The sequence below is a fragment of the Pelobates fuscus genome, chromosome 7 (assembly GCF_036172605.1).
Source record: "Pelobates fuscus isolate aPelFus1 chromosome 7, aPelFus1.pri, whole genome shotgun sequence".
In the NCBI taxonomy this organism is placed as follows: Eukaryota; Metazoa; Chordata; class Amphibia; order Anura; family Pelobatidae; genus Pelobates; species Pelobates fuscus.
Window position 1 is genome coordinate 26240452 of NC_086323.1, and position 72089 is coordinate 26312540.

At 44.1% G+C, this 72089-nt stretch overlaps 2 protein-coding genes across 2 annotated transcripts; both read right to left on the reverse strand.

The window, feature by feature from the left end:
• Nucleotides 1-18922: 18922 nt before the first annotated feature.
• LOC134569114 (serine/threonine-protein kinase N2-like) lies at nucleotides 18923-23803 on the reverse strand. Its single transcript, XM_063428016.1, has 6 exons — nucleotides 23757-23803; nucleotides 23210-23286; nucleotides 22241-22383; nucleotides 20965-21072; nucleotides 20247-20327; nucleotides 18923-19366 (listed from the first exon to the last, which is right to left on the reverse strand). Exons 1-6 carry the CDS (start codon nucleotides 23801-23803, stop codon nucleotides 19163-19165), a joined length of 660 nt encoding a protein of 219 aa, XP_063284086.1. The 3' UTR covers nucleotides 18923-19162.
• Nucleotides 23804-26963: 3160 nt separating this feature from the next.
• LOC134568589 (uncharacterized) lies at nucleotides 26964-37007 on the reverse strand. The gene is made up of 8 exons (XM_063427237.1): nucleotides 36962-37007; nucleotides 30567-30908; nucleotides 30051-30196; nucleotides 29692-29794; nucleotides 28854-28944; nucleotides 27924-28071; nucleotides 27193-27402; nucleotides 26964-27050 (listed from the first exon to the last, which is right to left on the reverse strand). Exons 1-8 carry the CDS (start codon nucleotides 37005-37007, stop codon nucleotides 26964-26966), a joined length of 1173 nt encoding a protein of 390 aa, XP_063283307.1.
• Nucleotides 37008-72089: the final 35082 nt, after the last annotated feature.

The window sequence follows — 72089 nt, forward strand, 5'->3', positions numbered from 1 at the left end:
TTCTGTGTGAGGTTCACATTGGATACTGTGCCTATTTGCCCAGTGCCACCACTCATATCTGTTTTAACAATAGGTTAAGCTTTACATTTAAAATAAAAAAATTTTTTCACTGTAATAGAAGAGCAGTTGCCTGCCTGCCAGCTTCTGTGTGAGGTTCACATTGGATACTGTGCCTATTTGCCCAGTGCCACCACTCATATCTGTTTTAACAATAGGTTAAGCTTTACATTTAAAATAAATATTTTTTTTTCACTGTAATAGAAGAGCAGTTAGTTGTCTGCAAGCGTCTGTGTTTCAGGCCTACTTCAGCGTGTGCTCTGCAGACCTGTGCCAGCGTGCTTTGACAGTTGCCAATCATATCTGGTGTCTCTATAGCGTGCTTTTACAACCAAAATTTTGTTTCCACTGTAATAGAAGAGCAGTTGCCTGCCTGCCAGCTTCTGTGTGAGGTTCACATTGGATACTGTGCCTATTTGCCCAGTGCCACCACTCATATCTGTTTTAACAATAGGTTAAGCTTTACATTTAAAATAAATATTTTTTTTTCACTGTAATAGAAGAGCAGTTTCCTGCCTGCCAGCTTCTGTGTGAGGTTCACATTGGATACTGTGCCTATTTGCCCAGTGCCACCACTCATATCTGTTTTAACAATAGGTTAAGCTTTACATTTAAAATAAATATTTTTTTTTCACTGTAATAGAAGAGCAGTTGCCTGCCTGCCAGCTTCTGTGTGAGGTTCACATTGGATACTGTGCCTATTTGCCCAGTGCCACCACTCATATCTGTTTTAACAATAGGTTAAGCTTTACATTTAAAATAAATATTTTTTTTTCACTGTAATAGAAGAGCAGTTAGTTGTCTGCAAGCGTCTGTGTTTCAGGCCTACTTCAGCGTGTGCTCTGCAGACCTGTGCCAGCGTGCTTTGACAGTTGCCAATCATATCTGGTGTCTCTATAGCGTGCTTTTACAACCAAAATTTAGTTTCCACTGTAATAGAAGAGCAGTTGCCTGCCTGCCAGCTTCTGTGTGAGGTTCACATTGGATACTGTGCCTATTTGCCCAGTGCCACCACTCTGTTTTAACAATTGGTTAAGCTTTCGATTTAAAATAAATAATTTTTTTTCACTGTAATAGAAGAGCAGTTAGTTGTCTGCAAGGGTCTGTGTTTCAGGCCTACTTCAGCGTGTGCTCTGCAGACCTGTGCCAGCGTGCTTTGACAGTTGCCAATCATATCTGGTGTCTCTTTAGCGTGCTTTTACAACCAAAATTTTGTTTCCACTGTAATAGAAGAGCAGTTGCCTGCCTGCCAGCTTCTGTGTGAGGTTCACATTGGATACTGTGCCTATTTGCCCAGTGCCACCACTCATATCTGTTTTAACAATAGGTTAAGCTTTACATTTAAAATAAATATTTTTTTTTCACTGTAATAGAAGAGCAGTTGCCTGCCTGCCAGCTTCTGTGTGAGGTTCACATTGGATACTGTGCCTATTTGCCCAGTGCCACCACTCATATCTGTTTTAACAATAGGTTAAGCTTTACATTTAAAATAAATATTTTTTTTTCACTGTAATAGAAGAGCAGTTAGTTGTCTGCAAGCGTCTGTGTTTCAGGCCTACTTCAGCGTGTGCTCTGCAGACCTGTGCCAGCGTGCTTTGACAGTTGCCAATCATATCTGGTGTCTCTATAGCGTGCTTTTACAACCAAAATTTTGTTTCCACTGTAATAGAAGAGCAGTTGCCTGCCTGCCAGCTTCTGTGTGAGGTTCACATTGGATACTGTGCCTATTTGCCCAGTGCCACCACTCTGTTTTAACAATTGGTTAAGCTTTCGATTTAAAATAAATAATTTTTTTTCACTGTAATAGAAGAGCAGTTAGTTATCTGCAAGGGTCTGTGTTTCAGGCCTACTTCAGCGTGTGCTCTGCAGACCTGTGCCAGCGTGCTTTGACAGTTGCCAATCATATCTGGTGTCTCTTTAGCGTGCTTTTACAACCAAAATTTTGTTTCCACTGTAATAGAAGAGCAGTTGCCTGCCTGCCAGCTTCTGTGTGAGGTTCACATTGGATACTGTGCCTATTTGCCCAGTGCCACCACTCATATCTGTTTTAACAATTGGTTAAGCTTTCGATTTAAAAGAAATAATTTTTTTTCACTGTAATAGAAGAGCAGTTAGTTGTCTGCAAGCGTCTGTGTTTCAGGCCTACTTCAGCGTGTGCTCTGCAGACCTGTGCCAGCGTGCTTTGACAGTTGCCAATCATATCTGGTGTCTCTTTAGCGTGCTTTTACAACCAAAATTTTGTTTCCACTGTAATAGAAGAGCAGTTGCCTGCCTGCCAGCTTCTGTGTGAGGTTCACATTGGATACTGTGCCTATTTGCCCAGTGCCACCACTCATATCTGTTTTAACAATTGGTTAAGCTTTAGATTTAAAAGAAATAATTTTTTTTCACTGTAATAGAAGATCAGTTAGTTGTCTGCAAGCATCTTGGTGTCAGGCCTACTTCAGCGTGTGCTCTGCAGACCTGTGCCAGCGTGCTTTGACAGTTGCCACTCATATCTTGTGTCTCTATAGCGTGCTTTTACAACCAAAATTTGTTTTTCACTGTTATAGATTGAATAGCAGTTACTTGTCTTCAAGCGGGTGTCTCAGGCCTACAGTGTGTGCTCTGCAGCACTGTTCCAGTGCACATTGCCAATCATATCTGGTGTCTCTATAGCGTGCTTTTAAAAAAAAAATTAGTTTTTCACTGTTATAGATTGAATAGCAGTTACTTGTCTTCAAGTGGGTGTCTCAGGCCTACAGTGTGTGCTCTGCAGAACTGTTCCAGTGCACATTGCCGCACATATCTGGTCTCACAGTAGCTTGCACGCATAGTACCACAAATCCCCAAAAAAATGACAGGCAGAGGCAGGCCACCCCGCAGGGGCCGTCGTGGTCGTGGTGCTGTGATTCCCTTTTGCCCTAGAATAATGCCCAGTTTTCAGAAGCCACGTACCCTGAACTTGAAAAGTTCTGAGGACTTAGTTGACTGGCTAACACAGGACACCCAATCTTGTACAGCCTCCGCTCGGAACCTTGACGCACCATCCTCCTCCAGCTTAGCTTCAGGCACCTCTCAAGATAGCACTCACCCGCCTGCCGCCACCACCAAAACTAGCACCACAGCTGCTTTACTTGGTATGTCAGAGGAGTTATTCACACACCCGTTTGAAGAAATGAGTGATGCGCAACCATTATTGCTAGAGGATGTAGATAACAGGGATATGTCTCAGGCAGGCAGCATTAAACACATGGAGGTACGGTGTGATGATGATGATGTTGTACCCGCTGCTGCTTCCTTTTCTGAGTTGTCAGATACAAGCGAAGCGGTTGATGATGACGATGCGTCCATGGATGTCACGTGGGTGCCCGCTAGAAGAGAAGAAGAACAGGGCGAAAGTTCAGATGGGGAGACAGAGAGGAGGAGGAGGAGACCAGTTGGAAGCAGGGGCGGGTCATCGCAAGGAGCTAGTGGCACAGTCAGACAGCATGCATCGGCACCCGGGGTCAGCCCGACAGCACGCCTATCAACACATGCTGTGTCCACCACCAGAATGCCGTCATTGCAGAGCTCAGCAGTGTGGCATTTTTTTTGTGTGTCTGCCTCTGACAACAGCGATGCCATTTGCAACCTGTGCCAAAGGAAACTGAGTCGTGGGAGGTCCAACACCCACCTAGGTACAACTGCTTTGCGTAGGCACATGATCTCACATCACAAACGCCTATGGGATCAACACATGAGTACAAGCAGCACGCCTACTCTAAGCCGCCATCCTCCTCCTGGTCCAGCATCTTCAGCCACGTCAACCACTGCTGTCCTTCTTGCCCCCTCTCAACCATCCGCCACTCCGTCTCCCGCCTTGAGCAGTTCCCGCTCATCTGCCCACAGTCATGTGTTTCTGTCAAGGACATGTTTGAGCGTAAGAAGCCAATGTCACCAAGTCACCCCCTTGCCCAGCGTCTGACAGCTGGCTTGTCCGAACTATTAGCCCGCCAGCTTTTACCATACAATCTGGTTGAGTCTGAGGCGTTCAAAAAATTTGTAGCTATTGGGACACCGCAGTGGAAGGTACCCGGACGGAATTTCTTTTCACAAAAGGCAATCCCCAACTTGTACTCGATTGTGCAAAAGGAAGTCATGGCATGTCTGGCACACAGTGTTGGGGCAAGGGTCCATCTGACCACTGATACCTGGTCTGCAAAGCATGGTCAGGGCAGGTATATCACCTACACTGCGCATTGGGTAAACCTGCTGACGGCTGACAAGCAAGGAATGCGTGGCATTGCAGAGGAGTTGGTGACACCGCCACGAATTGCAGGCAGTCCTGCTGCCACCTCCTCTACTCCTCCTACTCCATCCTCTTCCATAACCTCCTTGGCTGAGTCCTCTTGTGCCGCTGCTTCTTGCTCCACATCAACGGCACCCCCCCAGCTCCCCAGGTACTATTCCACATCCCGGATACGGCAGTGTCACGCCGTCTTGGGTTTGACTTGCTTGAAAGCAGAGAGTCACACCGGACAAGCACTCCTGTCCGCCCTGAACGCACAGGTGGAAAAGTGGCTGACTCCGCAGCAACTGGATATCGGCAAAGTGGTGTGTGACAACGGAAAAAATTTGATAGCGGCATTGAAGTTGGGCAAGTTGACACATGTGCCGTGCATGGCACATGTGTGTAATCTGATCATACAACGCTTTGTGCATAAGTACACAGGCTTACAGGACGTCCTGAAGCAGGCCAGGAAGGTGTGTGGCCATTTCAGGCGTTCCTACACGGCCATGGCTCACTTTGCCGATATCCAGCAGCGAAACAACATGCCAGTGAGGCGCTTGATTTGCGACAGCCCTACACGTTGGAATTCAACACTCCTAATGTTCGACCGCCTGCTCCAACAAGAAAAAGCTGTTGATGATAATGAATATTTGTATGACCGGGGTGCTAGGACAGCCTCTGGGGAGCTGGGAATTTTTTTGCCACGTTACTGGACGCTCATGCGCAATGCCTGTAGGCTCATGCGTCCTTTTGAGGAGGTGACAAACCTAGTCAGTCGCAGTTGTGTGTGTGCGTGTGTATGGCTGTCTGCCTGTGTGTGTGTGACAGGGTGAAGATTTTTTGCACATGGGTGTGACAGGGTGAAGATTTCTTGCACAGGGCGCCCAAAGGCCTAAGGCTGGCCCTGCGCATGGGTCAGTGGCTCTGCACCAGACTTCCCTCCAATTGATCAAAGTTAAAGGATTTCAAGTGGACTGATTACAATTACAGGGCCTCTAAAGAGTCCTGTATTGTTATTTGTCGTCACTACCTTCCCGCGTCGGGAAGATTTCTTGCACAGGGCGCCCAAAGGCCTAAGGCTGGCCCTGCGCATGGGTCAGTGGCTCTGCACCAGACTTCCCTCCAATTGATCAAAGTTAAAGGATTTCAAGTGGACTGATTACAATTACAGGGCCTCTAAAGAGTCCTGTATTGTTATTTGTCATCACTACCTTCCCGCGTCGGGAAGATTTCTTGCACAGGGCGCCCAAAGGCCTAAGGCTGGCCCTGCGCATGGGTCAGTGGCTCTGCACCAGACTTCCCTCCAATTGATCAAAGTTAAAGGATTTCAAGTGGACTGATTACAATTACAGGGCCTCTAAAGAGTCCTGTATTGTTATTTGTCGTCACTACCTTCCCGCGTCGGGAGTGGGTCATTTGCGCCCCTGCTGCCTTCCTTGCATGTGGTAGCTGTTTGTCAGGGATTTGTCAATCCATATCTGCCAAGTGACCCTATGACAGGGTGAAGATTTCTTGCACATGGGTGTGACAGGGTGAAGATTTCTTGCACAGGGCGCCCAAAGGCCTAAGGCTGGCCCTGCGCATGGGTCAGTGGCTCTGCACCATACTTCCCTCCAATTGATCAAAGTTAAAGGATTTCAAGTGGACTGATTACAATTACAGGGCCACTAAAGAGTCCTGTATTGTTATTTGTCGTCACTACCTTCCCGCGTCAGGAGTGGGTCATTTGCGCCCCTGCTGCCTTCCTTGCATGTGGTAGCTGTTTGTCAGGGATTTGTCAATCCATATCTGCCAAGTGACCCTATGTAGGGGGAACAGTCTCTATTCTGCTCTGTGTCAGTGTGTATCAGGGATCATTAGGATAGGTGTCAATCCATATCTGCCAAGTGACCCTATGTAGGGGGAACAGTCTCTATTCTGCTCTGTGTCAGTGTGTATCAGGGATCATTAGGATAGGTGTCAATCCATATCTGCCAAGTGACCCTATGTAGGAGGAACAGTCCCTATTCTTCTCTGTGTCACTGTGTATCAGGGATCATTAGGATAGGTGTCAATCCATATCTGCCAAGTGACCCTATGTAGGATGAACAGTCCCTATTCTGCTCTGTGTCACTGTGTATCAGGGATCATTAGGATAGGTGTCAATCCATACCTGCCAAGTGACCCTATGTAGGGGGAACAGTCTCTATTCTGCTCTGTGTCAGTGTGTATCAGGGATCATTAGGATAGGTGTCAATCCATATCTGCCAAGTGACCCTATGTAGGAGGAACAGTACCTATTCTGCTCTGTGTCACTGTGTATCAGGGATCATTAGGATAGGTGTCAATCCATATCTGCCAAGTGACCCTATGTAGGGGGAACAGTCCCTATTCTGCTCTGTGTCAGTGTGTATCAGGGGTTTTGAGGACAGGTGTCAATCCATATCTGCCAAGTGACCCTATGTAGGGGGAACAGTCTCTATTCTGCTCTGTGTCAGTGTGTATCAGGGGTTTTGAGGACAGGTGTCAATCCATATCTGCCAAGTGACCCTATGTAGGGGGAACAGTCCCTATTCTGCTCTGTGTCAGTGTGTATCAGGGGTTTTGAGGACAGGTGTCAATCCATATCTGCCAAGTGACCCTATGTAGGGGGAACAGTCTCTATTCTGCTCTGTGTCAGTGTGTATCAGGGCTGGGCTTTGAGGACAGGTGTCAATGTTAGGTGATTTCTGCCCTTTATGGATTAAAAGCAGACTCTGCATCAACTGTGCAATTTTCCATGGGAGTTTTGCCATGGATCCCCCTCTGGCATGCCACAGTCCAGGTGTTAGTCCCCTTGAAACAACGTTTCCATCACTATTGTGGCCAGAAAGAGTCCCTGTTGTTTTTAAAATTCGCCTGCCCATTGAAGTCAATAGCGGTTTGCGCGGTTCGCCGGTTCGCGAACATTTGCGGAAGTTCGCGTTCGCCGTTCGCGAACCGAAAATTCCGGGTTCGCGACAACACTAGTGTGCACACTTCCTTTCAGTCCCGCCGGAAACCGGAACCTGAAATTGAAGTTCCAGTACCGCGGTGCGCGCTGTGAAGCCGGCTTCAAGACAGGTAAGTAATTATGGGACAAGAGGGAAAGTGCACTAGGGGACACTATGGGAGGGGGGGGGGGGCACTATGGGAGGGGGGGGGAGAATACTATGGGAGGGGGGGAAGAATACTATGGGAGGGGGGGAGAATACTATGGGAGGGGGGGAAGAATACTATGGAAAGGGGGGAACCCTATGGAAAGGGGGGAACACTATGGAAAGGGGGGGGAACACTATGGGAGGGGGGGAAGAATACTATGGAAAGGGGGGGAACACTATGGGATGAGGGGGGAACACTATGGGAGGGGGGGGGAAGAATACTATGGAAAGGGGGGGAACACTATGGGAGGGGGAAGAATACTATGGAAAGGGTGGAACACTATGGGAGGGGGGGAAGAATACTATGGAAAGGGGGGAACACTATGGGATGAGGGGGGAACACTATGGGGGGAGAATACTATGGAAAGGGGGGGGGACACTATGGGATGAGGGGGGGGAATACTATGGGAGGGGGGGAATTTCCTGGAATTGCCTTCTGAAAATGAGGTGCGTGTTATACGCCGGTGCGTGTTATACGCCGATAAATACGGTACATGTTCCCTGTCGCGGGGAACTGGTGCGACATTTGTGCACCGTGGGGATTGGAAACATTCGTCTCCTGTGGTATGGCCTATGGGCTGAATACTCCCTTAGTGGTAGTAGCTTAAACAGAACTATTATTTATCTTTTTTTTTTTATTTATGAATGAAATTGAGGATACGGCTAAACCCATCCACATGTTCATAATTGGATTTATTAACGTTTCTAACATTTCTAACGTTACTACATGAGGGCCCATTTAGGTGTCATCTGAAGATGGGTCGCAAGATTGCTGTTGGTTAGTATTTGACCTCTATGGTCTTTTGCGGCACTATCAGGGGCTGAGTGAGCATCAGGACGATATTGCTATGATATATCCCTGCATGCGATGAGTACATGTGATTAGGTATTGAACGCGATCTTTGCATCCCTCTCACCTATTATGCTCCGGATCCAGACCGCGAGGGTACCCCGCGCATCCCCCCCGCCCTCCCCCCAACAGGGGGAACGGCGAGGGGAAGGCCCCCGGGCCCCCCGCCCCCTCCACGGTCCCGTGCAGCACCGCCAGAGGCTGAGTTTCCACTGGGACCCTCCTCCATTTTCAATTTTGTTTGATTGGTCTCTCATTACATGCGTACATCCTAACATTTTCTCCCCCCCTCCTCCCCCATCCCCCTAGTTTGGGGATTGGGTATACATTCAGTAGGTGCCATTATTGTTCTTGGGTACTGGAATTCTTAATATTCCGAGATCGCCATGTTGGGTCCCCTTGTGTTGTGAATACCTATAATTGGGCACTGTTTGAGATCTCTGCATCCCTCTCATCTACTGTACTCCGATTCTAGACGCAAGGGCACCCCGCGCATCCCCCCGCCCCCTTGCCCACCGACAGGGGGAACGGCGGAGGGAAAGCACCCGGGCCCCCCACTTTCCTCCATAATCTCATGCGGTACTATCATGGGCCAACCTGGCAACTGGGGAGATACTTAGCAGGTACCATTACTTATCTTGGATACTGGTATTCTTAATATTTCAATATGGCCAAGTTAGGTCCCCGTATGCAATGAGTACTTGTGACTGTCACTGAATAAGGTCTCTGCGTCCCTCTCACCCATTTTGCTCCGATTCCCGGCGGCGCGGGCACCCCGCGCATCCACCCCGCCCCCCCACCAATAGGGGGGGCGCGGAGGGAAGGCACCCGGGCCCCCCGCCCCCATCCCGCCAGCTAAGCAACTGTGGCCCACTGAGGCCTCTCATTACCCGGTCTGTAGGCCCCAGGAATCCACCCGCAGTGCACCGGGCCCACACTCCTCCACATACTGCCCCATCTAGAGCCACCCGCTAAATCAGAGAATATACATCAATTGAGTAACCCAGCAGGCTGTCCCGCCATATCCACATGTATGAATTAATCATTATCAGACCCCAATGTCCATTGTCTCTATACACTGTAATAATTAGCCTCCCCATGCAAGTGGCACAAGTACCCACTGTGTCCAAGCCCTGTGTGCATGAGTGAGGTCAGGGAGAGAGAGAGCCTGGAGTCCATCATCCCACCATACCCCTTCAATGGCTGTGTGCCTGATTGTGATCTGTTATAGCTTGCAATACTTGCGGTTTTCCTCATGTAGCTGCCAATTCTTTCTAATGATTGCTCGGAGCTGCCTGCCATTCCAGTCGCATCCTATGCTTTGATGAAACTTGTGCAGGTTCTATTTGAGGGTGGATACCCCACTTTTTCAGCTTTACGGCTCCATCTTCTGGAGTTAATATTGGTGTCATCGCTCCATCTTTCACCACCAACAGTTTCGTTGGATACCCCCATCTATATCGTATGCCTTTATTGCGAAGCGCCGCTGTAATTGGCGAGAATTATTTTCTTTTCCGGAGAGTTGCCGCCGATATGTCAGGGAAAATCTGTACCTTGGCGTAATCTTCTGGCGGTTGAGGCTTATTCCTACTGGCGTGCAGAACATGTTCTTTGACATGAAAGTAGTGGGCACGTAGCAGGATGTCTCTGGGTGTGGAGTCTGGAAGATGGCGCGGGCGAGGCACTCGGTGCACCCTATCCAGTAGCAGCATATCAGTCGGGATTTCTGGAGCGTACGCGTGCAGCATACCTCTCACATACCCCTGCAGATCATCTGGAAGCACTGATTCCGGCACGCCTCGCAGCCTTAGATTGTTTCGCCGCGATCTATCCTCCATGTCCGCTAGCTTGGCCTCGGTGAGTAGTCGTTTTTCTTCCAAGTTTTCAACGTGAGAAGCTAAGTCGTTATGTGCCATCGCGACTTCATCCATTTTGGATTCCATGTGTGAGGTTCTGTTGCCGATGTCTTGAACATCCTTGCGTAGAGCCTCCACAGTAGTCTGCCAGGATCCAATAAGCTTTTGGGAGAGGTTTTCTAGAGCTTTAGCTAAATAGCTTTTTGTTAAGGCCTCTCCGTATTCCGGCCCATTTTGTTGTGTGCTATCGTCTTCAGAGCCGTCGTCGCCATCTTGTGTGGCATTTGGTAGGTCCAAATTCACCTGCTGCATTTTTTGATGAAAAAAAAATCATTTTCTCCGCTTTGGTTGCGTTCTTCTTTCCTTTATTGTGTGACATTTTCATATATGGGTGCTGGATGCTGTTCTGTATAGTTAGATTAAAGTGGATTATCAGCCCATGTGCCGGAGCTAAGGATTATGCATCCATCTTGTCCGGCGGTTAGCCACGCCCCCAGAAAATATGTAATTTTTAAGAGAAAGAAGAAGGGATAAGACGTAATTTTGTTCTTAAACAGTTTTCAGTTATTCAACAACGTTGTTGCTTGGCCACCTAAATATCGTTGACAGCACATATGCAGATATTTCTGATATCAAATATTTAACTAGTTGTACCATAGTTTAACGTGTAGATCTGTAGTGTATGCTCTTCTGGAGAGGAAGATTTTTTAATAATGTACAAAATTTGTCTCAAAGAACAAAATGGCTTTACTCGCCACCTTTGAAGAACTACCAACTGTCAGGTCCCCTGCCCCCGCGCCGCTTGCGGCGACCTTGCTTACCTCATCACAGCGAGCGGCATCATCTGCTCCCTGTCTCCAGACTGGCAGTGTGTCTGACGCTGCCCGCTCCAGAGCAACTTACTTATATGTGTGCTGCCCCTGGTCATGTGACCCGGCACACAGTGATGACCTCAGAGACCACAAGAAACTCCTCCCACGTGTTGTGGTTAACACTAATTGGAGATTAGCCAATCAGACACACCCTGTGTGTAAATAAGCTAACCCCTCCCTTGCCTCAGTGCCCTGTTGTGGTCTTTGATTTATCATTGAGCGTTGCACTTGCTATTTGGATTTCCTGGTTACTGATATTTGGCTTTGTCTCTCGTTATTCCGTCTCTCTGTTTCCCTTGATCTCGGTTCATGTTTTGACTATCCCTTTTTGCATAACCCGACCATTCTAAGGATCGGTATTGCAATTCTCTCTACTCTGTCCTGTCTGCGTGTTAGGGTTCCCTAGTGAACGTTACACCAACATCATTCTTCATTGCTATCAGATGTGATCTTATGGTTTACAATGTGTCCAACACACCAAGCAAAGCTATGGAAAATACTTTAGTTACCATAACTTTTTAAGTAACATAATAATACCATAGTCCCACTATGTTCATGTATTTAATTTGGTAGAAACTGATTAATTCTAGATAATGTTTTCCTAACACACGATTGTAAGGTTATGCCCAGATTGCCGATGTCCCCCATCTGATCAAATTTAAATCAGTAGGATTTAATTTCAATACTTTGAATAAGCATCCAGTTCAGCTCTACTTGGTTCACTAAACTTCAGCCAACGTAGGGGTTTGGATTTTCCACAAAATTAATGGAGCATGAAGATAATGTCACAAGCTTGTGCGCCAACGCTCATCACGGTCATAAGGTCTCTTTCTCTTTGTCAACTTTATTTCCACATAAATATATTCCAGTGGAGTTCAAAAGCTTGGGCCAAGGTCTTTTACTGGAATGTTTTTCAGTAAGTAGTGGTGTCTACTAGCAGGATGAGGACAAAACAAGATAAGACAAAGATTGTTTGTTACCTTTCAACTTAAAACATGAATATCCCTAACACTGTAGAATGATGGGACATAACAGCCACTTGGTCAAACTGGTCAATTTTCTACCTGCCTGTGCTTCAGATTTTGTAAAAAAAAATAAAAAAATGAACTACCTAAAATAGTGAGTGTTAGGTCAATTATGGTTAGACTTGTGACTTTTAAGTTCTTCTGAAAATAAATGGTCTGAATTGCAAAATTTTGGTCGGGACCTCCAATGTTTTGCTGTGGGCTGCTTTGGTTAGGCCTAAATTCGGTTATGAAACTGAAATTTCTAAGAAAGAGACAGGATTAATTGCGTGACAGTTGGCCAGTTCTTGCTAGCCAAATGCCAAATTAAAGAGTTAAAAAATAATAATAAGCCCTCACATTATCACATTAGTAAAGAACAATTCTATACCTCCTCCATGCCCCGAAAGGCAAGGTGAGTCCTACACTGACAATCCCTCTGGGGGGGGGGGGGGGGGGGGGGTTGAACCTTACCTCATTCACATTCAATGTCTATTTTTATAACAAAAATTGTACTGTATAGAACTCCAAAGTGTACCTCACTTACACCAATACGATATACAAAAAAACAAGCAAATCTGTACAACGTCAAAGAAGTAGGAGTATAGATCAAAAAGGGGGTAGCACACACATATACAGAGATCTTGGAGGAGTCTAGAGAATAAAAAAAAATCACACAATAGTGAAGTATGCAGAGAAAAAGTGACTCAATCCCGGAGGTAGAGAACTTACAAGAGCCACTGATGGTCTGCGCTTATCTCCCCTTTCTTGCGGGGTGTCTGAGGAAGGTGCTTGTCTCTCTTTGAAAGAATCTTGCAAAATAAATAAGGATGCTCTCGATGTGCCAGGCCTTTAAAAAGGGAAAAAACCATATAGAGCAGTATTGTTAAAAGAAATTACAATTTATTGCACTGATTGCACTTACATTCAAACTGCACTCAGCCAGCATGTCTCCACTAGCAAGTGAAACTGTTTGAAAAAGTCCATAAAAAATGACAAGTGGAATAGTAGTCAGATGGCAGAAGAAAGGAATATGCATAAAATGAAAAACAATTAACAACTGGAAAACAAACATCCAGGTCCTAAATCCAACGCGTTTCATCTTAAGTAGACTTCTTCAGGGATATCAGATGAAACAGAGAATATCTTCCTTATATATTCATAAATGTAGGTGGTCTTCGATTTTGCCGCGAAAATTCTCACTTCCGGGTTTCGTCAATACTTGTTTCCCATTGGGTAGCTGTGGTGACGTCCGCATTCATGACGCGGACATTCAATACTTCCGCGTTCCACCCTGGAACACATATGTTGACGTCTACGCTAGCAATGTAGATTTGTAGAACTTCCGCGTTTCACCCTGGAACGCATATCGGCACTGGCTGAAAGCAACCAAAAAAAAACCAAGCGTTCCAAACTGGAACGTCTCCAACATCCAAAGACATAAAGAAGAAAGGACTGTCCAGTTCGCATATACTCTTTACACATATAAAGGAAACAATATAAAAATACATAAATACTACACGACTAAAATAATATGAGCATATTCATAGGACCAAAATAAAGGTACCACTAAATGTATATGTATATATCATATGGATTAAAAAAAACATATAAAGTATCTATAAAATAGGGATTAAAAAACAGTACACAAAAATATAAATATAAAATAATATATAAATATAAACCTAAATAAAAATGAGAAAATGCAAAAAGGAAAAAAAGGGATAATAATAAAAATGAATCATATAAAAATAAAAGTTAAAATAAAAATAAAAATAAATAAAAGTAATACCAAACAACATCTTAATCCTATGGACCTGCCCATGTACAGATGAACAAAACCTTATACTTATGCCCATTATTCCCAAAAATTCTGTAAAAGAAACAACAATTAGTACAATTTATTCAGTATATAACAATACAAACCTGTATAAAGATGCACAGATATAGTATGAAGTGGTATACATCACAAAAAGAAAAAAAGTAAATTAAAATCAAAATAAATTATAAGCAACCATATGGTCCCCCCAAAAAATGTCCAACACAAGTATTTTGCTTAAATAATGTAAGGTCCAATATTCTCAAAAGGGGACTTAATCCATTAAATAATGAGTTCTAATATTAAAGGAGCCCTGTTAAATCAATATCTTGATTAAGACCTACCCCGAGGGTCTTTAAAGTATAGATCCAATATGCTTCCTTCTTAGCTAAATCATTTATTTTATTTCCTCTCCTCCAATTATTTGTAATTTGGTCTATACCTATAGCAATAAAAGTAGACCAGTTAAACATAGTGCAAGAGTTACAATGCTTAGGTACACCGTGTTCTACTTTATTGGTCCTAATATTATTAAAATGTTCACTTAGTCTAATGTGGAGTTTTCTGATAGTTCGCCCTACATATTGAGCCCCACATCCACATTGTAGTAAATAAATCACATATGTGGATGTGCAATGTATAAACTTTTTTATAGTATATGTCTTATTGGTATAAGATCCTGTAAAGGACTCAGTCCTTCTTTTTTGATGAACACATGTAGAACACGTGCCACATTTATGAAAACCCGGAGTCTTTTGAGATTGTAGAAAACATTTTCTTGGACTTTTTGTCTGTCTAGGTAAGAGACTAGGTGCTAATTGATTTTTTAAATTATCAGCTTTTCTGTATATAACTACAGGTTTTTCAGTTATCACTTTTCCTAAAATTTCGTCTTTTTTTAGGATAGCCCAATATTTATTAAGGATTTTTTCTATCTTTTTGACCTGGGAATTATATTTCGTTATAAAAGCAAATTCAGTATGTGTACTTTTTGCATTATCCTTTTGTCTAGTGTTTTTATTCATTAGAAATTCTGCACAATCTTTGCTTTTTATCTGTGTGATATCTCTTTCTATCTGGTCTGTATTATTACCCTTTTCTAAATATCTATTTTTTATTATTCTGGACTGTTCTTCAAATACCTGAATGTTTGAGCAGTTTCTTCTCATTCGGGTTATTTGTCCCTTAGGGACATTATTAAGCCATGTCTGGTGATGTAAACTGGTCTTTTTTATTGCTGTGTTACAATCCGTTTTCTTGAAAAAAGTCTTAGTATTAAGAATGTCATTCTACACATACAAGGTTAAATCAAAAAAATCTATGGATTCTGTGTGGATATTGGAGGTAAATTTTAAATTATATTGGTTTGAATTTATGGTTTCAATGAAATTTTCAAGGCCCTTAACGTCCCCTTCCCAAATGATGAGTACATCATCTATATAGCGTCGCCAGAGGACGAGGTCCCCCCCAGGGTACGGCCCCAAGTGAATACATGAAGCCTCCCAATGGGACACGTACAGATTTGCAAAACTGGGGGCAAACCTCATCCCCATGGCGACGCCACACAACTGTAAATAAAAAATGGAATCAAACCAAAAAAAATTCTTGGTTAGAACGAAATGAATACAGGTTACTAAAAAATCAATCTGAACAGAACTGAAAGCATGTTGTTGGATTAACACGTCTCTGATAACCTCCAAACCCTTCTCATGGGAAATATTGGAGTACAGGGAGGTGACATCCACGGTAGCTAGTATGTAAGAAGATTTCCAAGTAAAAGACTGTGGGGTCTGAAGGATGTGTTTCGTGTCTTTAATAAAGGATGGACACGAAGGTACAAAAGGTTTTAAAAAGGAATCTACATATTCGGAGAGGTTACAAGACAATGAATTTATCCCACTAATAATTGGGCGACCAGGGGGGGTTAACAGACACTTGTGAATTTTGGGAAGAAAATAAAAAATCGCGATTTTACATGAAGGATTGAAAATGTATTGAAACTCCTGTGTGGAGATAATTTCTCTATCAAGTCCTGTTTGGAGCAAAAGTCGAAGATCCTCCAGAAAGGACTTTGTCGGATCCTGTTCAAGTACCCTATATGTGGTGTCATCTCTCAAAATTCGGTATGCCTCCTTCATGTAATATTCTCTACTCATAATGACCGTACCCCCTCCTTTATCGTCCTCCTTTATAACCAATTTCGAATTATTTTTAAGTTTATTTAAGGCCTGTCTTTCTTTATTAGTTAGATTATATTTGATTTTATTTTGTTTACATTGAACTTTATCAAGGTCTGTTTGAACCAAATCGTTAAACACTTCTAAATATTTTCCTTTTTCATAAGAGGGGTAGAAATTTGACTTCATTCTTAAGGATGAGTGAACAATGGGAACCTCTTGTGGAAGAGATTCTAAAATATTTTTATTTGTAATATTAGTTTTGCTCCAGAATACTAGCATTTTTTTCCTGGTTTAAATTACGTTTTTCAAAAAAACATTTAACAGTCAATTTCTTAAGGAATTTTTGGTGGTCAATAAAAAGGTCGAAAGGTTTTATGCCTGCAGTGGGGGCGAATTTTAAACCCTTATCCAATAAGGATAATTCATGTGATGTTAAATCTACACCTGATATATTAAAAATGCCAGATGGATCCTTTACTGTTGTTTGTGTGTGGGTGTTGGGGATGATAGAGATAATAGATCGTCTGGCTCTTCTAGTTCTGTGTATGGTCTCTTCTTTTTTGGGGAACTCAGAACCTGGAACCTGTTTGTTATATTTAATGTATTTTCTTTCTTTTGGTTTCGCCCCCTCCCTAAAAAAGCCGGGGACTGATGTGTATGTATGGTATGTGGTCCGTGAGAGGTTTCTGGATCATTACCTTGAAAGGACTTGGTTTGATGTTCTGTATAGTTGCTCCGTCTAAAATCTAAAACCCTGTGTCCATGTGGCTCAGGGATAGACTTAGATGAAGGTTTATTGGGGAAACTATTAATGTCCTTTTTAAATTTATTTTTTGACCAATTTCTAATTTTTCCTTCTTTATAATCTATTTGGTCCCTCCTAAATTTGGTCGCTTTTATATTAGATATTTTGTCATCTACTACTTTTCTTTTTTTTTTAAGATCTTGTAATTAATTTCTAAATTTTTAGTATCTCTATGCAAAATTATCTCTTTTTTCATAATGTGGATCTCCTCTTCTATATTTTTTAGTGATCTTTTTTGAAAGTCAACAAGACTTTGAATATATCTTCTTGAACATTCATCACTGGCTTTAAACCACTCTTCCATTAATGTTTTATCTTCTGTACCATAGGCTGGTATTTTTAGAACTCTAAGACCCCTAGGGATGATGTCAGACGCTAGGTATTGTTCTAAAGAAGTTATCTCCCACCATTTTTTGGTTTCTTTCTCTAATAAATATTCACATTTTTCGAATTTTTTAGAAAGAGTATTATCTATTGGAATAGTTTGTTGGTGGAACAATGCGTTAATTCTTTTATTGCGTTCCTGTCGCATTTCATGATAGACATTATTAGATGCCATATGGGTATACAATACAGTAACAAGTGAGGAAAAATAAACAAAATATAACAAAACTTGTACTGTATAGAACCCCAGAGAGACCAGAAAATAATGCTAACACCCCAAAGTGTACCTCACTTACACCAATACGATATACAAAAAAACAAACAAATCTATACAACGTCAAAGAAGTAGGAGTATAGATCAAAAAGGGGGTAGCACACACATATACAGAGAATACAACCTGTATCCAACAGGGAAAGATCTTGGAGGAGTCTATTTTTGTTTGTTTGTTTCCTTGTTTTGTATTTCCCCTAATTGAAAATTCCCCTTAAAGTGGTGGGTTGTTTCTCCCCTCTGAAAGTGCCTGCGATGTGCCAAAAGCTGCGAACGTTTGCTGTCGCAGCTAGTAAATCACCATGGCACTGTACTAGAGCCCACTTTTGTGATTATGGTGCCAGGAGTGCCCTTGCACCCCAAACAATAAGTAGCTGTTAAGCTGTTTCACGAGGTACTGAAAGGCACGCAGTATTAGTACACTAGGAGAAGGGACCATACCCTTCAGGAGCCCTCCTGGTAAGCATGTATAAGGGGACCCCAGGCCGTGTCGGTGTCAGGGGGCCCCATTAAGCTGGATATCTTTTTATTTAGAGAGACTTAGATTGATAATTTTCAATGGTCCTCTCCAAAGATGGCGCACTCTTTAGGACGAGGGTGACTGAAAGACAGACTCCAGCTTTTATAGATCTACAAATGCCATGATGGATATTTCAGGCTAAAAATTGCAATTCCCTTGTCCAGTCTTACTTGTTATAGTGAATAATCCCTATTAGATCTATGCTCTGCACTTTCTTCACAGGTGCTTCCATAATTATTAGACTAGACGCCCATTTATCTGTCAGGCAGTCGTTTTATTTATGTTTCCCTGAATGTAGAATTATCAAGAGCGACATGGGTGTCCCATACTTAGGTCGACAAAGCCATCTTTGTTCTGTTTCAGCTATTGATGCATTGACATTTGCAAGCTTTTATTCGCCGTATGTAGAATATGTCTCTTTCATGACCTTACTTTTAGTCAGATTAAGTTGTTGCAGTTATAGAGCAGGGATTCGAAAAGTCGCAGGCCGCCATGGTGAATAAAGATTTTGTCCTGGCTCCTGGAATTCATCAGCCCGTTCCCACAGAGTAACATTTTAATTGGGGCCTTCAACGTTCTGCAGTGGGCTGGCTTGGTTAGGCCTAAATTTTGGTTATGGAACTAAATTCTGGTGAAACCAGACACCAAGGACACCAAGGATTAATCGTGTGGCAGGTGGCCAGTGCTTGCTTGACAACTGCTAAACTAAATAGTGAAAATAATAATAATAATAATAATAATCTGGATGGAATACGTCGGGATCCCAAGCCTGGCACCATTCCTCCTGCTTCCACTACACAAAGATACACGTGTTAATTTACATATTTTTTATGTAATATTTTATTTGTACATAAATAATAATAATAATAATAATAATACATGTTTAATCACAATTCAACAATTTGGAGGGTTACTTGCAAAAAATAATCAAAGTGATTTTTTTAATTTAAGGCCAAAGTAGTCAAACTGAAAGTATAGCTGACTTAGAGGATGTTTCTTTTTTGTCTATTTTCACCTTAAATTTGAAATTTAGTTGCAATTCTTACTTTAGTGTTCAATAAATATTTTCGTTGGATAAAAAATATTAATGTTAATTCTCCTTCCAGTAATTCTTATTGTGGATCACAACCAAGACTAACTCCAATCTGCCCTCCAACAAAAATCCTCAAATGTCTGCTTCTCTAATAACGGTGGAACTCTTCGTCTTACTGGTGGAGTTATAATAGGCGCTTCCGAGGTGAATATTGCATCAAAGTTGCTGACGTCTTCGGCTCCGTTGATGGTTGGCACAAATGGAGGTGTCACATTTTGTAATAATAATGCGTTCCAATCTATATGCTGGAAAGGAATGTGTAAGATAATGAGCATCACGTAAAAGCCAGTAAAATAACTATATACAATACAAAATAACAGCTAATATGCCCAAAAGGCTACATTTTGTACAGATCCCAATTGGATTCTCAAAACCGATCTTCAGACTAACTTAAAGGAATAGTCCAAGCATCATAACCACTATATCTTGGTGTAGTAGTTATGGTGACAGGAACTCTGTGGCACCCTACTAGTGTAAGTAGTCAAACTGTTTGTGAATGATGTGACAACTTACCTGGAGTCCGCTGGTTTCCTCCTCCTTTCCAGCCCCTAACCTCCCTGCAGTGAGCTAGCCTTGCAGTGCATGGAGGCACTCATTGGCTGAGAGTGCTCAGGTAACACTCTCAGCCCAGAGCCCAGCGGACCCCAGGTAAGCTGCCAAAGCTTTTACAAATGGCTGCAGTGGTTATGGTTTTTGAAGTGTTTTGTTTTAAATCACCAGGATGGAGGGAGTTGGTTTTTTTTAAAGACTAGTGAGACTAACATTAAATATGGGAAATACATCTGTGTTCAAAGATACATTTTATTACTTAGAATGTTTATTTAGCTTCCTTCCTAAATGACAATTCTACTTTAAAGTTGCTCTGCCATAATTTACAAACTCCATCAATGGGAACAACCTTACTTGGGATCTGGGAATTGACAAAACTTAACAAGAGAAACTTTGTTGCCAATCTTGGACTTGACCATAAGACACAGTATTGCCTTGTTTAAATTTCAGTAAAATTTCAAAGCCGCTAATATGAATATCATACAAAGATTTTTTCTTGCCGAAAGTCTCACAATTTTTTTTGTGACAAAACCACTTTAAGTGAGAATACAAAACAAAGAAAACATGGGGACGTACTTGAAAAAAAGGATGGTCTTTCACGTCCTCTGCATCTCTCTCGCTGGATCCCAGACGCTTCACATGGTTTTTACTCAGTAACTGTAAAAGGAATTTTTTTAAATAGTTTTTTTTTTTTACTACAGAGGGGGAGTGAATTCAAAAGTCAGTCTGCAAATCTGAGGTTAAAATATCAGATATAAAATGTATCTAACTCTAGTTTCCAGACTTGGCTCCTTCAGCCATGATGTCTCTCCTCTTTGCAAAATCAAAAACCCTGGCATTATGCCCACCGGAGACCGGGCTCTGCATCTGCCACGCGGCAACTACCTGCATGCTTACATACAAGCCACTAGCGGGTAATAATGCAGGATTATGGGTATCATAGAATGAGAGAGCAGATATGCCGTGTTTTGTTCTAAAACTCTGTAATAATGAATGTTTCTTTACCTGCATTAACACACACAGCTAGATACATCCAATTCAAGGTGTATATAGTATTGAGAAATTTGCATGGCCAATAAAAGAGCTATTGGGAAAACATAAAATAAAAAAAAACTGATACATTCCATGTGCCACAGATCACCCGGAACTCCATTCTATTCTACACATGCTACAGAAGTTTATAGAATTCCCCCATCCCAACTCAGGTTTCTAGGGTTGAATCACCACTCATCAATGGCGAATAGACATTCTGAGCTCGGGTCGTATGCTATATTAAATTTGCATGGTGACTTACCCTACTTAGTATTGAAGTGGCTTTACTAGACAATGACGCTGGTATTTTCAGTTTACGTTTGGCAATATTAGCATATAACGTCTCAATATCACGGCCTTCAAAGGGTAACTAGAGAAAAAATAAATTTTAAAAACCACAGGTTAAGTTTTAAAAAGTTGTAAAATTCAGAAGTAGACAGTTGAGCAATGAATGAATACTTTAGGGTTTTTATAATGCTAGTAGTACAGATGACACAATGTGTTGTGTGAGTGTATGAAAGTATAATATGTGCAGGAGAACTATAAACTGTCATTATATACATCACCGGGTGTACTGCAGGGGAGTGAAATGCGTCTGGCGAAGCTCTGTGATTGGCTGGAATTTTCAAAAACACTGAACAATTTTCACGTCAGCATGGAATCGCTATTTTTGAGCTGTCAGACAAAGGACTGGAAGATCTATATTCTAATTAATTTTCTCCTGGTGTTTTTATTTATTTACTTTTTTAATTGTAATCTAGTATTATTTTGTACAGTTATATTGGGTTATGATGGCTTTTATTATTTTTGTAAGGAGAGAAAAAAATTGGAATACGAAAGACTTCAATAAGTAACTATGTGGGATGTTTATTAGGGTCAGAAATACTGAGCATCTTCTCACCGTATTTCGGTATTTGCAAAGAAGCCGTATACAGAGGGTTACACACTATGTACGGACACAACGCCAGCCACTGAGCTACTGGACATGGGCCGGAGCAGAAGGCGGGGATAAGTCATTGGTAAGAGATTTTTTTCACTCTCTGGGAAATAAATCACAGAGTGGGGGGTGTTTGGCAGCCAAATGTTTTTCGTGGGAATCAATAGTCAGGGGTAATTTACATGGTATTGACACGAATTGGGAATGTAGCTATGTGGGGATCTATTATGGGAAGGAGAATGTGAGATGTGATTTGGATGAGGATGGACTCATATAGTTAAATGCCAGGCAAACGTGTGATAAATGAGTGGAAAAATAACTGTCAGGGAGTGTGGGGTCTGTGTCTGAAAGGGAGGAGTTAATTCATTGGCAGAGGAATTATGGGGGGTCTCTTTTGGGGTGAGATGGGATGGGATGGGATGGGGTGGGGTGGGAGAGTGAAATTATTGGAGGGGAGGCCCAAAAAAAGTAATAGAAAAAAAATAGAGCATCGTTTTCTATAAAGAATGGTGTTATGTTAAAAGCAAATACTTGGCAGAATCTCTTTATATTTTCTAATCAGAAATCTGTCTGTAAATTCTTAATGAAAGATTCTTCTTACGTATCTAGTTAGCATTACGTAAATAACCACTCCGAAGCTCCACCAGTCCACAGATCTTGTATATGCCATGCGCTTGGCCATTTCAGGAGCCATATAATTAGGAGTTCCACAAAGGCCGATGAGTCTATCTCCGTATCCGACTCCTTAGAAATAGAGAAAATAGAATTGTATATTAGCTGAGGATAGATGTTCAGTTTTAGCAATTTACATTTCAAGATGACTTCCAGTTCGGTGTTTTGCTGCCACAACTGCTCATAGAATTTCCCTCCGAATCTGGATTTATACCATTAAAAAGTGAAAATTGACATTATTGCAGTGGCCGCATTCGGGCTGGGTTTAGGTACTCTATACACTTACACTACACTTCAGTCACAAAGACTTTAAAGGAACAGTCTGAGCACCGTAACAACTCTTCATCTAAATGAAGTTGTTATGGTGCCAGCAGGCGCCAGGCACACTCTTACTTCCAAGGGGTTAAACGAACTTTCTGAGAACAGCTGAACACCTTGAGGTACAAATGCACCCAGGGGCCTCATGGCACCATAACCATTTAATTCAGATTAAGATGTTGTGGTGCCTAAACTGTCTTTTTATTCTTAATTAAACATGCTAATGGGTTAACTCATGGCTGATGACTGGTAATATGTTTCTGTATCGAATCTCATCTTTCTATAAAAATAATATTGAATAGCATTTGCTGAGCTTGTTGAAATCTTTAAAAAAAAAATCTATTTTTCTGAGGGACCAAAGCAGTAGCCCAGTCTATTTTTCCTGACTCACAACATAATTTAAATTGGAAAAATCGGGGAACGTTCCTTTGGGTTTATTTTGGAATAAAGTACACATTTTATAGACATCCTATTATATGTTAAATGGCTGTTTAAATTAAAGATAACTCTGATTTTGAACTCAGTAAGTGTGACCTTTTTTTTTTTTAAATCTGAAATTAGTTTAGAACATTTTAGTTACCTTCTACAGACAGACCGTAGTCAGTAATCTTTGCAAATCCCTTCTCGTCCAGAACAATATTTTCAACCTTCAGATCCCTAGATTAAAATGTAGAAAAGAAAGTTTTATTAATTTTACATAACACTAGAAGCATTCAGGATAGCTTTCAATGCTCAGGCTTTTCAATTGGTTAAAATGAATAACTTCATCTAGATAAACTAACTGGGTTAAACAGACCGGGTGACATAAATAATACAAATATCACCGGCACCCCATGTGTAGTTTGTTTCTATAAGCTTACCTGTGGATGATATTTTGTTTGTGTAAATACTGAAGTCCAAGGACGACACATGCAGAATAGAACCTGGGGGGGGGGAGGGAGGGAAATAAATAAATCCATTGATTTCTACAAGATGTATGTGCTATTTAATGGTTTTATCCCATATTTTCTAAGTCCCTCTGTATTCTGACATATTCCATTAATTCCCAGGTTCCCTCCTTGTCTTTCACTGCTGGTGGGTTGTTATTTATGAGCTGATACAATGGTGATTGGTCGTTTATCACTTACAGCCGGTTCCATTCACCAAGGCCGATACTTCCCGAATCGTTAGCCATAGTTGGTGCAGACAGCGGTGGATGTGGCCAGAAGTAACTGCACTGATCCAGCACTGGACACATAACAGCAAGCAGATATACAGCAGCTCATGGAATATACATCAGTTTATACAATTTGAAGTCATTGTCAGTACAGAACGTGTTTGTTAAGGACTAATCATGTTTATACGCTTTTCTAAAACCTGTGCTGGCATCTTTATCGTTCTCCATTATATTTCATTACTTGTGTCAGGGGCAAATAGCCGTATATGGAGTAAGGATCCAGCATAAGCGTAGGATAGTATAAAGGGAGCAAGTCGGTTGTGGTGTGCCGAGACCGACGATACGGTAGGCCTATAAATAAAGAGGGCCCACCAAGGAGTAAGAAAGTAAAGTAAATGGAAAGAAAAGAGAAAGTTTTGAAATGAGGCGTGGGTGGGAGGGAGGGTCATTCTGATGCTGACCTCAAGCGATATGAGTCAAGTAAGGGGTGTCCCTTCTATAGGGGAGTGAATTAATTTAAGCCCCTCCCACAAAAAAATGAAATTCTGTTTTTATGATATTGTTACAGTTTTAATGTAATGGGCATTGTTTCCACCCTTTGTTTTATTTTCTTTATCTCCTTCTGTAAATGAACCTCTTTTAAACTAAATGAACACAGAATTTAAACCCAGTGTGATATCCCAGGATTCATTATTAATGTGAGAAGATGTGATGGAATGTGAAGCTCAGCCCAAGCCACCATCTGTAGAACATTGGGTGAGATCTCGATATATGAACACAATGCTGCTTATACTCACACTGCTCTGGGTTCTGGAAATGGGCCGTTGTTGTTATCAAGGCATGAGAGAAGGTCGCCCCCGGCTGCATACTCCATAACGAAGCAGGCGTGATCTCGAGTGTGGAAACACCCACACAAGTTAACAAGGAATGGGTGCCGCCTATTGCTCACTGTCTGGAATATCCGCTTCTCACTCAGAAGGCTGGAAAGGAAAAGAAAAGTTAAAAGTTGATTTTCTTTAACTCCAAAACCAAATGTCAAAATAAATGATAGAAACAGGACATTGTCCTTCTCCTAAACACAAGATATTCATTACTGCATTCACTGACTTGTTGAAATGATGTGGTAATTCTAACTTGACTTTTTTTATGATTTTCAGGGCGTACACCTTGGTTGTTTCCTTGTGCTCGGCCAGCAGAACCTGAAATTAAAGAATAAAGTGTTGTGCTGTCCTGAATTTAAGACATCTGTTATATCGAACTAGAACTGGAATTCCACCATAAACTTACTTTCCCAAATTGCCCTTTCCCCAACACGGAGCAAAGCTGGAAGTCCTGCATTCTCAGGGGAAGACTATCCTGAGCACACACAGCAGGTAAGTGTTCTTGTGGTAGGTCCTCAGATTTTTCAGAAACACTATTATCTAGACTGGAACAATTAGGCTCGCTCATTCCATCTGGTGTCATGATGCATATGCTATCACTGCTACGTCCATAGCTGCCTCCAGAATCCTAGAAAAGAAAGTCAGGCACAATAAATGTGGGGTTTTATTGTCACTTCTCTGGAATAGGTGCCATTGAATATAAAGAAATGTGTTAACCTTTTTTCATGGAATGCTCTGTTTTCTTTTTCTTTTCTCTGGCACAGCCAGGGCACACAATGCAAATGAAGAGGAGATATAGAAACATTGTTTCATTTCTCCTCCTCTCTGCATGCTCTACCTGTGCTGACAGTCAGGTGCAAAAGGCGGAGCTTATAACAATGATTGACAGGGAGCTAAGATGGAGGTGTCCAGTTACAGGATAAGAGGTGTGAATCTCTACATTTAATTTTATTGTTCACATCTCACAAACACATGTTAAATATAGGGATAAGTAAATATAATATTAAAAGTCCCGGGAAGTCATTGTTTTCTTTTGATAAACCATACGTCTGATTTATTTACTAAACCCAGCAACTCAAATGATCAAGAAATGCAAACACGTGGCACCTTGGAAACAATAAAACTGAAATTAATGCATACGTTAGATCCTTTCTATAATTTTTATATTATTCTTTAGATTTTTTTTAAATGTGTATTTATCTAAAATTGACAAGGGAGTAGAGACTATGCATGATGAAAACAATGAAGGCCATATACCTCTCTGCTGTTATAAAGGGATATCAGTCATAATCTCCACTAGAAAGCTGACCTTGGTATGGGGGCTTGTCCGACTGAGTCTCAAACATATTGATCAATAGAAAAAAGGAAGCACGGCGTAGTGAAAATAAAGCTGACAACTGATAGGCCAGAGCCTGTTTTACTCTGGCAGCCTTGAGTGCCTTGCATGGAACACGTGCCATAGGTTAACGACTCCTGGCCTAGAGTGTCCTGGTGCTATTCCCGGGTAAATGTCAAACCAGTTAGACTCTTCCAAGTCTGTATCAATACCAATTTTATGCAACCTGGATGGCATTGATTGTGTTGTGCTGTCCTGCATTTAAGACATCTGTTATATCGAACAAGAACTGGAATTCCACCTTAAACTTACTTTCACAGATTGCACAGAACGATGCTGGAAGTCCTGCAATTTGAGAAGAAGCTGATCTTGAATCCACATAGCAGGTAAGTGGTCATGCGGTAAGTCCATAGAATGTTTAGGGACAATGTTATCCAGACTGGAACAGTTAGGCTGACTCATTACATCTGGTGTCATGATGTATCTGTTATTAATGCTACGTTCATGGTTATCTTCAGAATCCTAGAAAAGAAAGTTATAAATAATGAAATGGTAGAGAAAACTAAAGGAAGCTAGGTTTGCTGTGAGTGAAGCGAGAAGCAGTGAATGTGGGAAAATAATTATTAAAAGGAGCTGTAAGCACCATAACCATTCTAGCTCGCCCAGAGTGTCCATGCGTTATCCCTGGTTTATTGCCCAGAGTATCCATGCGTTATCCCTGGTTTATTGCCCAGAGTGTCCATGCATTATCCCTGGTTTATTGCCCAGAGTGTCCATGCGTTATCCCTGGTTTATTGCCCAGAGTGTCCGTGCATTATCCCTGGTTTATTGCCCAGAGTGTCCATGCGTTATCCCTGGTTTATTGCCCAGAGTGTCCATGCGTTATCCCTGGTTTATTGCCCGGAGTGTCCATGCGTTATCCCTGGTTTATTGCCCAGAGTGTCCATGCATTATCCCTGGTTTATTGCCCAGAGTGTCCATGCGTTATCCCTGGTTTAATGTCAAACCAATTAGACTCTTCCAAGTACCTGGATACCTCCCAGCTCCTCTGCCATACCAATAGTGAGGAATTAACATTTCTGTATCAATACCAATTTTATACAACCTGATGGTATTGATTGTGTTGTGCTATCCTGCATTTAAGCCATCTGTTATATCGAACAAGAACTGGGATTCCCCCTTAAACTTACTTTCCCAGATTGCACAGAGCAATGTTGAATGTCCTGCAATTTGAGAAGAAGCTGATCTTGAATCCACAAAGCAGGTAAGTGGTCATGCGGTAGGTCCACAGAATGTTTAGGGACGCTATTATCCAGACTGGAACAATTAGGCTGACTCATTACATCTGGTGTCATGATGTATCTGTTATCAATGCTACATTCATGGATATCTCCAGAATTCTAGAAAAGAAAGTCAGACACAATAAAAGGATATTGAATACTAAAGGAAGCTAAGTTTGCTGGGAGTGAAGAGAGAATCAGTGAATGTGGGAAAATAATGATTAAAAGGGAACTGTAAGCACCGTAACCATTCTAGCTTGCTGTAGTGGTTCTATTGCCCAGAGTGTCCTGGCACTATCCCTGGTTTAATGTCAAACCAATTACATTCTTCCAAGAACCTGGATATCCCCCCCACCCTCCTCAGCCATACTGATAGCGAGGAATTGGAGGAGGAGTTGGATAGACAACATTTATAGCGCAAAAATTTTAATTCCACAGAATTACTGTGGCCAAGTAGGCCATCACTTTATGCCAGAGAAAGTCCAGTGTTTTGTCAAAATACTCCCAAATGGTTTGACAAAAATGTAGGTTAGTAGCCACAGACTCTCTGCACTATAACTACTGCACTGAGCTGTAATGGTTATTCTACATGGAGTGTTTAGAGATAAAGAACAACCAAAATAAAGCCAGCACATCTTTACCTGATCCGGTATATCCGGGATCTCCATATGGAATGAAAACCGTCTCGGATCACTATGTAGAAAGGATTGACTTGGAGCAGGAGGCACCTCTAAGTCAAGTTCCACATCCGGTTGGATAATTGGTTTCATATCACATGTTGGAATATCGCTATCAGAAGGAAAAAGAAAACAGTTTATATGGTTGCATCATATGATGGCAGATTATCATATCTATATAGACATTAAAGGGACACTGTAGGCACCCAGATCACTTCAGCTCTTTGAAGTGGTCTAGCTGCAAACTCCCATCACCCTGAACCCTGAGATGGTAATTATTACAGTTTTTCCAATGGTTTTTCTCTAGTTATTGCAGTTTTTCCTCTAGTGGCTCCTCTTCTACCAGACAGCCACTAGAGGGACTTCCAGAATTGAAACCGACTTTTGGTCCGTTATCGGATGCTGGACGTCCTCACACTTTGTATGAGGATCTCCAGCGTCAGATTTTCCCCATAGGAAAGAATTGAATAATGTGGGAGGGGGCTTTGACAGAGGTGGAAGCTATAGTGCCAGGAAAACAAGTATTTTTAATGCTGCTGTTTACAGTACGTTATTTAAAGGTCACGCCAAGAATACTTATTACTAGGGTTGCAGATTTCTGTATTTTTGCACCGTATAGAATTCTACATTCTGTGCTTCCTGTGTTACATCCAAAGCACCATACCTGGCAGAATGCAGAATTCACAGGAGTCCTGCAAAGATAATGAGATCTGGCAACTTGGCACAAGCATGCAACATGTAGACAGCATTATAAAATGTATCTGTGACTGATACGCATGCTAAGAAATGTGTAGACAGCAGTAGGCATATGACAGACTTATAGATAAATAGTACTGGAAATTGGGAGGGGTTCAGGTTCTAACAGCATTGATGAGAAAGATATAAAGTGAATACCCAGCCGACTCTGGCTCCTGTGTGTCCGTCACCAATAACGAGGGAGCACTGGTTTTAATGTCCGTCTCCGGAACTGGTAACGATGTTTCTTCTGTAAGTAACATAATGTAAGTATTTTCAGTGATCAATGATACTCCAATTATTTTAACCTCAATCCAACAGAGAATAAAACAATAAACACAATCTCCAATCGTAGATCTTTCTGATATTTAATTTTATAAAAGAATCAATTTGTTATTTATACCCTTATAATTTTTATATGTAAACTCATAATATGACATATACCTCGTATATGTATAAACTAATAATGTCAGTAGTATTGGAGGGGACACAATAAATGTTCGGTGGATATATACATTATAATGTCTATATACTGTATAGCTCCATGGCTGTTAGAATTGATGTGCATGCTCCATCTGCCTGGCAACAAACAGAATGTGATGTCCCACAATGCTTAGCGAATGCATTTGCAATCCTGGACACATTTGAAATTTCCCTCTCGTAGGAGACTATTGCAATAATAGATGTCAAGGTATATGTTTTGTAAATTATATAAAATGTATCTGCGTGTTGGTATAACTCCATTACTGCCTTTGCTCCTACTTCTAAGAGGACACGCAGCTCTACATTTCCCTTACAAATCCTTGGAGTGTAGAGGTCTATGGGATACATACCTCCCTATCATATCTTCCTGTAAGAGAGTTATATCTTGCAGTAGTGGTTATGGTGCCAGGCGTCCCCTGGACCCCATTATAAGAAGTCAAACCATTTTTGACCAGTTTTATTTGTTACCCATCAATCTTCATTTAAACTACACATGATGTCACTTAACCTTTACCTTTAATAATAGACTTTTCTTCCAGAATTAACTTGCGCAAACTGTCTATTTTTTTCTCGCTGTCTTGTAGTATTTTCTGGGCAGCAGCAAGATGTTTGACATTCTGTAACAGCAATAAGAATAGTCAGATAGATAATTGAGTGAGATGTATGAAGACGTGTTAACTTGGAAAGTTTGTATCGCCTCTCTTGATTCCAGGAAAAAACTATCACCAGCCTACTATTGGCTTAAATCAGACAAAATGCCATTGGGTTGAAATAAAACGCATGCATTGTAAAAGGTACCATGTGTTTTCACCACCTCTCCTAAATAAAATATGTTCTGTCTCTTTTAGATCAAATTAAATGTAACTAACTTACTTTGGAACGCCCATCTGAATATGCTTTGACCATAATCTCTGCTCCATGTTTCACCTTCAGCTCAATGTCTAGCTGTTTCTGCAAAGCAGTCAGCTTCGCGTTATCTGCCTGGGAGCTGGTGTCACCTTTAGGAGCAGCTGAGATCTCTGGACATCATGGAAATTAGCAACAAGAAAAGAAATGCAGAATTTAGAAATGTCAACAGACAGTTTCACTTAATAAACAAAAAAGGCGAGATCACCATTATTACATCCAGTAACAACATAAATGGGGTCATGCTATAAACCACATTGTAACTCTGTGTTTTCATAAACACCGATAAACAACTCTCACAGGGAATAATGCAATCGCCAGGATTGGGAGAGAGATTTCCCATGTGAACGTAGCTCACTGTAGAAGCTGCAAATCCTGGTGATTTCCTATAAATGTAAAAGCTTCAATAAACTGTAAACAAGCTACAATAAACAAGCACATGCACACACTCATTACAAGGAAACACAAAGTGTCGGAATGTACCTTCAGTTCCTGGCACAACAATATGTGCATTGCGTTCTTGAAGCTTATTGTAAAGCTCGTCTAATTTCTTTTGTGATGTTTTGAGAAAGTTGTTGACATTTGCCAGATATTTTTTCTTGGATGTTAACTTCCCAATGTTTCTGGCTCCTTCTGTAATTTTAAGTTCTTTTCTTATGTCGTTTTTAATCTGCTCCCTAACTTTATCAAAATCCGGCTGAGCTACAGGTTTAGGGATGTGTCTTGGTGATTCACCGTTAACTGCCGATATGATATGACGTTTAGGAGAGTCCAGATCAATTGGCAACTTGCCATTTTTAGGAGAGTTCGGAGTCTTTGGACGCTCTATAAATAATAGGAAAATTGTCAAATCACAGTGTTGACAGACAATATTGTTCAATCAAGGTTAGAAAGACTACACCGACTGCACTGTGTTCCGACTACTGAACAATTCATCGATACACATATGTTTAACTGCCATTGATAAAAGAATGACTCAAAATAAAGATTGTAACAAAAATAAAATAAGAATAAATAAAAAGAAATACTACACAATACAAACAAGGCAAAATGGCAACTGATCTTTTGATACATAGACGTTTCTTCAAACAGACACTTTATGTATCATCACATGTGCTCTCAAATGTTTGGGTGCCAGAAGTTCCCCTTTCCCTGCTTTTGTCTTTCAGATAATTAGAGCTACAACATAATATTATTCCCTGCCTTGACCGACGTCTTTTAACCCGTTAAGGATGGAGGCAATTGTGTGAATGTATCTTTGAACACAGATGTACTTCCGATATTGTTATATATAGAATGTTAGTCTTACTAGTCTTTAAAAAAAATATTGTCTAATCTGGTCATTTAACCCTTTAAGAACAGCGGCAATTGTGTAATTTCTGATAAAAGCAAAATCAAAACAAAACCTGGAATATGACTACATGTCTGTTCAATCATAATTAACTTATTTCATATTAAGTGCACCCAGTGGCGTACTAAAGGAGGGGTGGGGGGGGCACTCACTAGGGGGGTGCCATGACTGCCAGTGTCATGAGTCACCCCCATCAATTCTTATAGTGCGCGCCGCGGCGCCTTTGCGGCCGCATTTGTGGCCAGGCCGCACTATACTGCACTGGCCGGTATGGAGGAGCAGGGGGAGGGGAGGAGTGTTGCGGGGAACCCGCCTGGGTTGTCAGGCAGACCCTCAACTCTTAAAATAATAATGAAATATAAAACTTAATTAGAACTAAATAATAAATAAATATGATTTATAATTTATGTATTATACTGCTGTACTCGTGGGACATCGCTGAACACAAATATGAGTGTTTTGAAAACAGTAAAACGTGTAATTTTGATATCAGTGAAAGTGCAGTTTTTGTGAGAATGCAAAATGCAAAAATAAATAAATGTGAACACTAACTTTGTCCACGGTTTGTGACTACTAAAAAATACTGGACATACCCAATTTTAAATACTTTTACAAATGGTATACCAAGATGGGAAATATAAGACAGATATCGCACTAACCAACCCTAGAACCAAAAAAATCGACCAAGCGGGTCTCAGCAATGAAAAATTAAGACGGCAAGAGAAAAGTCAGCTGAGGCGATGTCTGGATTAATTTTTAAATATGTTGCACCTTCAACATCTACCGCAGTAGGAGAAAGTGCTGAAGACATTCAGTCTGGTGAATCCAGAGGTAAAATGCCTGAAGTATCTTCTCAAGAAGCTTCATATGTGAAAGCGCAAGAATTGGAGAAGACCATTTTATCTTCAAGCAGTGAAAGTGATGTAGATGAATGAGATGCCAGCAGAAGCCTGCATCAGCAAGACTCTGATGATGATGATGATGATGATGAAGAGGAGACTGTTTGACTATCAGTTTATTCTTATGTTACTGCTTGGCCAGTTCCAGTTCCAGATGTTTTAAGTGTGGACCTTATAAACCCCTTAAGGACACATGACATGTGTGACATGTCATTATTCCCTTTTATTCCAGAAGTTTGGTCCTGAAGGGGTTAAAGCGGCACTGTCATGCCGAACTTACCTTTCCTCAATCTCTTCCTCTTCTCCCCCTCTCTCGGGATCTGTTATTCTTTTCTTCCTGTCTTCTTTAGTTTTCTTTAAAATCATAAGACAAAGTAGGGACTCTGTCTTATGGAGGATTCCTCCGCTTGACCAGCTCTGACCAGCGGAGGAGCAAAGTGTGCTTCATTTCCGCTGGTCAGACCAATTTTCCCATGATCCCTAGCTTTCCTCCCAGTTCCCACAATGCTTCCTGTCAGTATTGCCGAACGTCCTGTCACTTAGACAGAACGCCGGCAAAACTGCCGAATTGCATCCTAACAGAATGAGCACTGTTTCTCCATTGGTGTTAGGATGCAATTCGGTACTTTGATCGTATCGGAATTTCATTCTAATGAATGAAACTCCGATCCTATTCATTGCTGTGGCTGCATGGTATCAGGGAGCTATCTACTAAAAGGCTGAAAGACCTAAATTGGTCTTTCAGCCAAATTTACTAACACTAAGTAAAAATGACTTGGTATTAGTAAATAATATGCCCCTACTCGCTATACCGCGAGTAGGGGCATGTCTAGTAAGCAGTGAGCAGCCTGTGGCTGCTCACTGTAAAAAAAAAAAAAAAATATTGACCCCCACCCCTAAACGACGGGTGGGGGCCGTAAAGTAAAATAAGGGAGGGAGACCTATTGTCCCCCCCCCGGCCCCCACCCCTGAGCGGTGGGTGGAGGCCATAAAGATAATGGGGGGGGGACCTACTGTCCTCCCCCCTGGCCCCCACCCCTGGGCGGCGGGTGGGGGCCATAATGGTAATAAAGGGGGGGGGACCTACTGTCCTCCCCCCCGGCCCCCACCCCTGGCCGGCGGGTGGGGGCCATAATGGTAATAAGAGGGGGGGGACCTACTGTCCTCCCCACCCGGCCCCCACCCCTGGGCGGCGGGTGGGGGCCATAATAGTAGTAGGGTGGGGGGGACCTACTGTCCTCCCCCCCGGCCCCCACCCCTGGCCGGCGGGTGGGGGCCATAATGGTAATAAGAGGGGGGGGGACCTACTGTCCTCCCCCCCCTGGCCCCCACCCCTGGGCGGCGGGTGGGGGCCATAATAGTAGTAGGGGGGGGACCTGCTGTCCACCCCCCCCCGGCCCCCACCCCTGGCCGGCGGGTGGGGACCATAATGGTAATAAGAGGGGGGGGACCTACTGTCCTCCCCCCCGGCCCCTACCCCTGGGCGGCGGGTGGGGGCCATCATAGTAATAAGGGGGGGGACCTACTGCCCCCCCCCGGCCCCCACCCCTGGGCGGCGGGTGGGGGCACTAAGTAAATTCCCCCCCCCCAGCAAGGTGACTAGGGGTGCCCAAGCCCCTAGTCACCCACCCCCCACCCAAATAAAAAATGCCCCTACCTACCCCCCTCACCCTAAAAAATAGTGGGAAAAAATTCTTTGGAATTTTCCCACGCTTGTAAAATGACACATAGCACTGTGATTGGATTGATTTCAAGCCATCCAATCACAGTTCTCTGTGTCATTTTACAAGCGTGGGGAAATTCCAAAGAACTTTCCCACGCTTGTAAAATGACACAGAGCACTGTGATTGGATGGATTTCAAGCCATCCAATCACAGTGCTCTGTGTCATTTTACAAGCGTGGGAAAATTCCAAAGAACTTTCCCACGCTTGTAAAATGACAAAGAGCACTCTGATTGGCTTAAACCCACCAATCAGAGTGTTCTTAGGCTAATTGCAGGGCGGGGCAAGGCTTTATAAGCCTTGCCCCGCCCTGCGGAGCTCAGTCTGCGCGGAGCCCTCCATGGGTGAAGATGGATTATTTTTTTGGCGCTCGGGTTTTTTCTTTTTCGTCAGGTTTTTTTTTTTGCGCTCGGGTTTTTTATTTTATTTTTAGTTCGACGGCTATGATGGTTTTTTATTTGGCCTTTTTGGGGGCTGAAAAATGAAGATTTTAGAAAAAAGAAGACGTCGAATGGTAAGTTTAATTTTACTTTACAGGTTAGCAATTTTATTCCCCCCTCACTATTTTTTAGGGTGAGGGGGGTAGGTAGGGGCATTTTTATTTGGGTGGGGGGTGGGTGACTAGGGGCTTGGGCACCCCTAGTCACCTTGATGGGGGGGGGGGGAATTTACTTAGTGCCCCCACCCGACGCCCAGGGGTGGGGGCGGGGGGAGGACAGTAGGTCCCCCCCCCATTATCGTTATGGCCCCCACCCGCCGCCCAGGGGTGGGGGCCGGGGGGGGGGAGGACAGTAGATCCCCCCCCTTATTACTATTATGGCCCCCACCCGCCGCCCAGGGGTGGGGGCCGGGGGGGAGGACAGTAGGTCCCCCCCCCTTTTACCATTAGGGCCCCCACCCGCCGCCCAGGGGTGGGGGCCGGGGGCTGGAGGACAGTAGGTCCCCCCCCTTATTACTATTATGGCCCCCACCTGCCGCCCAGGGGTGGGGGCCGGGGGGGGGGACAGTAGGTCCCCCCTATCACTATTATGGCCCCCACCCGCCGCCCAGGGGTGGGGGCCGGGGGGTGGAGGACAGTAGGTCCCCCCCCCTTATTACTATTATGGCCCCCACCCGCCGCCCAGGGGTGGAACCGGGGGGGAGGACAGTAGGTCCCCCCCCATTACTATTATGGCCCCCACCCGCCGCCCAGGGGTGGGGGCCGGGGGGTGGAGGATAGTAGGTCCCCCCCCTATTACTATTATGGCCCCCACCCGCCGCCCAGGGGTGTGGGCCTGAGGGGAGGACAGTAGGTCCCCCCTCATTCCCATTATGGCCCCCACCCGCCGTCCAGGGGTGGGGGCCGGCGGGGGAGGACAGTAGGTCCCCCGTCCCCCCCTTATTACCCTTTTTTTTTTTTTTTACAGTGAGCAGCCACAGGCTGCTCAATGTTTAGTGGACATGCCCCTACTCGCAATATAGCGAGTAGGGGCATTGGGGAGATTTTAATCTCCCTTGTGCTATTATGGGGGTCATATTGACCCCCATAGAGTGAGGGGGGGACCTGGGGGGCTTATGAAGTGGTGGGGAGCACTGCTCCCTGCCGCTTCTATAGTTACATATTACAAGGAGGGAGCTGCAAGCCGGTAGCTCCCTCCTTGTAATAAACCGAACAAACAAACGAACACTGATACACAGTGTTAGTTTGTTCGTCTGATTTTTTCTATTCATTCATTCGTCTGTCTGATGAATGAATGAATAGGTGAAATTCCCGTTCGCATGTCCAGGTGTTTCACTGGGCATGTGCGGGAATCTCACAGTCTGTCTAGTGTGGGCAGATGACGTATCCCACGTGTGTATGCCAGTGTATGCCAGTGTATGTATGCCAGTGTATGTATGTGTGTATGCCAGTGTATGCCAGTGTATGTATGTGTGTATGCCAGTGTATGCCAGTGTATGCCAGTGTATGTATGCCAGTGTATGTATGTGTGTATGCCAGTGTATGCCAGTGTATGTATGCCAGTGTATGTATGTGTGTATGCCAGTGTATGTATGCCAGTGTGCCAGTGTATGTGTGTGTATGCCAGTGTATGTATGTATGCATGCCAGTGTATGTATGCCAGTGTATGTATGCCAGTGTGCCAGTGTATGTATGTGTGTATGCCAGTGTATGTATGTATGCATGCCAGTGTATGTATGCCAGTGTATGTATGCCAGTGTGCCAGTGTATGTATGTGTGTATGCCAGTGTGCCAGTGTATGTATGTGTGTAGGTCAGTGTATGTATGTGTGTATGCCAGTGTGCCAGTGTATGTATGTATGTATGCCAGTGTGTGTATGCCAGTGTATGTATGTATGTATGCCAGTGTATGTATGTGTGTATGCCAGTGTATGTATGCCAGTGTGTGTATGCCAGTGTGTGTGTGTGTGTGTATGCCACAGTGTGTGTGTGTGTATGCCACAGTGTGTGTATGTATGTATGCCAGTGTGTGTATGTATGTATGTATATATCAGTATGCAGTATGTGTATGTATATGTATGTTTGTCAGTATATATGTGTGTGTGTGTGTGTCAGTATCTCCCTATGCATGTGTGTATGTCTGTTTCAGTATTTGTATATGTTAGTGTGTGTGTATTCCTGTGGGCGGGATTTGGAGGCGGGCCTTCTGGGCGGGCTTGAAGGGGGGCCCAGACCTTGAGCTGTGTTAGGGGCCCCAAAATTTCTGATGGCGGCCCTGCCCAAAGGTGTCTGATCATGAGGCTTCTGAGCAGCATCTTACATGCTTGGAGAAATGGAAGACCTTGGGAGCAGGATTGAAGCTACAAAAATGCCTTGATCATGTCCATCAAACAACAGTGGACAGAGAGAAAAGGAAATGGAGGGATATTTTTCATCGCCTCTTGGATGTAACTTTGTTTCTGGCTCACCAGAATCTTCCTTTTCGTGGTCATAGAGAGACCATGTCAAAGACATAAGTCTTTGCCATGGTCAAGGATATGATAATGCTGCAACTATGGCAGGGATTCATGGTGGTCTTCAGGCAAAAATAAAAGAGATTAATCCCAAGGCTTTGTTTATGCCACGTGTAAACCATTCTCTGAACCTCTGTGGGGTGCACTCATTTGGAAGTGTTAATTCCTGTGTGACATTTTTTGGAACATTGGAGAGAGTTGATATACAGTTTACATTTTTTACGGTTTCTACAAATCGTTGGGACCTGCTGATGGAGAATTTGGGTGTGACAGTGAAAAGACTTTCCCAAACAAGATGGAGCGCTCATTATAATGCTGTGAAGCAAGTGACAGCAAACTTTGAAAAACTCACTTCAGCCCTTGAAAAACTGTGTAATCCCAAATAAAATCTGGACACAAGAGGATTGGCTCAGATGTTGCTGTCCGCCGTATGTGATTTTCTTTTTTGTGTTACCTTTCTTTCTGGTGTGAAGTTCTAGAATAAGTTAATATCACACAGAAGTATTTGTAAACAGTGGGACTCACTCTTGAAAAGTGCATTGTGAAACTACAAGGTTTGAAAGCGTTTCTTGCAGATCAGCCCAGTGAAATTGTGGAGAAGGCCATCTGTTATGCAACTACTACGTTTGTAGAAATGGAGATTTCTATGGAAAGAAGAGGGAGAGTAAAGCTCCGGAAAACAATGCCAGGAGAGAAGGCAAAGGACGCTGGTCTCACATTACCAGAGGAAATGAAAAGGGCTATGTTTGAGTGCCTTGATCGTTTTCATCACGAGTTGGACATTCGTTCTAAGGTAATTGAAAAAATCCTTTCAATGTTTGCTGTTATTCAGCCAAACTCTCTGGTTGTTGCAACAGAGAAAGATATTCGAAATGATACTCCAAAATTGACTTGAGATTTTTGCCGAATTCTCTAATGAAGACATCTTTATGGAAAAACGTCTTCGGAGGCATTTGGAAGCTGCCAAGATCAGTGTTGAAAAAGCAAAGAAATGGACGGTATTGCAGTTCCTGGAGTTCATTGTTAAATGGGATTTTTGTGAATCTCTGCCAAATTTAAGATTCTGGCCATACTTTCAATTGAGCATGAATATGCAAAGAAGATTAGCTTTGATGAAGTAATCGATCAATTTGCAGAAATGAAGGCTCGAAGGCAGAGGATGTGAATCCTTTCAAATTACCTTGGCCGAATAGACTGAGTCGTCACTTTGGATCTGTGTTTTTTTGTTTATAGAAAGCGTATTAGCTGTTCAGTAAATGTTATTTATTAAACTTGATTTAATTTATTTCTAAGTTAATTTATTTTTCATAGCTTCAGTTTTTTCAAGTTGATATACAGTTTACAAAAAGCCCAGGAATGAGTATTACCCCCATTATAGAAACATAGAAACATAGAATGTGACGGCAGATAAGAACCATTCGGCCCATCTAGTCTGCCCAGTTTTCTAAATACTTTCATTAGTCCCTGGCCTTATCTTATAGTTAGGATAGCCTTATGCCTATCCCACGCATGCTTAAACTCCTTTACTGTGTTAACCTCTACCACTTCAGCTGGAAGGCTATTCCATGCATCCACTACCCTCTCAGTAAAGTAATACTTCCTGATATTATTTTTAAACCTTTGTCCCTCTAATTTAAGACTATGTCCTCTTGTTGTGATAGTTTTTCTTCTTTTAAATATAGTCTCCTCCTTTACTGTGTTGATTCCCTTTATGTATTTAAATGTTTCTATCATATCCCCCCTGTCTCGTCTTTCCTCCAAGCTATACATGTTAAGATCCTTTAACCTTTCCTGGTAAGTTTTATCCTGCAATCCATGAACCAGTTTAGTAGCCCTTCTTTGAACTCTCTCTAAGGTATCAATATCCTTCTGAAGATAGGGTCTCCAGTACTGTGTACAGTACTCCAAGTGAGGTCTCACCAGTGTTCTGTACAATGGCATGAGCACTTCCCTCTTTCTACTGCTAATACCTCTCCCTATACAACCAAGCATTCTGCTAGCATTTCCTGCTGCTCTATTACATTGTCTGCCTACCTTTAAGTCATCAGAAATAATCACCCCTAAATCCCTTTCCTCAGATGTTGAGGTTAGGACTCTATCAAATATTTTGTACTCTACCCTTGGGTTTTTACGTCCAAGATGCATTATCTTGCACTTATCCACATTAAATGTCAGTTGCCACAACTCTGACCATTTTTCTAGTTTACCTAAATCATTTTCCATTTGGCTTATCCCTCCTGGAACATCAACCCTGTTACATATCTTAGTATCATCCGCAAAAAGACACACCTTACCATCAAGACCTTCTGCAATATCACTAATAAAAATATTAAAGAGAATGGGTCCAAGTACAGATCCCTGAGGTACCCCACTGGTGACAAGCCCAAGCTTCGAATATACTCCATTGACTACAACCCTCTGTTGCCTGTCACTCAGCCACTGCCTTACCCATTCAACAATATTGGAATCCAAACTCAAAGATTGTAGTTTATTGATAAGCCTTCTATGTGCAACAGTGTCAAAAGCCTTACTGAAATCTAGGTAAGCAATGTCTACTGCACCACCCTGATCTATAATTTTAGTTACCCAATCAAAAAAATCAATAAGATTAGTTTGGCATGATCTCCCTGAAGTAAACCCATGTTGTCTCTGGTCTTGAAATCCATGTGTTTTTAGATGTTCAACAATCCTATCCTTTAACATGGTTTCCATCACTTTCCCCACTACTGAAGTAAGGCTTACTGGCCTATAGTTGCCCGACTCCTCCCTATTACCTTTCTTGTGAATGGGCACAACATTCGCTAACTTCCAATCTTCTGGGACTACTCCTGTTATCAATGATTGGTTAAATAAATCTGTTAATGGTTTTGCTAGTACACCACTAAGCTCTTTTAATAGCTTTGGGTGTATTCCATCAGGTCCCATTGACTTATTTGTCTTTACTTTTGACAGTTGAAATAGAACCTCTTCCTCTGTAAACTCACGTGTAATAAATGACTCATTTATCCTTTTTCTTAACTGAGGTCCCTTTCCTTCATTTTCATCTGTAAATACCGAACAAAAATATTCATTGAGGCAGTCAGCTAGACCTTTATCCTCATCTACATACCTTTCCTCTTTTGTTTTTAATCTAACTAATCCTTGTTTTACTTTTCTTTTCTCATTTATGTATCTAAAAAAAGTTTTGTCCCCCTTTTTTACTGACTGTGCTATTTTCTCTTCTGTGTGGGATTTGGAAGCTCTTATAACTTGCTTAGCCTCTTTCTGCCTAATCTTATAGGTCATTCTGTCTTCCTCACTCTGGGTTTTTTTATAATTACTAAATGCTAACTTTTTGTTTTTTACTATTTTGGCCACATCTGCGGAGTACCACAGTGGTTTCTTGAATTTTTTGCTTTTACTGACAAGCCTAATGCAATTTTCTGTTGCCTTCAGTAGTGCAACTTTTAAATAATCCCATTTCTTTTGGACTCCATATAAATTGCTCCAGTCTGATAATGACTCCTTTACACATATTCTAATTTTAGAAAAGTCTGTTTTTCTAAAGTCTAAAACTTTTGTTTTTGTGTGGTGTGACTCAGTCACTGTTCTTATATTAAACCACACTGACTGATGATCACTGGATCCTAAACTTTCACCTACAGTAATATCTGATACCAAATCTCCATTTGTTAACACTAAATCTAGTATGGCCTCTTTACGAGTTGGCTCCTCAACGACTTGTTTTAGAGACAATCCCAGTAGGGAGTTTAGAATATGTGTGCTCCTGGCACAAGTAGCTATTTTTGTTTTCCAATTCACATCAGGAAGATTAAAGTCACCCATGATGATAACTTCCCCCTTCATTGTCATTTTAGCTATTTCTTCAACTAGTAGATTATCTAACTCTTCAATTTGTCCTGGGGGCCTATAAATCACACCTACACGAGTTACTGTGTGATTACCAAATTCTAACGTAACCCAAACGGACTCTATGTTCGCCTCACTAACCTTTATTAGGCTAGATTTTATGCTATCCTTTACATACAGGGCCACCCCTCCCCCTTTCTTGCCTTCCCTGTCTTTTCTATATAAAGAGTATATATTATGGCATACCAGTTGCAACAGTAGACAACCCAGGGTATTCAAATCTTTTTTAGTAGCCACTTAGTCACAAACTCTGACCAAACTTAGTGTTCCCATTTTCTTTTGCATTCTTCACACAAGGACTACACTTTCACTGGTGATATCATCATTATACGTTTTACTGTTTTAAAAACACTCAAAGTTGTGTTCAGCGAAGTCTCGCGAGTATAAAAGTAGCCCCCCATGTCCAGGTTTTATGGTGTTTTGGAAAGTTACAGGGTTAAATATAGGGATTGCTAATTAGATTCTCTGAACTTTCTGCCTGAGTCGTCAGGCAGGTTCCACAAATTATAATTAATAAAATCACATTATTATGTAAAAAATAATACATACATATACACGTAGAATTAAATAAATAAGAAAAATATATATATATATATCTATCACATGGCCAAGCAGGATTGGGTTAGTTGGAACGTGAGTATGGGGAGCTGGGGGGGGAGTGCAATCTGCTGGGCATACCATGCTGTTCTGCGGGTTAAAGTCCACATTTTTCAGAGAGAGAGAGAGAGAACAACCACACACACAATGTTTTAACATACCCGGAAGGTCCTCTCCTTTCTGCTCAACATCATCAGATTTTTTGCGTCTGGCGCCCTGAAATGGCGAGCATATGGGGATTACTACCCATCTAGTGATACATATTAGTAATTATAAATACCCCTATTACTACCCATTTAGTGATACATATTAGTAATTATAACTACCCCTATTACTACCCATCTAGCGATACATATTAGTAATTATAAATACCCCTATTACTACCCATCCGGTGATACATATTAGTAATTATAAATACCCCTATTACTACCCATCTAGTGAGACATATTAGTAATTATAAATATGGATCCACCCACAACCTTGGAGTTAACATGTTACAGCACCCAGTTAATCGTTTGGTTAATTGGAACCTTAAAGAAAAAAAGTCATTTACTTACATTTCGAAAGCGCAAACGCCGAATCCACGGGAAAACATTTCTATTTGCCATCGCTAGCAATTCGATCACCACAACAGCTAAGCAGTGTCTACTGTCCAAGCCGTGTCTAGTGACTGCTGCAAACTGTGAGCATCAAGTGTGAAGTTACATGATGTCACGATGATGTCACAGTGAGCAGTCACAATGGATCACATGTCCCCACCACCTTGACAGACAGACAGACAGACAGACACACAGACATATTATACACAGTTTTATATTATGTATAATGAGTATTTACACCATGCATACTATCTCTCTATCCATCATTCTATCTATCTATCTATCTATCTATCTATCTATCTATCTATCTATCTATCTATCTATCTATCTCTCTATCCATCATTCTATCTATCTATCTCCTATGGATACAGAGACAATGAGGTTTGTTCCCTAATTGTAAAACCAATTGCAAACATTTAGGCAAAATTTATGATTATGAAAATCTCTCCATCTTAGCTTTTGTCAGAGATTGCATTCTTTTAATTTAATGCAAATCGTTTCTCCGTTTGTAGCCCTTGTAAAACAGATCCCAGTAAAATTATAGGGGTGTCTTAATGATGGCAGCTACGGGGCCAGTCAGACTGCAAAATCAGAAATTATTTCATACTATTCAGCAATGTCCGGATTTTTCAATACGGTCCCTGAACGAACCCTGCCACAAATCTGATCCCGATGGCTTCAAATCAGGATTTTAGAAAATCTAGACTATTTGCCGCACTAGCATTCAGTGAGCAAATTGTTAAAACTCAGAGCGGCACAATTGTTAATCCTGTGGTTCTGGCCAGTGCTTGGTATCCATCCACCACATTAAATTGTTTCAATTCTCATTAAATTAAATTATCATTAGCATTATCACCACACCAAAAATTGTCAACTACCCCCCCTTTCTTTATACTTTATACTTGATATGCACTCAGCACACAGGCAGAGCATCGGACGCCTGCCCAATGGCTTCCGATGCTCTGCTACACTGCCGGGTGCCTCCTGGGGAGCGCTCACTCGGCAGCCCGGCGGTCAGGAGAGTTATTGCAGGATGCCTCGACATGGAGGCATTGCTGCAATACCCTTAGAGCGGCTGGAAGTGATCATGATCACTTCCAGCGCTCATATTTGCCGTGGACGTACTAGGTACGTTTGAGGTACTTAAGGACTGTTTTTTGTCATACGTACCTAGTACTTCCGCGATCCTTAAGGGGTTAAAAAATTGTGTCAAATACCAACATTTCAAAATAGAGGAAATGTATTATCTCAAAGGCCTTTTAAAACTCAACAAATCTTTTCTTTTAGGTTTATCTTTTTGGTATTTTACCAAGGTGCGCAAACCTGTAATGTCCCTTCGTCCCAGAAGGGGAGTGAGAATGATAATCTATTTAGACAACATTCTCATTATGTCACATGGACTAGATACACTTCAATTTCATTTTCAATGAGTGTTAAATCTTTCCACAAGTTTTGGTTTCGTAAACAACTACAAAAAAATAATAATCAATTTTAACACCGTTTTAGGAGGTAGAGTTTCTGGGATTTTTTGTGAATTCCAATTTGGCTACTCTCAGTCTTCTATCAAGGAAACTGAAGATGATTCGGAAAGAGATCAGATCAGTTCTAAACAAACCGTTTATCTCCATCAGATCTCCAGCTAGGATCACAGGCCTATTATCGGCTTCCATTCAAGTGATTTTTCCAGCCCCTCTGAACGCTCTTACTCCAAATAGAAGAGCAAAACTAATTTGGTGGTGAAGACAGAGTTAACTATGCCTTTCCCCCATTTGCAATGATATCTCGAGTTCTTCCTAAAACAATAGTCCAGAAACCCACCCAAGTGTTAGTGACACCTCTTTGGTCATCACAACCTTGGTACCCTCAACTACCTCTGATAGTATCACTTATTTTGGATCACACGAATCTCATAGAGAGCTCTCAAATTTAACGAGAATCGTTCTATCAGAAGCATGGGCACCATGTACCCACGCAAATTATGGACCAGCCTGGACAATTTTTTTTTTAATTCTTTATTTTTGTGGGTATACAAAATACGTTAATGCTTTACATCGTGTGCAAAATGTTTTCATGTTGTTTAACACTTATGATATACACATAATAAAATCACTACTGGCAACATTTACACATTCGCTGAATTCACCCTTTTTTTATGTAGAAAGTCGTATAGGTTACTCCTCTTGCCTAACCCTTAGTTGGAGTGTCGCGTGTTGGGAGGGTGCATGGAGCCGGCTGGATAGGCCCTGCTTTTGGATGACGGGGCTGATGGCCTACATGGGCTCTCATATTTAGTTTTATGGATACTCAGGTAAGTGGTCGATGGCCGCTTAGTCAGCTCAGTATGGGGGGGGGGGGGTCATCTTACACAGAATCCTTTGTTATCCGCTCTCGGAGCCAGTTATCAATTTTAGATCTAAAATGGTGAATAATAACTTTAAAGGAAGGAGCTATGGCGCAATCTTGCACTAAACACATTTTTCGATAAGAAACTTGACATGTAATGCAAATTTAAAACATGAAACAAATCATAACATAAAACGAGACCGCAGCTATGCGGAGAGTTTGTAAGCCTGTGCAGGAAGTTCAGCATACAGTCCTGCAGAGACGACCTGTGTGGGTCGATAATAGGATAGAGTCTTGTGGCGAAACCAACCTCGCCACTATGAACTGGAGAAGCCTGTTTGCCCGCCTGCTGCCTTTGGACTATGGACCCGACTTTATGGGAATGTGATACCCCAGATAGCTATACCATGGAGCCTATTCATATAATGAAAGACTATGGGAAAGACTTTAGCTCCATGGCAATTGTACTGTGTGAATAGGATCTGCGCGCTATTCGGTAGTTTTGTGCGCACAGATCCCAGCTATCTGGGGATATGTGAAATGTCTGTGTGTTATGGATAAAAAGTAACTTTCTGTATTTTAAAGTGTTTTATGTCTTTCTGTAACCATGTGGTTAATGGAGTCTGCTTCTGTTATGGTACTTTTTCAGTAAACCAAAATGTTTAAATGTCTATCTGTTCCTGTCCAAATTAAAGAGAATTGAATTGCGTATATACGCTGAAGTAATTCAGTCTGACACACGGAGTTCAGGTTAAAATAACTTCGAGGAAATTTATTGGCAAGTGAAGCAGAGCGGGCGCGCAGGCCCTTTTAAGAGGCATTTTGCGTCATCATTGATTATCAAGATATCAGTGAATAAACATCATTAATTGGATTAATTGTTAAGTGTCTGGATTAGTGTCCACCTATCAATATAATTAATTGGCTCAAAAACTAAGTGGTTAGCATCGTGTCCACCCACCAAGAGGTGGTATTGTTTTGGACACGGGTGGGGACAAGGGGGGCTTGAGCGTCATTTTACACGGTTAGTGATGTCAGGTCTTGTGGTTAGGTGCAAGGTCTCTTATGAATAGAACATTTCATTACTACTGTGTTCTCATGGCCTTTAAATTATACTATGTTGCGAGTTAGGGGAAATTCAACAGTTCCTGGGTTAGTCATGTCCTTATGGAGAACAGGGCCGGCCTTAGGGGTGTGCGAGCTGTGCGGCCGCACAGGGCGCCATGGAGCAGGGGGCGCCCTGTGGCCGCACAGCTCACACATGGCAGAACAAAAAAAAAAAAAAAAAAAATTTGCGGAGGGGGCGGAGCTTAGCGTGCGGCGGGGGCGGAGCTTAGCGTGCGGCGGGGGCGGGGCTTAGCGTGCGGCGGGGGCGGAGCTAAAATGCCGTCTTATTGCTGCAGGGGAAGCAGGAAGGAGTCCCTGCTTCCCCCCACAACCAGAATCCAGGAGCTGCACTGCCTGTCTGCCTCCAGAAGGAACAGAGGTAACTATGTGATTGTCTGCTTGTGTGTCTGTGTGTTTGACTGTCTGCCTGTGTGTGTGTGTGTGTGTGTGTGTGTGTGTGTGTGTGTGTGTGTGTCTGTGTGTTTGACTGTCTGCCTGTGTGTGTGTGTGTGTGTGTGTGTGTGTCTGTGTGTTTGACTGTCTGCCTGTGTGTGTGTGTGTGTGTGTGTGTGTCTGTGTGTTTGACTGTCTGCCTGTGTGTGTGTGTGTGTGTGTGTGTGTGTGAGACTGTCTGTGTCTCTGTGTGTGTGTGTGTGTGTGTGATAGCAATAGCCAGAGCACTTATTCGTTCACCCAAAGTTCTACTTCTAGATGAAGCCACTTCTGCATTGGACAATGAAAGTGAGAAGGTAAGAACACAGAGTATAATATAAATCCCAGTGAATGGTGAAAGAGATCTATTAGAGCAAAACTGTAATGGTTCTTGTCTAGATTAACACCAAACATTCAGAGTTCCGTTTTTCATGTAGCTGAGTTGTTTTTAATTACTTAAGCAGGTGTAAACACTACAAATTCCTGTGACCCATAGCCTAAAAAAGTTTTTAAAAAACAAAAGAATACTGCTCCATTGCCAAATTGTGAGCTCTAATTAATATATTGATTGCCGTACAAATGTGTAGAGTGAGGAAATACAAAACTGTCAAGTCACTATGATGGATGCCTTTAACAGCACTCCAGATAACCAGATGTGTGTGCGTGGCTGTCTGCCACAGTGTGTTTGGATGTCTGCATGTGTGTTTGTGTGTGACTGCCTGCCTGTGTGTGTGGCTGCCTACCTGTGTGTGTGTGTGTGTGTGTGTGTGGCGGTCTGTCTGTGTGTGTGTGTGTGTGGCTGTCTGCCTGTGTATGCTACTGACTGGGCAGACTAGATGGGCCGAATGGTTCTTATCTGCCGTCACATTCTATGTTTGTGTGTGGCTGTCTGTGTGTGACTGCCTGCATGTGTTTGTGTGTGCGCGTGTGTCAGGGTGTGTGGGAAGGGGGAAGTAGTGGGGGCGGGGGGAACGGGAAGGGGGGGCGCTGTGAAGATTTTTCGCACAGGGCGCCTAAAGGCCTAAGGCCGGCCCTGATGGAGAATACAGTCTTTGTCTATTGTGTTTAGATGTGCTGAGAAATTCTGTCATGTAATGTAATTTTCAAATGGAGAAGTCAGGTTATGAGGACAAAATGGAGGATTTGTCACAGTATCAGGTTAAAATGGAGTTAGTGCAATAATTCAATACAAGTTCAATAAAGATTTTTAATAATTCTACATCAGTCCCCCCTATGAAATGTTAGATTCTAAGAGATAAAACTTTATTTGTTAATACCAGAAGACGTGTTAGCCCAAAGGCACAGAAACCCCGTGGCCGCTAGCTAGGTGTTAATGCAAAGTGCAAGTCTGTCCCTAATTCTGAGCCTAATAGGCTAACTCATCGTCAGTATGGCTCTTGAACACTTCACACCCATGGGTGGCCCATGGCGGCTAACCCACCACTTCTCCACACGGGGCCTTTACCATTCACTGACAGATGCTGTCCCTAAGGTGGTCCCTTCCTAGAACTCTCGCACTTTATCATCAAAAGGGATAGATTGCAGCGGCAAACAGGGTGAGTTGAGATCCTGGAAATCTTGGTCATCAACTTCAAGATGTGTGAAAGTGGGTGCCGCTTGGTCAACAGTCTTCGTGAGGGCTTTTCTTAGACAAGGGAAGACACAACAAAAGAGAAGAGCAAAGATAAAAAGAAAAATTAGTATTGCCATACCAATATGCATTAAAGCCTTTTGCCAACCCGTCATCCAACAAAACCATCTGTCCCAGGGATCTTTTATCCCAGAATTCCTTTTTAACTCTTCAGAGAGGTCATTTAATTTTGCTATGGCTAATGTAACTTTACCATTTGGGCCTGTGTTTTCTGGGATGTAGGTACAACATGTCATGGTGTCGGGCAAAATTTTACATACCCCTCCTTTTTCGGCTAGGATCATATCTAGGGCCATTCTATTCTGGAAGGCCATTTGGGATGTGGCCTGCAACTGTTCGGCTAATCCCTGGAGGGCATCTCTGGTGTAATTAACAAAACGCTGTTGGTTGTAATAAATGTAATTTATCCAGTTTAAATTCTTGTTTGCGGTAACTATAGTAAAAATTGATTCAAACCCTGCAGCAACTTCATCTCTTGCTTTAAACTCATTGGGTACCCCCCTAGGCACCCCAATGGCATCAATGTAAATGTGAGGATCAAAACTTCCTTTTACTGGGGCTTCACGCTTAACCTTAGTGTGGCTGGACTCATGGGTGTTGAGGTGTGTGTCAGAGATAATGTGTATAGGCATAATGGCCTTAGCCAAAGTACACTCCCCCCACCATGTCGTGTCCATTCTGGATCTTAGCTGTAAATCCCCACACAACCAGTAAATGTCTCCTAGTGACCTAGTGTGATGTTGCAGCAAGTGTACAGGAACAGTTCTGTATGTAGCACAATAACCTTTGGAAAAGTTACCCACAAATTTACCAATCCTATCGTACATGGCATAGCAAGTGTAATTACCTTTATATACGGTAATACCATTAGGGGGTTTGACATCCTTGGCTAGAAGAGGATACTCTGCTGTCCATGCTTGACATATGGACCTGTTAAAATTGTATTGGTAGGCAAAAAGACTTAAAACACAATTTTCTACATCTACTGGCAGGGTCAAAGGTACAGTGCCCAGATGGGGCCGGGCACCACCACACACATAGCATGCGGTTTTGTTATGCTTGTTGGCATTGTATTTCATCCATTCTAACCATAGGTTAACATCATTAAAACCTGTTTCAGCGGCCATGGTATCTTCAAAGGTGGGGTTAGCAATGGCCATCATGTCCTTAAAGGACTGGATGTGTGGTTTTAATGGGTTTGTGACCATGTGAGTAGCTCCTCGCCACTCAGGGGAATTACACATGTCTCTAAGGTAGAAATGCCCTAATTTAGTATAGGAACCCTTTTTCCAATACATTCCCAATACATATCGGTCTGCATCTGTTGGGCTTGGATGTTCAATATTAAGAATTAATTTCATTGGTGTGCCTCCTCCAGGCTTTCTCAGAGTCATTCTTTGAAGGAGGGATCTACCATGATCATCTACTTTAGATAAGGCACTTTTTGGCTTGTAACCCCAGGAAGGCCCGGCATTCCATCCCGCCGCCCCCCAATGGTCACAATTGTGCCCCCATTGTCTGTCAACTACACAGACATATGGGTCTTTTGCATGAGGGATATCTCTTTAGATATTCTGGATTTGTGTTGTAGAGAATGGGCATTCTACGATGTCACAATAATCAAAGGTATAGGTAGCCACACGGGTACATGATGAATTATACCAGAAGGTGTACCCACTAACATCTTTAGTGATGGCTACCTGCTGGGCCTTAATTGAAGCAATTAAGGAGACAATGTACCAGAGGTACATGGTTGTGCGGTATCTGCTTCCTCTGGGGCAGGAGACTTCTTGCAGTGGGAAGCGTGGATCCAATGTGGCTTGCCGGCCAATTTGACGGAGGTTGCGGTGATCAGGAGAACTTGGAATGGCCCGTCAAATCTTGGTTCCAGGGTACTTTTCCGCACGAACTTCTTAACCAGAACCCAATCTCCGGGAAGCAGGTTGTGGGTACCTGTGTCCAAATCAGGATCTGGAATTGAAGAGAAAACTTGGGCATGTATTTTGTTCAAGGCACTTGCAAGTTCAGTTACATAGTCTACTAAAATATCTGATTGGAGCTGTAACTGCTGCGGATAATAACAACCTAGTCTGGGTGCTGTCCCAAATAGAATTTCATATGGGGATAATGAATGCTTCCCTCTAGGTGTGTGCCTAACGCTGAATAAAGCTATTGGCAGGCTTTCTGGCCAGGGCATCTTTGTTTCTTGTGACATTTTTAACATTCTGGCTTTTAGAGTGCCGTTCATGCGCTCTACTTTACCACTACTTTGTGGGTGGTAAGGGGTGTGAAAGGCTAGGGTCACCCCCAGAGCAGTCCAAATGTCTTTAGTCACTGTTGCTGTAAAGGCTGGACCCTGATCACTTTCAATGACTTCTGGAAGTCCAAATCTACATACAATGTCTGTAAGTAGGCGTTTTGCGGTTGTTTTTGCAGTGATATTGGTCACAGGGTAGGCTTCTGGCCAGCCTGAGAACATGTCCACTATTACTAGTGCATATTCATGAGGCCCACTCTTGGGCATTTGGATGTGATCAATTTGAATTCTCTGGAATGGGTACATGGGTTTTGCTAGGTGCTTTGCAGGCACCTTGGTTGGTCTTCCTGGATTGCATTTTGCACAAATGACACAGGCCTTGCAGAAGCTGTTGATCAGAGTTGTGATTCCAGGTGCTTCATAATATTTTTGAATGAGGGCGGCCATTAGGTCTTTTGACAGATGTGCAGGCCCATGTGCCCATTGGACAACTGCTGGATATAAGTTTCTTGGAAGGCAGAATTTAGAATTGTTGTAGTAAATTCCGTCCTTTAGGACAGCTCCTTTCTTCTTCCATTTCTGGATTTCTTCAGGGGTAATTGCAGCTTGCTGTTCTCACAAAATTCTCAGATCAGTAGGAAGAGTTTGCAAGGTAAAGATAGGAACTTCTTCTTCTTGCCCGGACACTTCTTCATCCACTTCCTGCAAATCTCTGGCTGCTTGCTTAGCAGCCTGATCAGCCAAATGGTTGCCTTTTGCTTCATCTGTATCCAACTTCCCATGTGCCTTAACTTTCAAAACGGCCACTTCTTCAGGGAGTAGGAGGGCATCCATTAGTTCCTTGATTGCAGAGCTGTGTTTGACTGGTGTACCGGCAGTGGTAAGAAATCCCCTTGTCTTCCAAATGAGGCCGAAGTCATGTGCCACAGCCAGAGCATATCTCGAATCTGTATAGATGTTGGCACGCTTTCCTTCTGCAATTTTGCATGCTGAGGTCAGGGCTTGTAATTCAGCTTCTTGCGCAGACATTGCTGGCGGTAAAGATGATGACTTGAGAACTTCCTCTGTTGTGGTTACGGCATATCCTGTGTGGTATTTTCCTTCTTCATCAACATACCTTGAGCCGTCCACAAACAGGGTAAAATCCGGATTTGGTAATGGATTCTCATGCACAGTTGGTAAGTGCACTGTTTCCATTTTCATCTGTTCAAAACAGTCATGAGGAGTTTCTGGGTCATAGTCATTCACTATGACCAGGTCTTTAAATTCTTTTTCCATGAAATGGCGTGGCCATGCTTCAAGAAGATCAGTTGTTGTGTATTTGGCAATGCCATTTTCCTGTAGCTGCGATTCATCCATGGTGGCCCATAATTTTGCCATAGGCCCAAGATCATTCCATGATCTTGTTTTCAACTTGGTGACAGGGATATGTGGAATAGCAGTATCCCAATGGCGGTACAGGTAATTAAGTTCTGAGGGCAGTTGGATCAGGACCATGCTATTGCCTTCAGAGTCACAATAGAAATCCTGAGCAGTGAGCTTCACTTCAATCCGGTGGTAAAGCTCATCTTCGTAGCAAGGTTCAGGAGTAATGTTTGGCTTGTACCACATGGTACAGAAGGCATAATCCGGGCCTTCACAGAGAGGTGTTTTGCCTTTGTAAAATGTTAAATGTGGATGCATTATTTTCTTGATACATCCACAGAGAAGGTATATGTAGGTTTCATCCGTGACAAACCCATAGTAGATACCCCCCTCAGGGAGTGGAAGAAGAGTGGATGGGTTAAGAACTTGACATCTTTGTATAGAAATGTTGTCAGGCAGAAGAAGATGACATTGTAGACGCAAGTGTCTAGCAGGAGACACGTGCTTGAGCTGTACTTGGTTGATAATGGCAGAGATGTCATGAGTGGCCAAAACAACCAGAGGGTGGCCAAGGACCAGATCAGAAGTTCTTTCAATGAGTTCTCTTGCAGCAAAAACAGCCCTAAGGCAGGAAGGGGCACCTCTGGCCACAAGGTCCAGCTGGCACGAGAAGTATCCAATAGGCCTCTGGCGGCCTCTTAAGTCATTAGTTTGGGTAAGAACTCCTGTAGCATGACCTTGTCTTTCAGAGACAAATAATTTGAAAGGTTTGGTATAGTCTGGTAGGCCCAAGGCAGGAGCAGAAGCAATGGCACGTTTAAGAGTTTTGAAATTGTCCAGAGCTTCATTGGTCAGGCCGAATGGGTCTGACTTGAGTGCATCATAGAGAGGTTGCATAAGCAGAGAGGCTTCTGGGATCCATGCTCTGCAATAGGAAATGAGGCCTAAGAAGGCATGAAGAGATTTTGAAGTCCTTGGTGGAGGAATGTCCAGAACTGCTCTGACTCGGTCCCGAGTGAGATGTCTGGTACCTTGAGATAAGCAATGTCCAAGGAAAATAACTGAAGGTTGGCAGAACTGCAGCTTGAGAAGTGAAGCTTTGCATCCTTGTTCTGCCAAATAGCAAAGCAGACTAATTGAACACTTTTCAGTAGTGGGTATATCATCTCCACAGAGCAGTAAATCATCCACATACTGGAGCAAAACAACTTCTGGGTGTTCAGCTTGCCATGGGTCAAGGATGGTACACATGGCTTTTGCAAATTGGCTTGGAGAATTTTGTGCCCCCTGGGGCATGACAGTCCATGTATACTGTTGCATTTCATGGGTGAAAGCAAACAGGTATTGACAGGATGGATCCAGTGGAACACTGAAAAAGGCATTAGCCAGGTCAATGACTGTGAAGAACTTTGCGGATGGAGGGACTCCTGAGAGCAGAGTGTGAGGGTTTGGCACAAGAGGGGTGTCCAGAATAGTTGCTTCATTGACAGCACGGAGATCCTGAACCATCCTGTACTTCTCTGGCTCACCTTTTGGAGTATTCTTCTTCACAGGAAACAATGGGGTATTACATTCTGATTTGCATTTCACTAGAGCACCTTTCTCCAGGAGTGCTTTGATTTGGATAGAAATGGCTGCAGCCTGTGCTGGTTTCAGAGGGTATTGTGGTTTTCTTGGTAACTTAGCTCCTGGGATAAGCTTTACCACCACAGGTGGAACATTTAAGTGACCTATGTCCTCTGGGCCTGAGGACCATAACTTAGCAGGCACCTCTGTTTTCAACATATCTGGGAAATTGGACCTTGGTTCTGCTGCTTCCCTACGGGAATCTTCTAATTGCAGCATCAGGGGTAGGGAGCACAAGGCTGAGGTGTCTGAAACAGATAGAGGTGTAGACATTTCTACCTGTCCATCTGGGGTGAAGGTTATAGATGCCTGTAGGCGTGAGAGGACATCAGCGTCTAACAGGTTAATTGGGCATGTGGAGGATACTACAAAACGAGCAAGTAGGCTTGTGCCAACTCGCAGAGGGGTTGTTAGAGGACTGTGTCTTGGTTGGCCATCCACTCCAACACAGGAGACATCAATACTTGACAAGAAAGATGGATCTGGCAGGTCTTGTTCTCTCAGAACACTTCGGGCTGCACCTGTGTCAACAAGAAATGTGGTAGGTTGGCCCTCAATGGGTAAAGTCACTGTGGCAAGTGCCCCCCCCCCTTTTTCCCCTGTAGACACTGCCATGACAGGGGTTAATGACACAGGTTTGCCAATTTCCTAATCATCTGGCTCCTCAACAATTGGAACCGTTTTCTCGGCCTTAGGGGCCGGGGCAGGCTTGGAAAACTTTCTGGGCTCCCCTGGTTCCCGTCTAGGTTCCGGGCAGTCACTTCTGAAGTGTCCCTTAGCCCCGCAATTAAAGCAATGTCCATCCTCAGGTTTGGTGCCTCTTGGGACAGGAGCAGAGCGGGACACCATGAGGGGAGCTGAGGCGGGGGGTCTCCTGGGGGTCTGAGCAGATTCCAGACCTCTAGCAACTAGGAGTAACGTATCCAGAGGAACAACCTTATATTCGGGGCGTGCAGCAATGATTCCCTTTCGTATGGAATCTTTAACACCTTGGACAAACGCACCTGACAGCATTTGTGAATGGATTTTGTCAGTAAGATCAAATCCCAAATCCGTAAACATTTGATACAGTCTTGCATGAAACCTTTCCACTGATTCTCCTTTGTCTTGCACAACATCAGTAAGGCTAGCAGCCTGATCTGCAAGTTTGTCCTTAGCCCAGTCTTTTAATTGGTTGCAAAAAGTTACTCCGGAGGGGTAATCAACATCACTTGTGAGCAAATCTGTACTGAGGTGGCGGGCCATGCTGGGCCAATATGCATCCCCTGCTTTAATAGCACAAATGCTCAGTAAGTCACGCCATGCGGCGGAATAAGTCTTTTGAATCTGAACTATCCCTCGGTAGAAAGGCATAGGCTGCTTTTCTGGGTCAGGGAGAGATCTCATTAAAGCACTAGCTTGTGTGGGGTTAAAAGCAACGTATTTAGGAGGGGCCCGTTCTCCCCGACCCTTATGGCCGAAGGGATCATCAATAGTACGGTGGGCTGAGACTCCCGCAGCCTCCAATGAATCCTGAGACAGCCTGTCATCCTCTTCCTCATCTAACTCTATGATCTGGGCCCTTCTGCGTGAGGGGATCACCTGAGGTGATAGAGCCGGGGGATGAGAGGGAGTCCCGGAGGCGGGAGTCGCCATTGGGTCATAATCTTGGGATCGGTAATCACCGGGAAGCACCGGCATCAGGGGTGCTGAATGGCTGGGGGCCGCCATATTGGAGGCGGGGAAGGAAGTTGCATTGGGGTTAAGGGAAGAAGTGGCGGCCATGTTGGATGTGGGCACATCCGGGGCAGACTGTACCGGACTGGGCATGACCGGAACCTGGGGAGTGGCTTGGGGAAAGGGGTATGGACAATTTGGATAGGGCATGGACATGGGGTATGGGAAGGGGTATGGCCAAGCCATCTGGGCGGGGGCTGGGGCGGAACCTGGAGAGGGCAGGAAAGTTGGGTAGGGATTAGCAAAAGGGGTGGGAACCTGGGCCGTGGTAGGGGCGGGCAAGGGAGAGGATGGAGAAGAATCAGTAGAGGCGGGTGAAGAAGGAGGAGCTGGAGTGGGATCAGCAATATTGACAGTGGCAGGGGAGGAGGGGTTAGCTAACTGGGCAGATGCAGATGGGAGGGTAGGATTATCAACGGAGAGAAAGTGCGGGGAAGGAATGGCAGATGAGATGTTAGCATTAGACACAGAAGGTGGCTTAGGAATGGATGAGGATGATGGGAGTGTTAGGGAAGGAGAAGGGGAAAAGAAAGATCCATCAGAATTCAGGACCGGGCAAACGGGAGAGGTGACGGAATGGGGGTTGGGAGGATTGGGAGCGGGGTACATAGTCAGCTGGCAATCACCCATTGCTGACTGGACCTTGGGGATAGACATCCCCTGGGCGCCATTTTGGGGCGCTGGCTGAGGAAAAGCCCCAGCAACACAGTTATTATGGTACACAAACAATTTCACACCCTTGTGAATTATTTCTTCCTCAACCCAACCTTCTTGCTGAATAGCCTTCGCTACTCTGTACCATGCTTCAGCTGTCTTTAATAAATCATTATTTGCAAGCTTGCCTTTCTTCTCCATCAGTAATCTACGCCAACTTTCTGGTTGCAATCTACCACATGTCGGTACAGCAATTTTACATACTTTAGCAATCTTTGCAACACCTTTAACCATCTCCTCACCCTCTCTGTCTTCAACTAAATCACATGCTAGCCAGCCCTTACTGGGCTTACTCAACTCCTGCCCCATATTCCCCTTTCCCCTACACCAGCGTCCTAGATATAGGGAAAGATAAGGAAAATTGAACAGGAACGTCTACAATGCTCGACTGCCACTTTGAGGAAGGTGGGTCCTACTCAAGTGCGTCTTCCCAAAACGTAGACTAGTCACTGAATCCGCCTACCCGTGGTGGTAGACACGGATTGGAGCGAGGTGAGAAGTGTGTGACCAATCACTTCTCTATTAAGAGGAATGGGAGTGGATAGTATAATAGTACAGGAAGTGTAGAAAAGGTAAAAGGTAAGGAAAAAAAAAATCCTTAGAGACAGACACAGGAGTTTGAATGACTCCTATTAGACAAACAAAACAACAATACAGTTGAAATACAGTGCATGCATCACAGTTCAAATGAAATCAACAGTAATTCCTTTCTTTTATTCATGTGCTTACTCCAAAGTCACCTCCCTCAACCTCGTAGTGTCCCCGCTCGGAGAACGACTTTCGTAAGTCTCACTACCAGCGGCCACAGGAAACAGCAATCATCTCCGACCCGAATCCTGTCTAGCCTCCCACGTTACAGCAGTCCACAAAGTGTGGCCACCTCTATCCTCACTCTCGTAGTGCCCCTATAAAACCCACTTTATAAGTCTCACTACCACGTGATGCGGAAAACAAGCAATGCCTACTTGAATCCCCCCAGGAAACTGAGTCCCCTGCCACAAGACTGAGTCCCCTACCACAAATAAAAAAATTGGAATTCCACCAGCCTCAGCGCTCGAAGCTGTGGGTTACCACCTCTCTGCAAGCAGAGTTACGTGCACAATGAGGCTAGCTAGGCTATCAAAGTGACACAAGAAGGATCACAGGAAATTATGAGTCTACACAAATTCCACAGTTCCAACACTCCTCTTTTTCCTTACAGCCACAGCCACGAGGCTCCTAAAAGAGGTAAACAGGCAAAGAAGACCCCCAGGAAAACTTCCACAGGTCTACCCCCCTTTTTCCCTACAGCCACAGCCACGTGGCTCCTAAAAGGAGTAAAACAGGTAACAGGACTCCAGGCAAATCCCCCGGGTCCTCCCCCCTTTATCCCAAAAGGGGAAACAGACAAACACAGGACCCCCAGGCAAACTACCACGGGTCCACCCCCCTTTTATCCCAAAAAGGGGAAACAAATAAACATTCAGCCCGGGCAACCAAACTAGACCATGCCAATACAGACACACCCAGGCAACAGATAGACTAAATGCAGGTAACAAATGGGTAATGGGACCCCGGGCAAGATATTACCTGTCTTTGATGTCCTCCCGGGAAGCAGTCACAGACACGTGGACGGGTCAATCAAAGGGGCCGGAACATACCGGTGGCTCTGCAGAAGTCTCTACCGTGTACCTGGAGGTGATCAATCTCCTTTCCTTCCCCCCGGATTCCTCCGTCCAACTGCGTCTTCCTTAGGACGGCTCACCGGCCAGACATAGCCCGGGGTCCCTGTTCGGGCGCCAAAGTTGTTATGGTACTTTTTCAGTAAACCAAAATGTTTAAATGTCTATCTGTTCCTGTCCAAATTAAAGAGAATTGAATTGCGTATATACGCTGAAGTAATTCAGTCTGACACACGGAGTTCAGGTTAAAATAACTTCGAGGAAATTTATTGGCAAGTGAAGCAGAGCGGGCGCGCAGGCCCTTTTAAGAGGCATTTTGCGTCATCATTGATTATCAAGATATCAGTGAATAAACATCATTAATTGGATTAATTGTTAAGTGTCTGGATTAGTGTCCACCTATCAATATAATTAATTGGCTCAAAAACTAAGTGGTTAGCTTCGTGTCCACCCACCAAGAGGTGGTATTGTTTTGGACACGGGTGGGGACAAGGGGGGCTTGAGCGTCATTTTACACGGTTAGTGATGTCAGGTCTTGTGGTTAGGTGCAAGGTCTCTTATGAATAGAACATTTCATTACTACTATGTTCTAATGGCCTTTAAATTATACTATGTTGCGTGTTAGGGGAAATTCAACAGTTCCTGGGTTAGTCATGTCCTTATGGAGAATACAGTCTTTGTCTATTGTGTTTAGATGTGCTGAGAAATTCTGTCATGTAATGTAATTTTCAAATGGAGAAGTCAGGTTATGAGGACAAAATGGAGGATTTGTCACAGTATCAGGTTAAAATGGAGTTAGTGCAATAATTCAATACAAGTTCAATAAAGATTTTTAATAATTCTACATCACTTCTAGCCCTGGATAATTGGATTACTTTCCTCTTTGTCTCCAGGATAGATGCCAATGTAAAACCTTTCTAAACTGGGTTGCCATGCGGCTAGTAAGGGACAAAAGATAAGTTTAGTAACTTTTGAACCCCTGGTCGGATTCATGCCATTTTTTAATATGTTGTTCCCCTGAATGGATTGATTGTGGATATGTATTTTTATGAATGTGATGTATGGTTTTAGAGTTATGAAAGTTGTGTAAAAGTATATTTTAAACTGTATGCATAATGGGATTATGTGTCACACTAAGGGGAGGGGATGTGTGGGATGTAACATCTATGTCATTGGTTCTTTTATGCCTCCCCCTGGGTGTGGCCTGTATGTGTGAGATGGAAATAAAAGCCAGGCTGGATGAGTCAGTCCTCAGATTCTGCTTGACCCTCAAACCGATGTGTCGTCTCGTTTTTTGGGGAATTGGATTGTATGCTGACTGCCAGGAGTGTAAGCGGATTATATGCTTTTCCTGTTCAGCTATTCCAGGGTTCGTGTGTTTCCAGTTTGGGAGTTTGAAGATTTGTACAGTTTGCAGTCGGGAGATTGGTGCTTGCAGTAGCTGCCAGGGCATCTGGAAAGGTAGATATCGCCTAAACTGGGTTTTATCCTCTTGTAAGTGAAACGGTCCGTTACAATTGGTGGCAGCGGTGGGATCGTTCCTGCAGCCAGAAGGACAGCTACAGAACACCAATTCCTTGGAGCTACAAATTGAGGGCAACGTTTGCACTCGTACAGCGTCCCCACCAGCAGTCATGTTCTATCGATATGAAGGCGTAGAGTTTGCTACTGATGTAATGAGGAGAATAGCCAAATATGGCCCGAATCCCCTGAAGGTGATTGTTGATGCAGCTGTACAGCAACTGCTTCAAGAGAACCAGAGGTCACGTGATCTCGAGCACGATTTCATCCTGTTCATGGTGAGACATGGTCAAGGAGATGAGGTAGCCGATATCCTCCTCCAACGCAAACCAGAGAAACCCAAAGTAGAGGACTGCATGGAGCGGTACTGGAAAGGCCCCCAGCAGGCAAGTGGAGATGGGACCGAGGTCTCTCTACCGGCCCTACAGGGATGCTGGGCAGTCGGCCCAGATCCCCAGCGGCAGTGTGTGTCCCAGGGAGCTGAAGGTGTCGTCCTTCCTCCCCAGCGGCAGCGTGTGTCCCAGGGAGCCGAAGGTGCAGTCCTTCCTCCCCAGCAGCCGAGTAAGTCCCAGGGAGCTGAAGGTGCAGTCCTTCCTCCCCAGCGGCAGATTGTAGCCCAGGGAGCTGAAGGTGTCGTCCTTCCTCCCCAGCGGCAGTGTGTATCCCAGGGAGCTGAAGGTGTCGTCCTTCCTCCCCAGCGGCAGTGTGTACCCCAGGGAGCTGAAGGTGTCGTCCTTCCTCCCCAGCGGCAGCGTGTGTCCCAGGGAGCTGAAGGTGTCGTCCTTCCTCCCCAGCGGCAGCGTGTGTCCCAGGGAGCCGAAGGTGTCGTCCTTCCTCCCCAGCGGCAGTGTGTGTCCCAGGGAGCTGAAGGTGTCGTCCTTCCTCCCCAGCGACAGTGTGTATCCCAGGGAGCTGAAGGTGTCGTCCTTCCTCCCCAGCAGCAGCGTGTGTCCCAGGGAGCTGAAGGTGCAGTCCTTCCTCCCCAGCAGCCGAGTAAGTCCCAGGGAGCTGAAGGTGCAGTCCTTCCTCCCCAGCGGCAGATTGTAGCCCAGGGAGCTGAAGGTGTCGTCCTTCCTCCCCAGCGGCAGTGTGTATCCCAGGGAGCTGAAGGCGTCGTCCTTCCTCCCCAGCGGCAGTGTGTGTCCCAGGGAGCTGAAGGTGTCGCCCTTCCTCCCCAGCAGCAGTGTGTGTCCCAGGGAGACAAAGGTGCCGTCCTTCCCCCACAGCAGCTGGACAATGTATTGAAAGGGAAGACAGTTGGTCCCCCTCTCCAACAGCAGAGAGAGTGTCAGGGAGATGAGCTTGCTACCACCTCTCCCCAGCGGCGGATCCGTGATGTGCAGGGAATAGAGAGCCCAGTCTCCTTTCCCCAGCAGTAGGACACTGTATTGGGAGGAGAGACAGTCGGTCTTCCTCCACAAAGGCGGAAAGTATGTGTGGGAGAGGAGCTTACTACCACCTCTCCCCAGCGGCGGATCCGTAATGTGCAGGGAATAGAGAGCCCAGTCTCCTTTCCCCAGCAGCAGGACACTGTATTGGGAGGAGAGACAGTCGGTCTCCCTCCACAAAGGGGGAAAGTATGTATGGGAGAGGAGCTTGCTACCACCTCTCCCCAGCGGCGGATCCGTAATGTGCAGGGAATAGAGAGCCCAGTCTCCTTTCCCCAGCGGCAGCGTGTTCTAGTGGGAGAGGAGCCTGTTACCCCCTCTCCCCAGCGGCAGCTTAATGTACCAGGGGGAGACTGTAAACCCCCCACCGGTGCAGATGGGACCGTGGTCTCTGCACTCACCACACAGGGGGTAGGGGCGGTCGGTCCTACCCCCCCACGACAGAGCTGTGTATCCAAGGGGGAGACGGTCCGTCTCCAGCAACCAGGCTCCAACCAGACTACTCCCGTGGTAGTGCTGGCACCAGGACAGAGTACCGCTGGTCTCTGCTCACTCAGCAACCCACCAAGGCAGCCTACCAGTCCCCCACACAGCCGTGGTAAGGCACCTGGACATGGACAAGATTCTCCCTTACCCAGGTGTAGTAACCGTTTATTGTGGGTGGGCTGTACTGCTGTTTCTGTTTTGCGGGTGGGTTGCTGGACTAACCAGGGCACTGAAGGGCAGGAGGTCAGGTACCCTGTTAGTCTAATTGGTAAAGGGGAGAAGTGTGGCGAAACCAACCTCGCCACTATGAACTGGAGAAGCCTGTTTGCCCGCCTGCTGCCTTTGGACTATGGACCCGACTTTATGGGAATGTGATACCCCAGATAGCTATACCATGGAGCCTATTCATATAATGAAAGACTATGGGAAAGACTTTAGCTCCATGGCAATTGTACTGTGTGAATAGGATCTGCGCGCTATTCGGTAGTTTTGTGCGCACAGATCCCAGCTATCTGGGGATATGTGAAATGTCTGTGTGTTATGGATAAAAAGTAACTTTCTGTATTTTAAAGTGTTTTATGTCTTTCTGTAACCATGTGGTTAATGGAGTCTGCTTCTAGCCCTGGATAATTGGATTACTTTCCTCTTTGTCTCCAGGATAGAGGCCAATGTAAAACCTTTCTAAACTGGGTTGCCATGCGGCTAGTAAGGGACAAAAGATACTTTTAGTAACTTTTGAACCCCTGGTCGGATTCATGACATTTTTAAATATGTTGTTCCCCTGAATGGATTGATTGTGGATATGTATTTTTATGTGAATGTGATGTATGGTTTTAGAGTTATGAAAGTTGTGTAAAAGTATATTTTAAACTGTATGCATAATGGGATTATGTGTCACACTAAGGGGAGGGGATGTGTGGGATGTAACATCTATGTCATTGGTTCTTTTATGCCTCCCCCTGGGTGTGGCCTGTATGTGTGAGATGGAAATAAAAGCCAGGCTGGATGAGCCAGTCCTCAGATTCTGCTTGACCCTCGTCTCATTTTGTGGGGGAATTGGATTTTATGCTGACTGCCAGGAGTGTAAGCGGATTATATGCTTTTCCTGTTCAGCTATTCCAGGGTTCGTGTGTTTCCAGTTCGGGAGTTGGAAGATTTGTACAGTTTGCAGTCGGGAGATTGGTGCTTGCAGTAGCTGCCTGGGCATCTGGAAAGGGGGATATCGCCTAAACTGGGTTTTATCCTCTTGTAAGTGAAACGGTCCGTTACAAGTCTGCTGGGCGATGTGCTCAGGTCTGGGAGCTTGTCACGTTCAATATCCGTTCTCTAGGCGCAAACGGTATTATGTCTTCCACGTTCCATGACGGGCGGGCGCCTGTAGGCACCGCAGGCAGCGAAAGTCCAAGTGCTTGGAGGAAGTTGGTCGCTTCGGATATATGAGACAAAGAAAACGTCTTACCGGCTCTTTCCGTTGTGAGACGGTTTATACCCCATTTATAAGGAATGGCATTCTCCCGCAGCTGTAAGGTAACTTGGCAAAGGGATCTGCGCCACGTGAGGGTCTGCCTGGAGAGGTCCCTGTAAAACGTTAAGGTGTCACCTTCAAAGGTTGTCGTTGGGGAGCCTCTCGTGGCGCCCATCAGGGCTCCTCAGTCCGAGTCTGACAAATTTGAATAGAACGTCCCGTGGTGCTTCCTGGGGAGCCTTGGCCGCTTTAGGTAGACGGAAGCAGGAGTCCAGTCCCACTTGCTTGGCCTGCTTCGGGACCAACAGCGTAGCTATAAGCCTCCTACAGTAGTGTGGCAGTTCCATGTTTGTATCTGTTTCGGGCACCCCCCTGATTCGCAGGTTTCTGGCCTTCGATTTGTCTTCCATGCCGGCCATTTGGGCCGTCAGTGTTGCGCATTGCTTTTGCAGGGATCCCAGCATTGCATCCGTAGCTGACTGTGCTACCCTGGTGCTCTTAAGGGACTCTTCTGTCGAGCCCACGCGGGTAGATAGCGTGGATATTTCACTTCGGACTTGCGCCATGTCTGCATCAAACATTGCTTTAATATTAAGCATCAATGCCTTAATGTCAGCCTTTGTGGCAGGTGCCGCATCACCCAGGTCGTATTGCTGTGGTGCCGTGACTTGAGCCTTGCCGGGAGTGGAAGCAGAGTCAGGCATGCTGTCCTCATCCGAGGAATGCGTGGTATAGGCCTCACTCGGCGCCATCTTGGCGGGATCCTGTCGCTGTGCCGGGCGCAGAAAACTGCCAATATCTTGAGATCCATAGGTAGCTTCAGCCCGGCTTTTCTTGGCCTTTTTCCCCATAGCGTAGGGGGTCCGGTGGTCTGATTTTTTGGTCCCGGAATCTGCTTTTATTGCCGAGATGGGAGTTTTAGCGGGTCTCGGTGTCGGAGCTGCTTCAAGCTGCGACTTGCTCGGTCAGGCGCTGGTGTTATGGTACTTTTTCAGTAAACCAAAATGTTTAAGTGTCTATCTGTTCCTGTCCAAATTAAAGAGAATTGAATTGCGTATATACGCTGAAGTAATTCAGTCTGACACACGGAGTTCAGGTTAAAATAACTTCGAGGAAATTTATTGGCAAGTGAAGAATCAGAGGGCGCGCAGGCCCTTTTAAGAGACATTTTCGTCATCATTGATTATCAAGATATCAGTGAATAAACATCATTAATTGGATTAATTGTTAAGTGTCTGGATTAGTGTCCACCTATCAATATAATTAATTGGATCAAAAACTAAGTGGTTAGCTCCATGTCCACCCACCAAGAGGTGGTATTATTTTGGACACGGGTGGGGACAAGGGGGTCTTGCGCGTCATTTTACTCGGTCGGTGATGTCAGATCTCGTGGTTAGGTGCAAGGTCTCTTATGAATAGAACATTTCATTACTACTGTGTTCTCATGGCCTTTAAATTATACTATGTTGCGAGTTAGGGGAAATTCAGCAGTTCCTGGGTTAGTCATATCTTTATGGAGAATACAGTCTTTGTCTATTGTGTTAGATGTGCTGAGAAATTCTGTCATGTAATGTAGTTTTCATATGGAGAAGTCAGGTTATGAGGACAAAATGGGGGATTTGTCACAGTATCAGGTTAAAATGGAGTTAGTGCAGTAATTCAATACAAGTACAATAAAGATTTTTTAATAATTCTACATCAGTCCCCCCTATGAAATGTTAAATTCTAAGAGATAAAAACTTTATTTGTTAATACCAGAAGACGTGTTAGCCCAAAGGCACAGAAACCCCGTGGCCGCTAGCTAGGTGTTAATGCAAAGTGCAAGTCTGTCCCTAATTCTGACCCTAACAGGCTAACTCATCTGTCAGTATGGCTCTCGAACACTTCACACCCATGGGTGGCCCATGGCGGCTAACCCACCACTTCTCCACACGGGGCCTTTACCATTCACTGACAGATGCTGTCCCTAAGGTGGTCCCTTCCTAGAACTCTCGCACTTTATCATCAAAAGGGATAGATTGCAGCGGCAAACAGGGTGAGTTGAGATCCTGGAAATCTTGGTCATCAACGTCAAGATGTGTGAAAGTGGATGCCACTTGGTCAACAGTCTTCGTGAGGGCTTTTCTCAGACAAGGGAAGACACAACAAAAGAGAAGAGCAAAGATAAAAAGGAAAATTAGAATTGCCATACCAATATGCATTAAAGCCTTTTGCCAACCCGTCATCCAACCAAACCATCTGTCCCAGGGATCTTTTATCCCAGAATTCCTTTTCAACTCTTCTGAGAGGTCATTTAATTTTGCTATGGCTAATGTAACTTTACCATTAGGGCCTGTGTTTTCTGGGATGTAGGTACAACATGTCATGGTGTCGGGCAAAATTTTACATACCCCTCCTTTTTCGGCTAGGATCATATCTAGGGCCATTCTATTTTGGAAGGCCATTTGGGATGTGGCCTGCAACTGTTCAGCTAATCCCTGGAGGGCATCTCTGGTGTAATTAATAAAACGCTGTTGGTTGTAATAAATGTAATTTATCCAGTTTAAGTTCTTATTTGCGGTAACTATGGTAAAAATTGATTCAAACCCTGCAGCAACTTCATCTCTTGCTTTAAACTCATTGGGTACCCCCCTAGGCACCCCAATGGCATCAATGTAAATGTGAGGGTCAAAACTTCCTTTTACTGGGGCTTCACGCTTAACCTTAGTGTGGCTGGACTCATGGGTGTTGAGGTGTGTGTCAGAGATAATGTGTATAGGCATAATGGCCTTGGCCAAAGTACACTCCCCCCACCACTCCGTGTCCATTCTGGATCTTAGCTGTAAATCCCCACACAACCAGTAAATATCTCCCAGTGACCTAGTGTGATGCTGCAGTAAACGTACAGGAACAGTTCTGTATGTAGCACAATATCCTTCGGGAAAGTTACCCACAAATTTACCAATCCCATCGTGCATGGCATAGCAAGTGTAATTACCTTTATATATTGTAATACCATTAGGAGGTCTGACATTTTTGGCTAGAAGAGGATACTCCGCTGTCCATGCTTGACATAGAGACCTGTTGAAATCATATTGGTAGGCAAAAAGACTTAAAACACAATTTTCTGCATCTACTGGCAGGGTTAAAGGTACAGTGCCCAGATGAGGCCGGGCACCACCACACACATAGCATGTGGTTCTGTTATGCTTGTTGGCATTATATTTCATCCATTCTAACCATAGGTTAACATCATTAAAACCTGTTTCAGCGGCCATGGTATCTTCAAAGGTGGGGTTGGCAATGGCCATCATGTCCTTAAAGGACTGGATGTGTGGTTTTAATGGATTTATGACCATGTGAGTAGCTCCTCGCCACTCAGGGGAATTACACATATCTTTAAGGTAGAAATGCCCTAATTTAGTATAGGAACCCTTTTTCCAATACATTCCCAATACATATCGGTCTGCATCTGTTGGGCTTGGATGCTCAATATTAAGAATTAATTTCATTGGTGTGCCTCCTCCAGGCTTTCTTAGAGTCATTCTTTGAAGGAGGGACCTACCATGATCATCTACTTTAGATAAGGCACTTTTTGGTTTGTAACCCCAGGAAGGCCCGGCATTCCATCCCGCCGCCCCCCCAACGGCCACAATTGTGCCCCCATTGTTTGTCAACTACACAAACATATGGGTCTTTTGCATGGAGGATATCTCTATAGATATTCTGGATTTGTGCTGTAGAGAATGGGCATTCTACAATGTCACAATAATCAAAGGTATAGGTAGCCACACGGGTACATGATGAATTATACCAGAAGGTGTACCCACTAACATCTTTTGTGATGGCTACTTGCTGGGCCTTAATTAAACTAATTAAGGAGACAATGTACCAGAAGTACATGGTTGTGCGGTATCTGCTTCCTCTGGGGCAGGAGACTTTTTGCAGTGGGAAGCGTGGATCCAATGTGGCCTACCGGCCACTTTGACGGAGGTTGCGGTGATCAGGAGAACTTGGAATGGCCCGTCAAATCTTGGTTCCAGGGTACTTTTCCGCACAAACTTCTTGACCAGAACCCAATCTCCAGGAAGCAGGTTATGGGTACCTGTGTCCAAATCAGGATCTGGAATTGAAGAGAAAACTTGGGCATGTATTTTGTTCAAGACACTTGCAAGTTCAGTTACATAGTCTACTAAAACATCAGATTGAAGCTGTAACTGTTGTGGATAATAACAACCTAGTCTGGGTGCTGTCCCAAATAGAATTTCATATGGGGATAACGAGTGCTTCCCTCTAGGTGTGTGTCTAACGCTGAATAAAGCTATTGGCAGGCTTTCTGGCCAGGGCATCTTTGTTTCTTGTGACATTTTTAACATTCTGGCTTTTAGAGTGCCGTTCATGCGCTCTACTTTACCACTACTTTGTGGGTGGTAAGGGGTGTGAAAGGCTAGGGTCACCCCCAGAGCAGTCCAAATGTCTTTAGTCACTGTTGCTGTAAAGGCTGGACCCTGATCACTTTCAATGACTTCTGGAAGTCCAAATCTACATACAATGTCTGTAAGTAGGCGTTTGGCGGTTGTTTTTGCAGTGATATTGGTCACAGGGTAGGCTTCTGGCCAGCCTGAGAACATGTCCACTATTACTAGTGCATATTCATGAGGCCCACTCTTGGGCATTTGGATGTGATCAATTTGAATTCTCTGGAATGGGTACATGGGTTTTGCTAGGTGCTTTGCAGGCACCTTGGTTGGTCTTCCTGGATTGCATTTTGCACAAATGACACAGGCCTTGCAGAAGCTGTTGATCAGAGTTGTGATTCCAGGTGCTTCATAATATTTTTGAATGAGGGCGGCCATTAGGTCTTTTGACAGATGTGCAGGCCCATGTGCCCATTGGACAACTGCTGGATATAAGTTTCTTGGAAGGCAGAATTTAGAATTGTTGTAGTAAATTCCGTCCTTTAGGACAGCTCCTTTCTTCTTCCATTTCTGGATTTCTTCAGGGGTAATTGCAGCTTGCTGTTCTCACAAAATTCTCAGATCAGTAGGAAGAGTTTGCAAGGTAAAGATAGGAACTTCTTCTTCTTGCCCGGACACTTCTTCATCCACTTCCTTCAAATCTCTGGCTGCTTGCTTAGCAGCCTGATCAGCCAAATGGTTGCCTTTTGCTTCATCTGTATCCAACTTCCCATGTGCCTTAACTTTCAAAACGGCCACTTCTTCAGGGAGTAGGAGGGCATCCATTAGTTCCTTGATTGCAGAGCTGTGTTTGACTGGTGTACCAGCAGTGGTAAGAAATCCCCTTGTCTTCCAAATGAGGCCGAAGTCATGTGCCACACCCAGAGCATATCTCGAATCTGTATAGATGTTGGCACGCTTTCCTTCTGCAATTTTGCATGCTGAGGTCAGGGCTTGTAATTCAGCTTCTTGCGCAGACATTGCTGGAGGTAAAGATGATGACTTGAGAACTTCCTCTGTTGTGGTTATGGCATATCCTGTGTGGTATTTTCCTTCTTCATCAGCATACCTTGAGCCGTCCACAAACAGGGTAAAATCCGGATTTGGTAATGGATTCTCATGCACAGTTGGTAAGTGCACTGTTTCCATTTTCATCTGTTCAAAACAGTCATGAGGAGTTTCTGGGTCATAGTCATTCACTATGACCAGGTCTTTAAATTCTTTTTCCATGAAATGGCGTGGCCATGCTTCAAGAAGATCAGTTGTTGTGTATTTGGCAATGCCATTTTCCTGTAGCTGCGATTCATCCATGGTGGCCCATAATTTTGCCATAGGCCCAAGATCATTCCATGATCTTGTTTTCAACTTGGTGACAGGGATATGTGGAATAGCAGTATCCCAATGGCGGTACAGGTAATTAAGTTCTGAGGGCAGTTGGATCAGGACCATGCTATTGCCTTCAGAGTCACAATAGAAATCCTGAGCAGTGAGCTTCACTTCAATCCGGTGGTAAAGCTCATCTTCGTAGCAAGGTTCAGGAGTAATGTTTGGCTTGTACCACATGGTACAGAAGGCATAATCCGGGCCTTCACAGAGAGGTGTTTTGCCTTTGTAAAATGTTAAATGTGGATGCATTATTTTCTTGATACATCCACAGAGAAGGTATATGTAGGTTTCATCCGTGACAAACCCATAGTAGATACCCCCCTCAGGGAGTGGAAGAAGAGTGGATGGGTTAAGAACTTGACATCTTTGTATAGAAATGTTGTCAGGCAGAAGAAGATGACATTGTAGACGCAAGAGTCTAGCAGGAGACACGTGCTTGAGCTGTACTTGGTTGATAATGGCAGAGATGTCATGAGGGGCCAAAACAACCAGAGGGTGGCCAAGGACCAGATCAGAAGTTCTTTCAATGAGTTCTCTTGCAGCAAAAACAGCCCTAAGGCAGGAAGGGGCACCTCTGGCCACAAGGTCCAGCTGGCACGAGAAGTATCCAATAGGCCTCTGGCGGCCTCTTAAGTCATTAGTTTGGGTAAGAACTCCTGTAGCATGACCTTGTCTTTCAGAGACAAATAATTTGAAAGGTTTGGTATAGTCTGGTAGGCCCAAGGCAGGAGCAGAAGCAATGGCACGTTTAAGAGTTTTGAAATTGTCCAGAGCTTCATTGGTCAGGCCGAATGGGTCTGACTTGAGTGCATCATAGAGAGGTTGCATAAGCAGAGAGGCTTCTGGGATCCATGCTCTGCAATAGGAAATGAGGCCTAAGAAGGCATGAAGAGATTTTGAAGTCCTTGGTGGAGGAATGTCCAGAACTGCTCTGACTCGGTCCTGAGTGAGATGTCTGGTACCTTGAGATAAGCAATGTCCAAGGAAAATAACTGAAGGTTGGCAGAACTGCAGCTTGAGAAGTGAAGCTTTGCATCCTTGTTCTGCCAAATAGCAAAGCAGACTAACTGAACACTTTTCAGTAGTGGGTATATCATCTCCACAGAGCAGTAAATCATCCACATACTGGAGCAAAACAACTTCTGGGTGTTCAGCTTGCCATGGGTCAAGGATGGTACACATGGCTTTTGCAAATTGACTTGGAGAATTTTGTGCCCCCTGGGGCATGACAGTCCAGGTATACTGTTGCATTTCATGGGTGAAAGCAAACAGGTATTGACAGGATGGATCCAGTGGAACACTGAAAAAGGAATTAGCCAGGTCAATGACTGTGAAGAACTTTGCGGATGGAGGGACTCCTGAGAGCAGAGTGTGAGGGTTTGGCACAAGAGGGGTGTCCAGAATAGTTGCTTCATTGACAGCACGGAGATCCTGAACCATCCTGTACTTCTCTGGCTCACCTTTTGGAGTTTTCTTCTTCACAGGAAACAATGGGGTATTACATTCTGATTTGCATTTCACTAGAGCACCTTTCTCCAGGAGTGCTTTGATTTGGATAGAAATGGCTGCAGCCTGTGCTGGTTTCAGAGGGTATTGTGGTTTTCTTGGTAACTTAGCTCCTGGGATAAGCTTTACCACCACAGGTGGAACATTTAAGTGACCTATGTCCTCTGGGCCTGAGGACCATAACTTAGCAGGCACCTCTGTTTTCAACATATCTGGGAAATTGGACCTTGGTTCTGCTGCTTCCCTACGGGAATCTTCTAATTGCAGCATCAGGGGTAGGGAGCACAAGGCTGAGGTGTCTGAAACAGATAGAGGTGTAGACATTTCTACCTGTCCATCTGGGGTGAAGGTTATAGATGCCTGTAGGCGTGAGAGGACATCAGCGTCTAACAGGTTAATTGGGCATGTGGAGGATACTACAAAACGAGCAAGTAGGCTTGTGCCAACTCGCAGAGGGGTTGTTAGAGGACTGTGTCTTGGTTGGCCATCCACTCCAACACAGGAGACATCAATACTTGACAAGAAAGATGGATCTGGCAGGTCTTGTTCTCTCAGAACACTTCGGGCTGCACCTGTGTCAACAAGAAATGTGGTAGGTTGGCCCTCAATGGGTAAAGTCACTGTGGCAAGTGCCCCCCCCCCCTTTTTCCCCTGTAGACACTGCCATGACAGGGGTTAATGACACAGGTTTGCCAATTTCCTAATCATCTGGCTCCTCAACAATTGGAACCGTTTTCTCGGCCTTAGGGGCCGGGGCAGGCTTGGAAAACTTTCTGGGCTCCCCTGGTTCCCGTCTAGGTTCCGGGCAGTCACTTCTGAAGTGTCCCTTAGCCCCGCAATTAAAGCAATGTCCATCCTCAGGTTTGGTGCCTCTTGGGACAGGAGCAGAGCGGGACACCATGAGGGGAGCTGAGGCGGGGGGTCTCCTGGGGGTCTGAGCAGATTCCAGACCTCTAGCAACTAGGAGTAAAGTATCCAGAGGAACAACCTTATATTCGGGGCGTGCAGCAATGATTCCCTTGCGTATGGAATCTTTAACACCTTGGACAAACGCACCTGACAGCATTTGTGAATGGATTTTGTCAGTAAGATCAAATCCCAAATCCGTAAACATTTGATACAGTCTTGCATGAAACCTTTCCACTGATTCTCCTTTGTCTTGCACAACATCAGTAAGGCCAGCAGCCTGATCTGCAAGTTTGTCCTTAGCCCAGTCTTTTAATTGGTTGCAAAAAGTTACTCCGGAGGGGTAATCAACATCACTTGTGAGCAAATCTGTACTGAGGTGGCGGGCCATGCTGGGCCAATATGCATCCCCTGCTTTAATAGCACAAATGCTCAGTAAGTCACGCCATGCGGCGGAATAAGTCTTTTGAATCTGAACTATCCCTCGGTAGAAAGGCATAGGCTGCTTTTCTGGGTCAGGGAGAGATTTCATTAAAGCACTAGCTTGTGTGGGGTTAAAAGCAACGTATTTAGGAGGGGCCCGTTCTCCCCGACCCTTATGGCCGAAGGGATCATCAATAGTACGGTGGGCTGAGACTCCCGCAGCCTCCAATGAATCCTGAGACAGCCTGTCATCCTCTTCCTCATCTAACTCTATGATCTGGGCCCTTCTGCGTGAGGGGATCACCTGAGGTGATAGAGCCGGGGGATGAGAGGGAGTCCCGGAGGCGGGAGTCGCCATTGGGTCATAATCTTGGGATCGGTAATCACCGGGAAGCACCGGCATCAGGGGTGCTGAATGGCTGGGGGCCGCCATATTGGAGGCGGGGAAGGAAGTTGCATTGGGGTTAAGGGAAGAAGTGGCGGCCATGTTGGATGTGGGCACATCCGGGGCAGACTGTACCGGACTGGGCATGACCGGAACCTGGGGAGTGGCTTGGGGAAAGGGGTATGGACAATTTGGATAGGGCATGGACATGGGGTATGGGAAGGGGTATGGCCAAGCCATCTGGGCGGGGGCTGGGGCGGAACCTGGAGAGGGCAGGAAAGTTGGGTAGGGATTAGCAAAAGGGGTGGGAACCTGGGCCGTGGTAGGGGCGGGCAAGGGAGAGGATGGAGAAGAATCAGTAGAGGCGGGTGAAGAAGGAGGAGCTGGAGTGGGATCAGCAATATTGACAGTGGCAGGGGAGGAGGGGTTAGCTAACTGGGCAGATGCAGATGGGAGGGTAGGATTATCAACGGAGAGAAAGTGCGGGGAAGGAATGGCAGATGAGATGTTAGCATTAGACACAGAAGGTGGCTTAGGAATGGATGAGGATGATGGGAGTGTTAGGGAAGGAGAAGGGGAAAAGAAAGATCCATCAGAATTCAGGACCGGGCAAACGGGAGAGGTGACGGAATGGGGGTTGGGAGGATTGGGAGCGGGGTACATAGTCAGCTGGCAATCACCCATTGCTGACTGGACCTTGGGGATAGACATCCCCTGGGCGCCATTTTGGGGCGCTGGCTGAGGAAAAGCCCCAGCAACACAGTTATTATGGTACACAAACAATTTCACACCCTTGTGAATTATTTCTTCCTCAACCCAACCTTCTTGCTGAATAGCCTTCGCTACTCTGTACCATGCTTCAGCTGTCTTTAATAAATCATTATTTGCAAGCTTGCCTTTCTTCTCCATCAGTAATCTACGCCAACTTTCTGGTTGCAATCTACCACATGTCGGTACAGCAATTTTACATACTTTAGCAATCTTTGCAACACCTTTAACCATCTCCTCACCCTCTCTGTCTTCAACTAAATCACATGCTAGCCAGCCCTTACTGGGCTTACTCAACTCCTGCCCCATATTCCCCTTTCCCCTACACCAGCGTCCTAGATATAGGGAAAGATAAGGAAAATTGAACAGGAACGTCTACAATGCTCGACTGCCACTTTGAGGAAGGTGGGTCCTACTCAAGTGCGTCTTCCCAAAA

Coding starts and splice junctions, on each gene's coding strand:
- LOC134569114 (XM_063428016.1), bottom strand. CDS start 23,803: ATGGCTAACGATTCGGGAAGTATCGGCCTTGGTGAATGGAACCGGCT. Junction 21,073..22,240: donor ACGTAATGCTAACTAGATAC/GTAAGAAGAATC, acceptor TTTTTTCTCTAG/TTACCCTTTGAAGGCCGTGA. Junction 19,367..20,246: donor AAGACCATCCTTTTTTTCAA/GTACGTCCCCAT, acceptor ATTCCTTTCCAG/CATATAGATTGGAACGCATT.
- LOC134568589 (XM_063427237.1), bottom strand. CDS start 37,007: ATGTCTTTGACATGGTCTCTCTATGACCACGAAAAGGAAGATTCTG. Junction 28,945..29,691: donor AGAAAAGTCTATTATTAAAG/GTAAAGGTTAAG, acceptor TGTTACTTACAG/AAGAAACATCGTTACCAGTT. Junction 28,072..28,853: donor CAGGAGCCAGAGTCGGCTGG/GTATTCACTTTA, acceptor TCCTTCTGATAG/CGATATTCCAACATGTGATA.